Here is a 72089-nt window from a genome sequence, read left to right on the forward strand (position 1 = left end):
TTGCTGGTTGATGCAATCCAAATTTAACCAGGGCCTGTGCTACTGGCTGAGGCCAGCTAAATTTCACCAGGGCGTGTGTTGCTGGCTGAGGCCATCTAAATTTGACCAGAGCCTGCGTTGCTGGCTGAGGCCATCTACATTTCACCAGGGCCTGTGTTGCTGGCTGAGGCCATTTACATTTCACCAGGGCATGTGTTGCTGGCTGATGCCATCTACATTACACCAGGGCCTTTGGTGATGGCCAATACCATCCACATTTCACCAGGGCCTGTGTTGCTGGTTGATGCAATCCAAATGTAACCAGGGCCTGTGCTACTGGCTGAGGCCAGCTAAATTTCACCAGGGCGTGTGTTGCTGGCTGAGGCCATCTACATTTCACCAGGGCGTGTGTTGCTGGCATAGGCCATCCACATTACAACAGGGCCTGTGCTACTGGCTGAGGCTAACCAAATTTCACCAGGGAGTATGTTGCCGGCTGAGGCCATTTACATTTCACCAGGGCCTGTGTTCAAGGCTGAGACCAACTATGGCCATTACCATCCACATTTCAACAGGGCCAGTGTTACTGGCTGAGGCAAACTACATTTCACCAGGTTCTGTGTTGGTGGCTCATACCATCCACAATACACAAAGACCTGTGCTACTTGCTGATGCCATCCCCAATACACCAGGGCCAGTGGTGTTGGCTGAGGACATGCACAATACACCAGGGCCTTTGGTGCTGGCCAGTACCATCCACATTTCACCAGGGCCTGTGCTGTTGGCTAAGGCACTCCACATTTCACCAGGGCCTGTGGTGCTTGCCGATACCATCCATATTTCACCAGGGACACTGGTGTTGGCTAAGGCCTTCCACATTGCACCAGGGAATGTGCTGTTGGCTGAGGCCATCCAGATTTCGCCAGGGCGAATGTTCCCGTCTAAGGCCATCTACATTCAACCGGGGCCTGTGTTCATGGCTGAGGCCAACTACATTTCACCAGGTCCTGTGTTGGGGGCTGATACCATCCACAATACACAAATGCCTGTGCTACTGGCTGATTCCATCCACATTACACCAGGGTCAGTGCTCCGTGTGAGGCCATCTTCACCACACCAAAACTTTGCTTCTGCCTTAGGCATTATTTATCAGACCAGGGCCTGTGCTATTGGCTGATGCCATCCACATTGCACCAGGGCTAATGTTCACTGTGAGGCCATCTTCACGACACCAGGGCCTGTGCTGCTTTCTGAGGCCATCTAAATTTGACCAGAGACTGCGTTGCTGGCTGAGGCCATGTACATTTCACCAGGGCCTGTGTTGCTGGCCGATGCCATCTACATTACACCAGGGCCTTTGGTGCTGGCCAATACCATCCACATTTCACCAGGGCCTGTGTTGCTGGTTGATGCAATCCAAATGTAACCAGGGCCTTTGCTACTGGCTGAGGCCAGCTAAATTTCACCAGGGCGTGTGTTGCTGGCTGAGGCCATCTACATTTCACCAGGGCGTGTGTTGCTGGCTGAGGCTTTCCACATTACAGCAAGGCCTTTGGTGCTTTCGATACCATCCACATTTCACCAGGGCCAGTGGTGTTGGCTAAGGCCATCCACATTACACCAGGGTCTGTGGTGCTGGCCATTACCATCCACATTTCAACAGAGCCAGTGTTACTGGCTGATGCAAACTACATTTCACCAGGTTCTGTGTTGGTGGCTCATACCATCCACAATACACAAAGACCTGTGCTACTGGCTGATGCCATCCACAATACACAAGGGCTTGTGCTACTGGCTGATTCCATCCACATTACACCAGGGTCAGTGCTCCCTGTGAGGCCATCTTCACCACAAAAGTAACTGTGTTTCTGCCTTAGGCCAACTTTACCAGACCAGGGCCTGTATTGCTGGCTGAGGCCATCCACATTACAACAGGGCCTGTGCTCCCTGTCAGGCCAACATCACGACAGCAGGGCCTGCGCTGCTGTCTGAGGCCATCTACATTTGACCAGTGCCTGCATTGCTGGCTGATGCCATCCACATTACAACAGGGCCTGTGCTACTGGCTGAGGTTAATCACATTTCACCAGGGACAGTGATTCCTGTGAGTCCATCTTCACCAGACCAGGACCTGTGCTGCTGGCTGATACCATCCACATTACACAAGGGCCTTTGCTACTCGTCATCCACATTACCCACGGGCCTGTGTTGCTGGCCGAAACCATCTACATTACAGCAGGGCCAGTGTTGCTTGCTGAGGCCATCCACATTACACCAGGGACAGTGGTGCTGGCCATTACCATCCACATTTCACCAGGGCCAGTGTTGGTAGATGAAGTCATCCACATTACAACAGGGCCTTTATTGCTGGCTTAGGCCATCCACATTGCACCAGGGCTAGTGCTCCCTGTGAGGCCAACATCACGACAGCAGGGCCTGCGCTGCTGTCTGAGGTCATCTACATTTCACCAGAGCCTGTGTTGTCTTCTGATGCGATCCACATTACACCAGCTCCTGTGCTACTCGTTGATGCCATCCACATTAAACCAGGGCCTGTGTTGCTGGCTGATGTGATCCACAATACACAATGGCCTTTGCTACTGGCTGATGGCATCCCCATTACACGAGGGCCAGTGGTGTTGGCTAATGCCATCCAATTTGCAGCAGGGCCTGTGATTCCCGTGAGTCCATCTTCACCAGACCAGGGCCTGTGGTGCTGGCCAATACCATCCACATTTCACCAGGGCCAGTGTTGTTAGATGAGGCCATCCACATTTCAATAGGGCCTTTGCTACTGGCTGAGGCCAACTAACCAGGGCGTATGTTGCCGGCTGAGGACATCTACATTTCACCAGGGCCTTTGGTGCTGTCCTATACCATCCACATTTCACCAGGGCCTGTATTGCTGGCTTAGGCCATCCACATTGCACCAGGGCTAGTGCTCCCTGTGAGGCCAACATCACGACAGCAGGGCCTGCGCTGCTGTCTGAGGTCATCTACATTTCACCAGAGCCTGTGTTGCTGGCTGATGCGATCCACATTAAACCAGAGCCTGTGCTACTCGTTGATGCCATCCACATTAAACCAGGGCCTGTGGTGCTGGCTGAAACCATCCACATTTCACCAGGTCCTGTGTTACTGGCTGATGTGATCCACGATACAAAATGGCCTGTTCTACTGGCTGATGCCATCCCCAATACACGAGGGCCAGTGGTGCTGGCTAATGCCATCCAATTTGCAGCAGGGCCAGTGATTCCCGTGAGTCCATCTTCACCAGACCAGGGCCTGTGGTGCTGGCCAATACCATCCACATTTCACCAGGGCCAGTGTTGTTAGATGAGGCCATCCATATTTCAATGAGGCCTCTGCTACTGGCTGAGGCCAACTACATTTAACCAGGGCGTATGTTGCCGGCTGAGGACATCTACATTTCACCAGGGCCTTTGGTGCTGGCCTATACCATCCACATTTCACCAGGGCCTGTGTTGCTGTTTTAGCCCATCCACAAGACACAAGGGAGTGCGTTGCTGGCTTTTGCCATCCACAAAACACACGGGAGTGTGTTGTTGGCTGTTGCCATCCACAATACACAAGGGCCTCTGCTACTGGCTGATGCCATCCACATTGCACCGGGGCCAGTGGTGTTGGATGAGGACATTCACATTACACCAGGGCCTGTGTTGCTAGCTGAGGCCATTCACATTGCACCAGGGCCTGTGCTCCCTGTGAGGCCATCTTCAGCACACCAGGGCCTGTGCTGCTGTCTGAGGCCATCTATATTTCACCATGGCCTGTGCTCCCTGTGAGGCCACCTTCAGCACACCCGGGCCTGTGTTGCTGGCTGATGCCATCCACATTTCACCATGGCCAGTGCTCCCTGTGAGGCCATCTTCACCACACCAGGGCCAGTGCTCCCTGTGAGGCCACCTTCACAACACAAGGGCCTGTGCTGCTGGCTGATGCCATCCACATTACATCAGGGCCTGTGGTGCTGGCCAGTACCATCCACATTTCATGAGGGCCTGTGGTGCTTGCTGATACCATCCACATTTCACCAGGGCCACTGTTGTTGGCTAAGGCCATCCACATTACACCAGGGTCTGTGGTACTGGACATTACCATCCACATTTCACCAGGGCCAGTGTTGTTAGATGAGGCCATCCACATTACAACAGGGCCTGTGCTACTGGCTGAGGCTAACCAAATTTCACCAGGGAGTATGTTGCCGGCTGAGGCCATTTACATTTCACCAGGGCCTGTGTTCAAGGCTGAGGCCAACTACATTTCACCAGGTCCTGTGTTTGTGGCTGATGCCATCCACAATACACAAAGACCTGTGCTACATGCTGATGCCATCCCTATTACACCAGGGCCAGTGGTGTTGGCTGAGGACATGCACAATACACCAGGGCCTTTGGTGCTGGCAAGTACCATCCACATTACACCAGGGACAGTGCTTCCTTTGAGGCCATGTTAACCACACTAGGGCCTGTGCTGTCTGCTGAGGCACTCCACATTTCACCAGGGCCTGTGGTGCTTGCCGATACCATCCACATTTCACCAGGGACACTGGTGTTGGCTAAGGCCTTCCACATTACACCAGGGAATGTGCTGTTGGCTGAGGCCATCCAGATTACACCAGGGCCTGTGCTGCTTGCCGATACCATCCACATTTCACCAGGGCCATTGGTGTCGGCTAAGGCCATCCACATTTCGCCTGGGCGTATGTTCCCGACTAAGGCCATCTACATTTAACCGGGGCCTGTGTTCATGGCAGAGGCCAACTACATTTCACCAGGTCCTGTGTTGGTGGCTGATGCCATCCACAATACATAAAGGCCTGTGCTACTGGCTGATTCCATCCACATTACACCAGGGTCAGTGCTCCGTGTGAGGCCATCTTCACCACACCAAAACTTTGCTTCTGCCTAAGGCATTATTTACCAGACCAGGGCCTGTGCTATTGGCTGATGCCATCCTCATTATACCAGGTCATGTGCTCCCTGTGAGGCCATCTTCACCACACCAGGGCCTGTATTGCTGGCTGAGGCCATCCACATTGCACCAGGGCTAATGCTCACTGTGAGGCCATCTTCACCACACCAGGGCCTGTGCTGCTGTCTTATACCATCCACATTACACAAGGGCCTTTGCTACTCGTCATCCACATTACCCTCGGGCCTGTGTTTCTGGCCGACACCATCTACATTACTGTCATGATATGAGTGAACAGTTGTTGTTTAAGGTGCAGTTCATGTGGAAGCCACCGGAGGGTGGTGTGGAGATAATAAAAAAGTGATGGCTAAAACCCAAGACGGTGTCATGTCTGCTCCCTGAAGTAATATCGTAACATGGTGTCAGAAGTGAACTGATAAGGCTATAGAAGAGTGTCGCACACATGGAAGGGCTTAAGCCGCCAGCTGGACTTTATTTGCTGCAAGGGAACCTCTCGGAAAATTGGAGACGGTTTCGGCAACGGTTCGAGCTGTATCTCGCGGCTACAGGAGGTGCTAGCAAGCCACCCAAGGTACAGTCTTCACTATTTCTTCACGTTGCTGGAGAGGAAGCGGTTGAAGTGTATAATACCTTCACGTTTGCGGAAAATGGTGATGAGCATAAGCTGATGAAAATAATGGAGAAATTTGAGGAATACTGTAGCCCAAAGAAGAACATAACCTATGAAAGGTACAAGTTTTTCACGTGTGTGCAAGGGGATATGCCAATTAGCCAGTACATCACGGAGCTAAAGCTAAGGGCCAAGTCATGTGAATTTGGACAACTGCAAGAATCCCTCATCAGAGATCGCGTAGTGTGTGGAATTACATCGGATGCAATGAGAGAAAGGCTGTTAAGAGAAGATGATATTACTCTCGAAAAAGTAGTTCAGCTTTGCATTGCAGCTGAGACCACAAAAGCTCAAATCAAGCAAATGCATGAGGAGGATCACAATGCTCAAGTCTCTGCACATGAAAGTAAAGATGTAGATGCAGTGAGACATAAGCAGACATGCAAAAAAGACAGACAAAGTAAGATGAAACTGAACGACAAAGACCAAGCAAGCACGTTTAATTGCAAACGATGTGGAACTAAGCATGCATTACGCCAATGCCCTGCTTATGGCAAACAGTGCAAGAACTGCGTGTCATGGTCCTGGGCCATGTTGGCCCAGTATTCTTAATTTTCTTGTATGTTTGTATTTTGTTCCCTATTTAGGCCATGTTTCCTGAGTTGCCCTGTTGTGTTGTTCCCTAAGTGTTTTCCCTTCGTTGCTTTTACCCCCTGTGTGCCCCTCTGTGTATCTGTGAGCCCTCGTCTCTCCTTATGTTTTATTCCATGTTTCCCCAGCCCGTTATGTCTGTGTTTTCCCCGTGCTCTCTCTCCTCCTGTCTGAACCTCTGTACTTCCTGTTTGACTCTGCCCGTCTCCCGTCAGTGTTATGTTCAACCCGCCCTGTCTCGTTATGGTTATCTGTGTCAGCTGTGTTCCCCGTGTGTTCCCACTTTCCTCGTTAACCCTCTGTGTATTTCTGTCTGCGTCTCCCTCTGTTCGGCGTCGCGTTCTCCCTCATGTTGTGTGTGTTCCTCCCTGTGTCTCTTGGCGAGCTTTGTATTTAGTTTTCCCAGTTTAGTTTTGTATTTCCTACGTTCTGCCTCTCCAGCATTAAAGCTGTGATTTTTTGAGTTCATCCCCGTGTCTGTGAGTTTTGCATTTTGGGTCCTCCTCCTGCCTGCCACACAGCGATCCATGACACTGCGGGAAAATGAATCACTTTGCCAGAATGTGTAGATCGAGAAAAGTGCACACTGTCGCCGATGAAGCTACGGATCAGCAGGCAAGTCTGTTCATTGGAGCTGTAAATGCAAAAACACAGACACGAACAGATGAATGGACTGTAGAAATAAAAGTTGGCCACAAACCTGTGAAATTCAAACTTGATACTGGTGCACAAGCCAATGTGGTTCCCTACAGTCTACTACGAAGAATAGGAAATAAGCAAATGCTTAGACCCACAAATGTCAGGTTGTCAACATACACCGGAGACAAAATAGCAGTTAAAGGAAAGTGCACTTGGGCAGTGAAATACAAAAAGAAAAGTTTTGCTTTGGAGTTCATTGTCATAAAATCAGAAACCAAGCCAATTCTGGGAATTCAAACATGTGAAGAAATGGGACTCATCAAGAGAGTGATGGCACTGAATAAAAGTGATGAAATGGACATCTTCAAAGAATTTGCTGATGTGTTTGAGGGGATAGGTTGCCTTGAGGGGGAACACACCATTCAAATTAATGATAGTGTGGCACCAAAAGTTCATCCACCGAGAAAAATCCCTGTCACTTTGAGAGAAAAACTCAAAGTAGAACTGGACAGAATGGAAAAAATGGAGGTGATTACAAAAATTGAAGAGCCTACCCAGTGGGTAAATCCAATCGTCATTGTGGAAAAGGCTACTGGATGACTGAGAGTCTGCCTAGATCCATGTGATCTCAATACAGCAGTCATGAGAGAGCACTACCAGTTGCCAACAGTTGAAGAGATAACGAGCCGACTGGCAAAGGCCAAATACTTCACTGTGCTGGACGCAAGCTCAGGATTTTGGCAACTTAAATTGGATGAAGCCAGCTCTCGTCTCTGTACATTCAACACACCTTTTGGTCGTTACAGATTCCTTCGCCTGCCTTTTGGAATTAATTCAGCTCCAGAAGTATTCCACAGGACGGTGAGGCAGCTGTTTGAGGGGATTGATGGCGTCGAGACATACAAAGACGACCTTTTGATCTGGGGAGAGACTAAAGTACAGCATGACGACAGACTGAGGCAAGTGCTGGAGAGAGCAAGAGCAAAAAATTTTAAGCTGAACAAGGACAAATGCAAGGTAGGCCTGGAGGAAATTAAATACCTTGGTCACATCTTCTCGGCAGATGGTTTGAAACCAGATCAGAGCAAGATAGAGGCAGTAAAGAAAATGCCTACACCAGAGTGCAAAAAAGATGTGGAGCGATTTCTGGGTATGGTGACATACCTAGCAAAGTTCATTCCAAACATGTCACAACACACAGCGCCATTACGCGGCCTTACCAGAGATGATGCTGCATGGCAGTGGGAAGGTGAGCATCAGCACGCATTCAACAAATTGAAAACAATTCTTACTGAAGCTCCTGTGCTCAGATACTATGATGTACAGCTTCCAGTAACACTATCTGTCGATGCTTCTAAAAGTGGACTCGGTGCTGTCTTACTACAAGATGGCAAGCCAGTTGCTTATGCATCACGCTCATTAACAGAGACTGAACAGCGTTATGCACAAATAGAAAAGATGTTGGCAATTGTGTTTGGTGCAGAGCGTTTCCATCAGTATGTGTATGGCAGAGAAGTGAACGTGGAGTCAGATCACAAACCACTAGAAGTGATAATGAAAAAGCCATTGAGCAGTGCTCCAGCAAGAATACAGAGACTCCTAATGAGACTGCAAAAATATCAGGTACAAGTACAGTACAAGCCAGGAAATGAAATGTACATCGCAGACACATTATCCAGAGCATATTTGCCAGTGACCAGCTCATCTGATAATGAGATAGAAGACCAGGTGCACATGGTAATTTCCAACTTACCTGTGACAAGTGCAAAACTAAAGGAATTCAGAAAGGAAACAAGGAATGATATGACACTGACTAAACTTACAGAGACAGTTCTGAATGGATGGCCAGAAACAAGAAACCAAGCTGCAACAGAAATCCAAGCGTATTGGAATTACAGGGAACAAATTTCAGTAGTGGATGGAGTTCTGTTCAAAGGAGAGCAGCTTATTGTTCCTGCAGCACTGAGAGCAGAAATGCTAAAGCGCATTCACGAGGGTCACTTGGGTATTGAAAGCTGCCGACGCAGAGCGAGAGAAGTACTCTTTTGGCCTGGAATGTCACAGAGTATCACAGAGATGGTGAACTGCTGTGATGTGTGCAGTACTCACCAGAAACGACAGAACAAAGAACCACTACATCCACATAGTGTTCCTGAAAGACCTTGGCAGAAGATAGGTGTGGACCTATTTACTTTTGACCAGCAGGAATATCTCCTCTTAGTGGATTACTATTCCAAGTTCATTGAGGTTGAGTGGCTGAAGTCAGACACAAGAAGTGCAACAGTTATCACTCATCTTAAGTCACAATTTGCCAGACACGGGATTCCTGAAACGGTGATTTCAGACAACGGACCACAGTTCAGCTCCCGTGAATTCCAAGACTTTGCAAAAGAGTGGGAGTTTTGTCACAACACTACGAGCCCCCACCATGCACAGTCAAACGGAATGGCAGAGAGAGGAGTACAAACAGTGAAACTCTTGTTAAAAAAGGCAAAAGCCGAGGGGAATGACCCGTATCTATCATTAATAAATCTGAGGAGTACACCGTTGGAGGACATTGGAGCGTCACCAGCCCAGCTGCTAATGGGTCTATGACTAAGAACAAGACTTCCAACAACATCGCAAAGATTGAAACCCCACATGGTCACTAAGACAGTGCAGCAGTTGTTAGAAACAAGACAACAGAAACAGAGAGAATACTTCAACCAAGGAACCAAAGCACTTAAGCAACTGCAGGTTGGTGACACTGTCAGAATGTGGCAACAGGGTGTATGGAATCCAGCTCAGGTGACAGGTTTATCTGAACATCCAAGATCTTATGTTGTTCAGATGCCTGATGGACAGACATATAGAAGGAACAGAAAGTTTCTAAGGGACAAGGGACAATCAAAACGTGACACAGCAGAATGAGTGTGATAAAACACAGGGACAAAGTGAGATGGACATGCAAAGTACAAATGTCACTCCCACAGAGTTTCCAAGTTCCCCACCCAAAACTGCGAGTGGACGTATTGTTTCCAAGCCCAGAAGGCTAATTGAGGAATAAAATGAACATTATGTTTTGAGCACATGCTTTGATAAAAAAAAAAAAAAAACTGGGAAGAAAAAATATGTTCACTAGAGAGAAATGTGAGTATGCCAAGAAGCATTTATTTTTTTCTCCCTTTCTTTTTTCCACTGGTCGTGGGCCTTGAGTGGAGTTGTGAGTTACTTTGTTGTTTGCCCCTGTTGTTGAAAAAAAAAAAAAAAGGGGGATGTCATGATATGAGTGAACAGTTGTTGTTTAAGGTGCAGTTCATGTGGAAGCCACCGGAGGGTGGTGTGGAGATAATAAAAAAGTGATGGCTAAAACCCAAGACGGTGTCATGTCTGCTCCCTGAAGTAATATCGTAACAATTACAGCAGGGCCTTTGGTGTTGGCCAATACCATTCACATTTCACCAGGGCCAGTGTTGCTTGCTGAGGCCATCCACAATACACCGGGGACAGTGGTGCTGGCCATTACCATCCACACTTCACCAGGGCCAGTGTTGTTAGATGAGGTCATCCACATTACAACAGGGCCTGTATTGCTGGCTGAGGCCATCCACATTGCACCAGGGCTAATGCTCACTGTGAGGCCATCTTCACCACACCAGGGCCTGTGCTGCTGTCTGAGGCCATCTAAATTTGACCAGAGCCTGCGTTGCTGGCTGAGGCCATCTACATTTCACCAGGGCCTGTGTTGCTGGCTGAGGCCATTTACATTTCACCAGGGCATGTCTTGCTGGCTGATGCCATCTACATTACACCAGGGCCTTTGATGCTGGCCAATACCATCCACATTTCACCAGGGCCTGTGTTGCTGGTTGATGCAATCCAAATTTAACCAGGGCCTTTGCTACTGGCTGAGGCCAGCTAAATTTCACCAGGGCGTGTGTTGCTGGCTGAGGCCATCTACATTTCACCAGGGCGTGTGTTGCTGGCTGAGGCTTTCCACATTACAGCAGGGTCTATGGTGCTGGCCATTACCATCCACATTTCAACAGGGCCAGTGTTACTGGCTAAGGCAAACTACATTTCACCAGGTTCTGTGTTGGTGGCTCATACCATCCACAATACACAAAGACCTGTGCTATTGGCTGATGCCATACACAATACACAAGGGCCTGTGCTACTGGCTGATTCCATCCACATTACACCGGGGTCAGTGCTCCCTGTGAGGCCATCTTCACCACAAAAGTAACTGTGTTTCTGCCTGAGGCCAACTTTACCAGACCAGGGCCTGTATTGCTGGCTGAGGCCATCCACATTACAACAGGGCTAGTGCTCCCTGTGAGGCCAACATCACGACAGCAGGGCCTGCGCTGCTGTCTGAGGCCATCTAAATTTGACCAGATCCTGCATTGCTGGCTGATGCCATCCACATTACACCAGGGCCTGTGTTGCTGGCTGAGGCCATTTACATTTCACCAGGGCCTGTGTTGTTAGCTGAGGCCAACTACATTTAAACAGGGCCTGTGTTGCTGGCTGATGAATCCACAATACACCAGGGCCTCTGCTAGTCGCTGATGCCATCCACATTTCACCATGGCCAGAGCTCCCTGTGAGGCCATCTTCACAACACCAGGGCCTGTGCTGCTGGCTGAGGCCATCTTCACCAGACCAGGGTCTTTGCTGCTGGCTGATGCGATCCAAATTACACCAAGGACAGTGTTTCCTGTGAGGCCATCTTCACCAGACCAGGGCCTGTGCTGCTGGCTGATACCATCCACATTACACAAGGGCCTATGCTACTCGTCATCCACATTACCCACGGGCCTCTGTTGCTGGCCGAAACCATCTACATTACAGCAGGGCCTGTGGTGTTGGCCAATACCATTCACATTTCACCAGGGCCAGTGTTGCTTGCTGAGGCCATCCACATTGCACCAGGGACAGTGGTGCTGGCCATTACCATCCACATTTCACCAGGGCCAGTGTTGGTAGATGAGGTCATCCACATTACAACAGGGCCTGTATTGCTGGCTTAGGCCATCCACATTGCACCAGGGCTAGTGCTCCCTGTGAGGCCAACATCACGACAGCAGGGCCTGCGCTTCTGTCTGAGGTCATATACATTTCACCAGAGCCTGTGTTGCTGGCTGACGCGATCCACATTACACCAGAGCCTGTACTACTCGTTGATGCCATCCACATTAAACCAGGGCCTGTGGTGCTGGCTGAAACCATCCACATTTCACCAGGGCCTGTGTTGCTGGCTGATGTGATCCACAATACACAATGGCCTGTTCTACTGGCTGATGCCATCCCCAATACACGAGGGCCAGTGGTGCTGGCTGATGCCATCCAATTTGCAGCAGGGCCAGTGATTCCCGTGAGTCCATCTTCACCAGACCAGTGCCTGTGGTGCTGGCCAATACCATCCACATTTCACCAGGGCCAGTGTTGTTAGATGAGGCCATCCATATTTCAATAAGGCCTCTGCTACTGGCTGAGGCCAACTACATTTAACCAGGGCGTATGTTGCCGGCTGAGGATATCTACATTTCACCAGGGCCTTTGGTGCTGGCCTATACCATCCACATTTCACCAGGGCCTGTGTTGCTGGCTTAGCCCATCCACAAGACACAAGGGAGTGTGTTGTTAGCTGTTGCCATCCATAATACACAAGGGCCTGTGCTACTGGCTGATGCCATCCACATTGCGCCGGGGCCAGTGGTCTTGGATGAGGACATTCACATTACACCAGGGCCTGTGTTGCTGGCTGAGGCCATTCACATTGCACCAGGGCCTGTGCTCCCTGTGAGGCCATCTTCAGCACACCAGGGCCTGTGCTGCTGTCTGAGGCCATCTATATTTCACCAGGGCCTGTGCTCCCTGTGAGGCCACCTTCAGCACACCCGGGCCTGTGTTGCTGGCTGATGCCATCCACATTACATCAGGGCCTGTGGTGCTTGCCAATACCATCCACATTTCACCAGGGCCTGTGGTGCTTGCCGATACCATCCACATTTCACCAGGGCCACTGTTGTTGGCTAAGGCCATCCACATTACACCAGGGTCTGTGGTACTGGACATTACCATCCACATTTCACCAGGGCCAGTGTTGTTAGATGAGGCCATCCACATTACAACAGGGCCTGTGCTACTGGCTGAGGCTAACCAAATTTCACCAGGGAGTATGTTGCCGGCTGAGGCCATTTACATTTCACCAGGGCCTGTGTTCAAGGCTGAGGCCAACTACATTTTACCAGGTCCTGTGTTGGTGGCTGATGCCATCCACAATACACAAAGACCTGTGCTACTTGCTGATTCCATCCCCATTACACCAGGGCCAGTGGTGTTGGCTGAGGACATGCACAATACACCAGGGCCTTTGGTGCTGGCCAGTATCATCCACATTACACCAGGGACAGTGCTGTTGGCTAAGGCACTCCACATTTCACCAGGGCCTGTGGTGCTTGCCGATACCATCCATATTTCACCAGGCACACTGGTGTTGGCTAAGGCCTTCCATATTACACCAGGGAATGTGCTGTTTGCTGAGGCCATCCAGATTACACCAGGGCCTGTGCTTCTTGCCGATACCATCCCCATTTCACCAGGGCCATTGGTGTCGAGGTCAGTGCTCCCTGTGAGGCCATCTTCACCACAAAAGTAACTGTTGTTAGGTTTTGTATTGTTGATTGTCATTTATGCTTAGAAATATTTACCCACATATGCTTAGAAGTGTATAATCATTTGTAGATTGAAAGAATGTCTCATCCTAGGAGGTCTTTAACGGCTCTGAGTAGCATGAAGGGGGAGTGCGTTCACTCCCTCTACAGAGTGTTCTGGCATAGATCACACACCTCCTAGGAGAGGTCGTATCTTCTCTTTCTGATATATGGTTTAGCAAACACACGTATATCTGTTTAAGTATAAGAGCCTTTTGTTCAGATGGACCCGCTCCTGGCACCAGCGTTTGGGGAGTCTTCACAGGGTCACACTTTGACCTCACACACACACACACACACACACACACACACACACACACACACACACACACACACACACACACACACACACACACACACACACACAGTATTCTTTGTTCACATGTATACCTATGTAAGATGTCATATGTTAATGACCCTATGCATATTCATGTGACCACAATAAAAGGAGCGCTATGGGGAGCCTGGCTGAGAGTCTGACGGAGGTCAAGTGGTGGAACGACACTCGGCTCCAGGCAGGACTCCCTCATGCATGAGTAACATGAAGAACTTTGCCTACTCGTGTCTTGCTTCGCTGTGTAATTATATTGTCCTCAACGTTCCAGCGGATAGGTTCAAGCTACAAACCTATCATTAATTGGTCCTTCGAGCTGGATCCCTGGAGTCGACATTCACCGAGGGGAGAAGAGGCACGCTGAAAGACTGACGTCAGCCAGGAAGTTCCTGTGGATTCGCTGTCTGTCTTTTCTCCTCGATGAATGACGATCGGCGGGATTCGAGGCTGATATTACACGCTAAGCAACACCGAGTAAGTTGAGAGAGCGACTCTATAACCGCAGAACTGGGTTAGTGTCCCGAAAAAGAGGTTTTGGTTAAATCGCCCAAGGGCCCAAGCGTCCGGTGAGTGTCCAGTTTTGAAATCGCCCTGGGTGTGTGTCCCCCGAGCGTCCCTTCATTGGGTTTTGTCGCGCGACTGGGTGAGCGTCCCACAACTGGGTCAGGGTCCCGAGCGGTCCGGTGTGAGTCCGGAGTAGGCCTATTTTGTGTTGTTGTCGTCGTCGTCGTCGTCGTTGTTGTGTGAGTGTGTGCGGAGCAGAACACGTGGTCTGTGACACCGACTGTTGTTGTTATCATGGGTTTCTAAGCAACCAAGAGTGAGTCGGAGGGAGACAGACGTTTGTGCTGGACTTTGCTCCTGGCAGCACAAAGTATTTAAATAAAAATGTGAGAGAGCGGCGGCTCAACAGCTGCGCGCGGGTTTCACGCGGACCTGAGCCGTGCGGTTAATCGCAGGCTTATAAATGGAAGAGATTCAAATGTCAGAAGTTTTCAGAAAACACACCAGCCTTGAAGAGCGTGTGGAGAAGGCCTGCCACATCAGCAGCACTTGAGATGTGCTGTGGTGAATGGCTTTCCCCCACCCCTTGCTGACACAAAATGTTTATTCTTTAGCTTGCCCTGATCGACAGCAGCCTGTGTGCCAGACCATAAAATTTAATTGAGGTGGATAATTGTTAAAAGTTGCTCAAATTCAGTACAATGACATATGAGGTGAAGTGATATAGGCAAATATTTAAACTAATGAAGTGCATAGAGGCACTTGATCTGTGTGAAAGACTGTCGTCTTATTATGAGCTATTGTTGAGATATAGAGCACACCTGTGAAAACAACTAATATGCTGAACCCTGTATGAAACATCTAAAAGTACATGATGGAGAAGCTGAATTGAATATGAAAGTGTAAGACTTTGCCACTGTGGGCAGAGCATGCAACAACTGTGTGATGTTGCGTTGCGGTTTTTTTCTTCTGAGCTGATGAGCAAGCTACACATTATCAGATCAAGAGCTGTCTGAGAACTACTCAAAGAGAGGGAAACAGAGCTCTGATAACTGTGATAACTGGAGTGTGCAGCGTTTCCGTGAGCAGTTTTTCTGCATCTTGACTCATGTGTGTGGAGTGTTCATAGCATCAGCATCATGTTTTTGTTTATTTGTTTTGTTGGGTTGAAAATAATTAAATAAACTTGTGATCATACATATGGATCACCATGGCACATATCATCAGCCATATGATTTATTTATGCAGATGAAAAAGTGAGTGTGAATGTGTTTGACGTCACAGTGTTTTTGTGCGCTGTGTAAAAGAATTTATATTGTAGATGAAAAATAATAATAGGAAAAAGGTTTTGTGTTGATCAACCAAGAACAACTACAATCTTATTTTCTGCTTTTAAGAAAAGACAAAAAAAAGCAGTGATGATAATAATGAACATGTCTTAGTTTGTCACTTTCAGGTGAAAAGCAGACCTGAATCAATTTTCCACATGCAGCAGTCGGAAGAAAGTTATAGTTTAACATCATTGGAAACATGCAGGCCAAGTTTCTGGCTGACTTATTTACAGACCATGTGTCTCTCAACCTCACAATCAAGCTCTCACTCCTCCCTGAAGACAAGGAATGCAGCTCCAAAGCAATAACATGATAAAGAGACAGCAGCAAGTCCTAAGCAAAGAGTCCCAGCAAAGCAGCAGCAATGTGGACAAACAGCATCAGAGAAGAAGAGCAAACCCATCATCCTGACTTATCGGATGAATGGCACTGTGTTTACAACAAGCTGAAACTTCACTGTGCATGTGAAGAAAACATTTGAGGAGAACTGAACAGTTGGAGTTTGACATTTGCCACCTGTGGAGTAAAATGGCAAGAAGAGACAGTGGAATACAGGACAAAGCTGAAGGAGAACTGCCGGCTGTTGGACTGTTGAAGTGGGAGAGGACAACAGAGTGAGAGGACACAGAGTGAGTAAGTAGAACACAGAGGAGTGCTGGTGTTAAATGTGGGGAAATCAAAATTTGGGTTAGCAAACCTGGGGAAAAGAAAACTGACTGCTTAAGTTGGAAAATTGTGAAGGGGTCTGAAACACTGCAAAAATAGAAACATATACAAAATCACACACACAAGCACAACATGCATTAACCCTACTAACACTTCCAAACACAAGAGAGCTTATGAAGATTAGACAACATCTTAAGTGTGTGAGTCTGTTTATCATCTTGTCCAAGTCACCTCGTGTGATGCCAATACCAGTGGACTCATAGCACATTAGTTAAGAAATGATCAAATAGCAGAGAAGTGTGTAGAAAAGGCAGCTTTAAGAACATGCTCTGTTGGATATGCAGCTCCACAGACATGCATTAAACCTGCCTAATAACACAAACACACATGCAATGAAAATCAGCTTGTTATCTTTCATCAGTGTTAAAATAGTGTCAATTTAGCAGACACTTGTTATCAAATGCTGAATTTATCCAATGCAAAAAACTGACTCTCTAGGTTGCAGGACAACAGTTTAACTTTTGTGGGAAAAAAGATTCTGGTTTGACCAACCAGTGATCAGATAATAAATTTAGTTGTTAACATAGTAAATTGGGAGAAGCTTCCTGCTTGATTGATGCAGCACAAGTTTACTACTAAATTTACTGTATGAGGGAAATTCTCTTTTAGTGATAACATTTTGAACATGCATTTCTGTTGTCCTGTCATCCTAGTGGGTTAATAGCTGATTCAAATTAGTTGATCGTTCTTAGATTAATGAAAGGTGATTGAATTCTAGCACGAGTGAATGGGATGTGTTGGAGTTGTTGTGTGTTGAGTGGAGACTCTAAAACACTGAGTTTCCTGCTTTGATGTGCGAGTGAATCCTGTATTTAGATACACAACTCTGAATACGTCAGAACAAACTTTTTTTTTTGTGAAGTGCATGACAGCATGTCACATGTTTTATGATGAAAGGAAAAGGAAAACTGAATAGATCTGTGGCCTAAATGAGTGAAGAGCACAGACCTGGTGACTAAACTCATAGCTAATAAGACATTAGGCTTATGTTGTGTGTTGTGCAGCTGATGGTTGGTTTGGAGTGAATCTAGCTGATGATTCTTCTCCTGTTGTGAAGTTGATGCACACCCGGAGGAAGCACCACCAAGCTGAGATGTTTTTGAAAATGTTACTTTCTTATTTCAACTATTACATTAACAATTTCTTTGTTTGCTCGTAGGATGCAGTTTGCCATTGGATGAGATTAATGAGAAATGGGATAACTGCTGATACATTTGTTAAACTGTGTACTTTTACAGTAATTTAGGGTAATTTGACATATGCTGAGTATAAAAATGTTTGCATTGAAACTATCAGACATGAGGTATTCATAACTGGGAACTTTTCTAGCATAATTGTCAAAAAGGGGGGAATGTTAGGTTTTGTATTGTTGATTGTCATTTATGCTTAGAAATATTTACCCACATATGCTTAGAAGTGTATAATCATTTGTAGATTGAAAGAATGTCTCATCCTAGGAGGTCTGTAACGGCTCTGAGTAGCATGAAGGGGGAGTGCGTTCACTCCCTCTACAGAGTGTTCTGGCATAGATCACACACCTCCTAGGAGAGGTCGTATCTTCTCTTTCTGATATATGGTTTATCAAACACACGTATATCTGTTTAAGTATAAGAGCCTTTTGTTCAGATGGACCCGCTCCTGGCACCTTCACATGTTAACACCTTGACCTCACACACACACACACACACACACACACACACACACACACACACACACACACACACACACACACACACACACACACACACACACACACACACACACACACACACACACAGTATTCTTTGTTCACATGTATACCTATGTAAGATGTCATATGTTAATGACCCTATGCATATTCATGTAACCACAATAAAAGGAGTGCTATGGGGAGCCTGGCTGAGAGTCTGACGGAGGTCAAGTGGTGGAACGACACGCGGCTCCAGGCAGGACTCCCTCATGCATGAGTAGCATGAAGAACTTTGCCTACTCGTGTCTTGCTTCGCTGTGTAATTATATTGTCCTCAACGTTCCAGCGGATAGGTTCAAGCTACAAACCTATCAACTGTGTTTCTGCCTGAGGCCAACTTTACCAGACCAGGGCCTGTATTGCTGGCTGAGGCCATCCACATTACAACAGGGCTAGTGCTCCCTGTGAGGCCAACATCACGACAGCAGGGCCTGCACTGCTGTCTGAGGCCATCTACATTTGACCAGAGCCTGCATTGCTGGCTGATGCCATCCACATTACACCATGGCCTGTGTTACTGGCTGAGGCCATTTACATTTCACCAGGGCCTGTGTTGTTAGCTGAGGCCAACTACATTTAAACAGGGCCTGTGTTGCTGGCTGATGAATCCACAATACACAAGGGCCTGTGCTAGTCGCTGATGCCATTCACATTTCACCATGGCCAGAGCTCCCTGTGAGGCCATCCACAACACCAGGGCCTGTGCTGCTGGCTGAGGCCATCTTCAAAAGACGAGGGTCTTTGCTGCTGGCTGATGCCATCCAAATTGCACCAGGGACAGTGATTCCTGTGAGTCCATCTTCACCAGACCAGGGCCTGTGCTGCTGGCTGATACCATCCACATTACACAAGGGCCTTTGCTACGCGTCATCCACATTACCCACGGGCCTGTGTTGCTGGCCGAAACCATCTACATTACAGCAGGGCCTGTGGTGTTGGCCAATACCATTCACATTTCACCAGGGCCAGTGTTTCTTGCTGAAGCCATCCACATTACACCAGGGACAGTGGTGCTGGCAATTACCATCCACATTTCACCAGGGCCAGTGTTGGTAGATGAGGTCATCCACATTACAACAGGGCCTGTATTGCTGGCTGAGGCCATCCACATTGCACCAGGGCCAGTGGTGTTGGATGAGAACATTCACATTACACCAGGGCCTGTGTTGCTGTCTGAGGCCATTCACATTGCACCAGGGCCTGTGTTCCCTGTGAGGCCATCTTCAGCACACCAGGGCCTGTGCTGCTGTCTGAGGCCATCTATATTTCACCAGAGCCTGTGCTACTGGCTGAGGCTAACGACATTTCACCAGGGAGTATGTTGCCGGCTTAGGTCATCTACATTTCACCAAGGCCTGTGTTCATGGTTGAGGCCAACTACATTTAAACATAGCTTGTGTTGGTGGCTGAGGTATCCACAATACACAACGGCCTGTGTTGCTGGCTGATGCCATCCAATTTGCAGCAGGGCCAGTGATTCCTGTGAGTCCATCTTCACCACACCAGGGCCTGTGGTGCTGGCCAATACCATCCACATTACACCAGGGACAGTGCTTCCTGTGTGGCCATCTTAACCACACTAGGGCCGGTGGTGTTGGCTAAGGCTATCCACATTACACCAGGGTCGGTGGTACTGGCCAGTACCATCCACATTTCACCACGGCCAGTGTTGTTAGATGAGGCCATCCACATTACACCAGGTCCTGTGCTGCTGGCAGAGGCAATCCACATTACACCATGGCCTGTTCTTCCTGTGAGGCCATCTTCAACACACCAGGGGCTGTGCTGCTGGCTGATGCTATCCACATTACATCAGGGTCTGTGGTGCTGGCCAATACCATCCTCATTTCACGAGGGCCTGTGGTGCTTGCCGATACCATCCACATTTCACCAGGGCCAATGTTGTTGGCTAAGGCAATCCACATTACAACAGGGTCTGTGGTACTGGACATTACCATCCACATTTCACCAAGGCCAGTGTTGTTAGATGAAGCCATCCACATTACAACAGGGCCTGTGCTACTGGCTGAGGCTAACCAAATTTCACCAGGGAGTATGTTTCCGGCTGAGGCCATTTACATTTCACCAGGGCCTGTGTTCAAGGCTGAGGCCAACTACATTTCACCAGGTCCTGTGTTGGTGGCTGATGCCATCCACAATACACAAAGACCTGTGCTACTTGCTGATGCCATCCCCATTACACCAGGGCCAGTGGTGTTGGCTGAGGCCATCCAGATTACACCAGGGCCTGTGCTGCTTGCCGATACCATCCACATTTCACCAGGGCCATTGGTGTCGGCTAAGGCCATCCACATTTCCCCAGAGCGTATGTTCCCGACTAAGGCCATCTACATTTAACCGGGGCCTGTGTTCATGGCTGAGTCCAACTATATTTCACCAGGTCCTGTGTTGGTGGCTGGTGCCATCTACATTACACCGGGGCCTTTGGTGCTGGCCAATACCATCCACATTTCACCAGGGCCTGTGTTGCTGGTTGATGCAATCCAAATTTAAACAAGGCCTTTGCTACTGGCTGAGGCCAGCTAAATTTCACCAGGGCGTGTGTTGCTGGCTGAGGCTTTCCACATTACAGCAAGGCCTTTGGTGCTTTCCGATACCATCCACATTTCACCATGGCCAGAGCTCCCTGTGAGGCCATCTTCACAACACCAGGACCTTTGCTGTTGGCTGAGGCCATCTTCACCAGACCAGGGTCTTTGCTGCTGGCTGATGCCATCCAAATTACACCAGGGACAGTGATTTCTGTGAGTCCATGTTCACCAGACCAGGGCCTGTGCTGCTGGCTGATACCATCCACATTACACAAGGGCCTTTGCTACTCGTCATCCACATTACCGACGGGCCTGTGTTGCTGGCCGAAACCATCTACATTACAGCAGGGCCTGTGGTGTTGGCCAATACCATTCACATTTCACCAGGTCCTGTGTTGGTGGCTGATGCCATCCACAATACACAAAGACCTGTGCTACTTGCTGATGCCATCCCCATTACACCAGGGCCAGTGGTGTTGGCTGAGGACATGCACAATACACCAGGGCCTTTGGTGCTGGCCAGTACCATCTACATTACACCAGGGACAGTTTATCCTGTGAGGCCATGTTAACCACACTAGTGCCTGTGCTGTTGGCTGAGGCACTCCACATTTCACCAGGGCCTGTGGTGCTTGCCGATACCATCCATATTTCACCAGGGACACTAGTGTTGGCTAAGGCCTTCCACATTACACCAGGGAATGTACTGTGTGCTGAGGCCATCCAGATAACACCAGGGCCTGTGCTGCTTGCCGATACCATCCACATTTCACCAGGGCCATTGGTGTCGGCTAAGGCCATCCACATTTCGCCAGGGCGTATGTTCCCGTCTAAGGCCATCTACATTTAACCGGAGCCTGTGTTCATGGCTGAGGCCAACTACATTTCACCAGGTCCTGTGTTGGTGGCTAATGCCATCCACAATACATAAAGGCCTGTGCTACTGGTTGATTCCATCCACATTACACCAGGGTCAGTGCTCCATGTGAGACCACCTTCACCACACCAAAACTTTGCTTCTGCCCTAGGCATTATATACCAGACCAGGGCCTGTGCTACTGGCTGAGGCCAGCCAAATTTCACCAGGGCGTATGTTGCTGGCTGAGGCCATCTACATTTCACCAGGGCGTGTGTTGCTGGCTGAGGCTTTCCACATTACAGCAGGGCCTTTGGTGCTTTCCGATACCATCCACATTTCACCAGGGCCAGTGGTGTTGGCTAAGGCCATCCACATTACACCAGGGTCTGTGGTGCTGGCCATTACCATCCACATTTCACCAGAGCCAGTGTTACTGGCTGAGGCAAACTACATTTCACCAGGTTCTGTGTTGGTGGCTCATACCATCCACAATACACAAAGACCTGTGCTACTGGCTGATGCCATCCACAATACACAAGGGCCTGTGCTACTGGCTTATTCCATCCACATTACACCGGGGTCAGTGCTCCCTGTGAGGCCATCTTCACCACAAAAGTAACTGTGTTTCTGCCTGAGGCCAACTTTACCAGACCAGGGCCTGTATTGCTGGCTGAGGCCATCCACATTACAACAGGGCTAGTGCTCCCTGTGAGGCCAACATCACGACAGCAGGGCCTGCGTTTCTGTCTGAGGCCATCTACATTTGACCAGAGCCTGCATTGCTGGCTGATGCCATCCACATTACAACAGGGCCTGTGTTGCTGGCTGAGGCCATTTACATTTCACCAGGGCCTGTGTTGCTGGCTGAGGCCAACTACATTTCACCAGGGCCTGTGTTGTTAGCTGAGGCCAACTACATTTAAACAGGGCCTGTGTTGCTGGCTGATGAATCCACAATACACCAGGGCCTCTGCTAGTCGCTGATGCCATCCACATTTCACCATGGCCAGAGCTCCCTGTGAGGCCATCTTCACAACACCAGGGTCGGTGCTGTTGGCTGAGGCCATCTTCACCAGACCAGGGTCTTTGCTGCTGGCTGATGCTATCCAAATTACACCAGGGACAGTGATTTCTGTGAGTTCATCTTCACCAGACCAGGGCCTGTGCTGCTGGCTGATACCATCCACATTACACAAGGGCCTTTGCTACTCGTCATCCACATTACCCACGGGCCTGTGTTGCTGGCCGAAACCATCTACATTACAGCAGGGCCTGTGGTGTTGGCCAATACCATTCACATTTCACCAGGGCCAGTGTTGCTTGCTGAGGCCATCCACATTGCACCAGGGACAGTGGTGCTGGGCATTACCATCCACATTTCACCAGGGCCAGTGTTGGTAGATGAGATCATCCACATTACAACAGGGCCTGTATTGCTGACTTAGGCCATCCACATTGCACCAGGGCTAGTGCTCCCTGTGAGGCCAACATCACGACAGCAGGGCCTGCGCTGCTGTCTGAGGTCATCTACATTTCACCAGAGCCTGTGTTGCTGGCTGATGCGATCCACATTACACCAGAGCCTGTGCTACTCGTTGATGCCATCCACATTAAACCAGGGCCTGTGGTGCTGGCTGAAACCATCCACATTTCACCAGGGCCTGTGTTGCTGGCTTAGCCCATCCACAATACACAAGGGATTGTGTTGCTGGCTGTTGCCATCCACAAAACACACGGGAGTGTGTTGCTGGCCCAGCCCATCCACAATACACAAGGGAGTGTGTTGATGGCTGATGCCATCCACATTGCACCGGGGCCAGTGGTGTTGGATGATGCCATCCAATTTGCAGCAGGGCCAGTGATTCCTGTGAGTCCATCTTCACCACACCAGGGCCTGTGGTGCTGGCCAATACCATCCACATTACACCAGGGACAGTGCTTCCTGTGTGGCCATCTTAACAACACTAGGGCCGGTGGTGTTGGCTAAGGCCATCCACATTACACCAGGGTCTGTGGTACTGGCCATTACCATCCACATTTCACCAGGGCCAGTGTTGTTAGATGAGGCCATTCACATTACACCAGGTCCTGTGCTGCTGGCAGAGGCAATCCACATTACACCATGGCCTGTTCTTCCTGTGAGGCCATCTTCAACACACCAGGGCCTGTGCTGCTGGCTGATGCCATCCACATTACATCAGGGCCTGTGGTGCTGGCCAATACCATCCACATTTCACCGGGGCCAATGTTGTTGGCTAAGACCATCCACATTACACCAGGGTCTGTGGTACTGGACATTACCATCCACATTTCACCAGGGCCAGTGTTGTTAGATGAAGCCATCCACATTACAACAGGGCCTGTGCTACTGGCTGAGGCTAACCAAATTTCACCAGTGAGTATGTTGCCAGCTGAGGCCATTTGCATTTCACCAGGGCCTGTGTTCAAGGCTGAGGCCAACTACATTCCACCAGGTCCTGTGTTGGTGGCTGATGCCATCCACCATACACAAAGACCTGTGCTACTTGCTGATGCCATCCCCATTACACCAGGGCCAGTGGTGTTGGCTGAGGACATGCACAATACACCAGGGCCTTTGGTGCTGGCGAGTACCATCCACATTACACCAGTGACAGTGCTTCCTGTGAGGCCATGTTAACCACACTAGGGCCTGTGATGTTGGCTAAGGCACTCCACATTTCACCACTACTCGTCATCCACTTTACCCACGGGCCTGTGTTGCTGGCCTAAACCATCTAATTTACAGCAGGGCCTGTGGTGTTGGCCAATACCATCCACATTTCACCAGGGCCAGTGTTGTTAGATGAGGTCATCCACATTACAACAGGGCCTGTATTGCTGGCTTAGGCCATCCACATTGCACCAGGGCTAGTGCTCCCTGTGAGGCCAACATCACGACAGCAGGGCCTGCGCTGTGGTACTGGCCATTACCATCCACATTTCACCAGGGCCAGAGTTGTTAGATGAGGCCATCCACATTACACCAGGGACAGTGCTTCCTGTGAGGCCATGTTAACCACACTAGGGCCTGTGATGTTGGCTAGGGCTCTCCACATTTCACCAGGGCCTGTGTTGCTGGCTGAGGCCATTTACATTTCACCAGGGCATGTCTTGCTGGCTGATGCCATCTACATTACACCAGGGCCTTTGGTGCTGGCCAATAACATCCACATTTCAACAGGGCCTGTGTTGCTGGTTGATGCAATCCAAATTTAACCAGGGCCCGTGCTACTGGCTGAGGCCAGCTAAATTTCACCAGGGCGTGTGTTGCTGGCTGAGGCCATCTACATTTCACCAGGGCCTGTGTTGCTGGCTGAGGCCAACTACATTTAAACAGAGCTTGTGTTGGTGGCTGAGGTATCCACAATACACAAGGGCCTGTGTTGCTGGCTGATGCCATCCCCATTACACCAGGGCCAGTGGTGTTGGCTGATTCCATCCAATTTGCAGCAGGGCCAGTGATTCCTGTGAGTCCATCTTCATCAGACCAGGGCCTGTGGTGCTGGCCAATACCATCCACATTACACCAGGGACAGTGCTTCCTGTGTGGCCATCTTAACAACACTAGGGCCAGTGGTGTTGGCTAAGGCCATCCACATTACACCAGGGTCTGTGGTACTGGCCATTACCATCCACATTTCACCAGGGCCAGTGTTGTTAGATGAGGCCATCCACATTACACCAGGGACAGTGCTTCCTGTGAGGCCATGTTAACCACACTAGGGCCTGTGATGTTGGCTAGGGCTCTCCACATTTCACCAGGGCCTGTGTTGCTGGCTGAGGCCATTTACATTTCACCAGGGCATGTGTTGCTGGCTGATGCCATCTACATTTCACCAGGGCCTTTGGTGCTGGCCAATACCATCCACATTTCACCAGGGCCTGTGTTTCTGGTTAAAGCAATCCAAATTTCACCAGGGCCTGTGCTACTGGCTGAGGCCAGCTAAATTACACCAGGGTCTGTGGTGCTGGCCATTACCATCCACATTTCACCAGAGCCAGTTTTACTGGCTGAGGCAAACTACATTTCACCAGGTTCTGTGTTGGTGGCTCATACCATCCACAATACACAAAGACCTGTGCTACTGAGGATTTTCTATGAGTCTGTTGTGGCCAGTGCGATCCTCTATGCTGTTGCATGCTGGGGGAGCAGGCTGAGGGTCGCAGATGCCAACAGACTTAATAAACTAATCCGTAAGGCCAGCAATGTTGTGGGGATGGAGCTGGACTCCCTCAAGGTGGTGTCGGAGAGGCGGATGCTGTCCAAGATAAAGACAATGTTGGATAACACCTCCCACCCACTCCATGACATGCTGGTCAGTCACAGGAGCACGTTCAGTGAGAGACTGAGATTACCGAAAAGCACCACTGAACAACACAGGAAATCATTCCTGCCTGTGGCCATCTCCCTGTACAACGCATCCACTTAACACACTGTTTGCTGCTACAACTACACATGTTTCTTTTCCAACTATTTATTTATGTATGTATGTATATATATGTATATATTGTACTATTCTTAGTTAGTGTATTGTCTGTCTTGTCTTAATGTTGGTTTAAAATGGAGCACTGTAACAAAAAATAATTTCCCCCAGGGATCAATAAAGTATTCTGATTCTGATTCTGATACTGGCTGATGCCATCCAAAATACACAAGGGCCTGTGCTACTGGCTGATGCCATCTACAATACACAAGGGCCTGTGCTACTGGCTGAGGCCAACTACATTTCACAAAGGCGTATGTTCATGGCTGAGGCCATCCACAATACACCATGGCCTCTGCTAGTCACTGATGCCATCCACATTTCACCATGGCCAGAGCTCCCTGTGAGGCCATCTTCACCAGACCAGGGTCTTTGCTGCTGGCTGATGCCATCCAAATTACACCAGGGACAGTGATTCCTGTGAGTCCATCTTCACCAGACCAGGGCCTGTGCTGCTGGCTGATACCATCCACATTACACAAGGGCCTTTGCTACTCATCATCCACATTACATCAGGGCCTGTGTTGCTCGCCGAAACCATTTACATTACAGCAGGGCCTGTGGTGTTGGCCAATACCATTTACATTTCACCAGGGCCTGTGTTGCTGGCTGAGGCCATTTACATTTCACCAGGGCCTGTGTTGCTGGCTGAGGCCATCTAAATTTCACCAGGGCCTGTGTTGTTAGCTGAGGCCAACTACATTTAAACAGGGCCTGTGTTTATGGCTGATGAATCTACAATACACAAGGGCCTGTGCTACTGGCTGAGGCCAACTACATTTCACAAAGGCGTATGTTCATGGCTGAGGCCATTTACATTTCACCCGGGCCTGTGTTGTTAGCTGAGGCCAACTACATTTAAACAGGGCCTGTGTTGCTGGTTGATGAATCCACAATACACCATGGCCTCTGCTAGTCACTGATGCCATCCACATTTCACCATGGCCAGAGCTCCCTGTGAGGCCATCTTCACAACACCAGGGCCTGTGCTGTTGGCTGAGGCCATCTTCACTAGACCAGGGTCTTTGCTGCTGGCTGATGCCATCCAAATTACACCAGGGACAGTGATTCCTGTGAGTCCATCTTCACCAGACCAGGGCCTGTGCTGCTGGCTGATACCATCCACATTACACAAGGGCCTTTGATACTCGTCACCCACATTACCCACTGGCCTGTGTTGCTGGCCGAAACCATCTACATTACAGCAGGGCCTGTGGTGTTGGCCAATACCATTTACATTTCACCAGGGCCTGTGTTGCTGGCTGAGGCCATTTACATTTCACCAGGGCCTGTGTTGATGGCTGATGAATCCACAATACACTAGGGCCTCTGCTAGTCGCTGATGCCATCCACATTTCACCATGGCCAGAACTGCCTGTGAGGCCATCTTCACAACACCAGGGTCTTTGCTGCTGGCTGATGCCATCCAAATTACACCAGGGACAGTGATTCCTGTGAGTCCATCTTCACCAGACCAGGGACTGTGCTGCTGGCTGATACCATCCACATTACACAAGGGCCTTTGCTACTCATCATCCACATTACATCAGGGCCTGTGTTGCTCGCCGAAACCATCTACATTACAGCAGGGCCTGTGGTGTTGGCCAATACCATTCACATTTCACCAGGGTCAGTGTTGCTTGCTGAGGCCATCCACATTACACCAGGGACAGTGGTGCTGGCCATTACCATCCACATTTCACCAGGGCCAGTGTTGGTAGATGAGGTCATCAACATTACAACAGGGTCTGTATTGCTGGCTTAGTCCATCCACATTGCACCAGGGCTAGTGCTCCCTGTGAGGCCAACATCACGACAACAGGGCCTGCGCTGCTGGCGCAGGCCCTGTTGTCGTGATGTTGGCCTCAGCAAGGCCATATACTATCTGAGGTCATATACATTTCACCAGAGCCTGTGTTGCTGGCTGATGCAATCCACATTACACCAGAGCCTGTGCTGCTCGTTGATGCCATTCACATTTCACCAGGGACAGTGTTGCTTGCTGAGGCCATCCACATTACACCAGGGCCTGTGCTGCTGTCTGAGATCATTTACATTTCAACAGATTCTGTGTTGCTGGCTGATGTGATCCACAATACACAATGGCCTGTGCTACTGGCTGATGCCATCCCCATTACACGAGGGCCAGTTGTGTTGGCTGATGCCATCCAATTTGCAGCAGGGCCAGTGATTCCCGTGAGTCCATCTTCACCAGACCCGGGCCTGTGGTGCTGGCCAATACCATCCACATTTCACCAGGGCCAGTGTTGTTAGATGAGGTCATCCACATTTCAATAGGTACTCTGCTACTGGCTGAGGCCATCTACATTTCACCAGGGCCTTTGGTGCTGGCCTATACCATCCACATTTCACCAGGGCCTGTGTTGCTGGCTTAGCCCATCCACAATACACAAGGGAGTGTGTTGCTGGCTGTTGCCATCCACAAAACACACGGGAGTGTGTTGCTGGCTGTTGCCATCCACAATACACAAGGGCCTCTGCTACTGGCTGATGCCATCCACATTGCACTGGGGCCAGTGGTGTTGGATGAGGACATTCACATTACACCAGGGCAAGTGTTGCTGGCTGAGGCCATTCACATTTCACCAGGGCCTGTGTTGCTGGCTGAGGCCAACTACATTTCACAAAGGCGTATGTTCATGGCTGAGGCCATCTACATTTCACCAGGGCCGGTGTTGCTGGCTGATGCCATCCCCATTACACCGGGGCCAGTTGTGTTGGCTGATGCCATCCAATTTGCAGCAGGGCCTGTGATTCCCGTGAGTCCATCTTCACCAGACCAGGGCCTGTGGTGCTGGCCAATACCATCCACATTGCACCAGGGCTAGTGCTCCCTGTGAGGCCAACATCACGACAGCAGGGCCTGTGCTGCTGTCTGAGATCATTTACATTTCAACAGATTCTGTGTTGCTGGCTGATGTGATCCACAATACACAATGGCCTGTGCTACTGGCTGATGCCATCCCCATTACACGAGGGCCAGTTGTGTTGGCTGATGCCATCCAATTTGCAGCAGGGCCAGTGATTCCCGTGAGTCCATCTTCACCAGACCCGGGCCTGTGGTGCTGGCCAATACCATCCACATTTCACCAGGGCCAGTGTTGTTAGATGAGGCCATCCACATTTCAATAGGTACTCTGCTACTGGCTGAGGCCATCTACATTTCACCAGGGCCTTTGGTGCTGGCCTATACCATCCACATTTCACCAGGGCCTGTGTTGCTGGCTTAGCCCATCCACAATACACAAGGGAGTGTGTTGCTGGCTGTTGCCATCCACAAAACACACGGGAGTGTGTTGCTGGCTGTTGCCATCCACAATACACAAGGGCCTCTGCTACTGGCTGATGCCATCCACATTGCACTGGGGCCAGTGGTGTTGGATGAGGACATTCACATTACACCAGGGCAAGTGTTGCTGGCTGAGGCCATTCACATTTCACCAGGGCCTGTGTTGCTGGCTGAGGCCAACTACATTTCACAAAGGCGTATGTTCATGGCTGAGGCCATCTACATTTCACCAGGGCCGGTGTTGCTGGCTGATGCCATCCCCATTACACCGGGGCCAGTTGTGTTGGCTGATGCCATCCAATTTGCAGCAGGGCCTGTGATTCCCGTGAGTCCATCTTCACCAGACCAGGGCCTGTGGTGCTGGCCAATACCATCCACATTTCACCAGGGCCAGTGTTGTTAGATGAAGCCATCCACATTTCAATAAGTACTCTGCTACTGGCTGAGGCCAACTACATTTAACCAGGGCGTATGTTGCCGGCTGAGGACATCTACATTTCACCAGGGCCTTTGGTGCTGCCCTATACAATCCACATTTCACCAGGGCCTTTGGTGCTGCCCTATACCATCCACATTTCACCAGGGCCTGTGTTGCTGGCTTAGCCCATCCACAATACACAAGGGAGTGTGTTGCTGGCTGTTGCCATCCACAAAACACACGGGAGTGTGTTGCTGGCTGTAGCCATCCACATTGCACCGGGGCCTCTGCTACTGGCCTCTGCACCGGGCCTCTGCTACTGGCTGATGCCATCCACATTGCACCGGGGCCAGTGGTGTTGGATGAGGACATTCACATTACACCAGGGCCTGTGTTGCTGGCTGAGGCCATTCACATTTCACCAGGGCCTGTGTTGCTGGCTGAGACCAACTACATTTCACAAAGGCGTATGTTCATGGCTGAGGCCATCTAAATTTTAACAGGGCCTGTGTTGTTAGCTGAGGCCAACTACATTTAAATAGGGCCTGTGTTGCTGGCTGATGAATCCACAATACACCAGGGCCTCTGCTAGTCACTGATGCCATCCACATTTCACCATGGCCAGAGCTCCCTGTGAGGCCATCTTCACAACACCAGGGCCTGTGCTGTTGGCTGAGGCCATCTTCACCAGACCAGGGTCTTTGCTGCTGGCTGATGCCATCCAAATTACACCAGGGACAGTGATTCCTGTGAGTCCATCTTCACCAGACCAGGGCCTGTGCTGCTGGCTGATACCATCCACATTACACAAGGGCCTTTGCTACTCGTCATCCACATTACCCACGGGCCTGTGTTGCTGGCCGAAACCATCTACATTACAGCAGGGCCTGTGGTGTTGGCCAATACCATTCACATTTCACCAGGGCCAGTGTTGCTTCCTGAGGCCATCCACATTACACCAGGGACAGTGGTGCTGGCCATTACCATCCACATTTCACCAGGGCCAGTGTTGTTAGATGAGGTCATCCACATTACAACAGGGCCTGTATTGCTGGCTTAGGCCATCCACATTGCACCAGGGCCTGTGCTCCCTGTGAGGCCATCTTCAGCACACCAGGGCCTGTGCTGCTGTCTGAGGCCATCTATATTTCACCAGGGCCTGTGCTACTGGCTGAGGCTAACTACATTTCACTAGGGAGTATGTTGCCGGCTTAGGCTGTCTACATTTCACCAGGGCCTGTGTTCATGGCTGAGGCCAACTACATTTAAACAGAGCTTGTGTTGGTGGCTGAGGTATCCACAATACACAAGGGCCTGTGTTGCTGGCTGATGCCATCCCCATTACACCGGGGCCAGTGGTGTTGGCTGATGCCATCCAATTTGCAGCAGGGCCAGTGCTTCCTGTGTGGCCATCTTAACCACACTAGGGCCAGTGGTGTTGGCTAAGGCCATCCACATTACACCAGGGTCTGTGGTACTGGCCATTACCATCCACATTTCAATACGGCCAGTGTTGTTAGATGAGGCCATCCACATTACCCCTCCTCTCGTGTTAGGGTCGGCACCGACCCATTTTAAATTTCAAATGCATAAAAAAATCACATACATTTGTTTATTGTTTCAAGGCTTTTTGACTTTGTCAGGAACCTCTATTTCTACAAAATAAAACAAAAAAAAAATATTTTCACTAAATTATAAAATGCCCTAGTTGAAATTATGACCTTTGTGTTGTTAGGGTCGGTTTCGACCCAGGTATAATATTATGAGTATAAAGCAATAATTAAAGCCAAAACTGAAATCATAAGTGCACTGTCAGCTAAAACACTTACAGCAAGCGCCTCATATGAGCTTTAGGGGATTCTTATTTTGCATGTTTTTTGCATTATACCTGCACAAAAACAAAACAAAATAAACACGGGTATGTGAGGTGAATTCACTATTTGAGTGGCCATTTGACTTCCAGAGTGCACATTTACAATTTGCAGCATACAAAAAATGAGAAGAAGATTCACAGTGAGCTAAGTTCAGGATCATATTTTTGGTGAAAATGAAGGAGAGGACACAGAGCAGCATAGCGATTCAGATGGGCAGGTTTCTAAGGAGGAAGACAATGTGGACTATCATCCAGAAGACACAGACACATCTGATCAGAGGTGGAGGTCACTGGTGCTGAAGCTACCCCTGCTGAAAGATTCAAGTCCAAAAATGGTAAGATCTTTTGGAGCTCAGTACCTCATGATGTACATGGCAGGGCAGCTGCTGCAAATGTCATCAAAATGACCCCTGGAATCACAAGGTTTGCTCTGACCAAAGTCAGTGACATCAAGAGATGTTTTGAGATTTTTATGCCATTGTGACTAGAAAGAATCATCATTACTATGATAAACCTTGAAGGAAAAAAAAGTCCATGGCGACATGATGAGGAATACCTGGATGCTTTCATTGTTCTTGCTGGAGTGTATAGATGCTGCAATGAGGCCACTGATCGTCTATGGGATGCATCGACAGCAGAAACATTTTCTGGGCAACGATGTCACTTCACACATTTGATATCATTTTGATTCAAGAGTCCTCAGATTTGACAACAGAGAGACCAGACCGAGGTCTGACAAGCTTGCTCCCATCAGGGATGTCTGGGAGAGATGGGTGCAGCTTCTTCCACTGATGTTCATCCCAGGGCCAGAGGTGAGAGTGGATGAACGTCTTGTCCACTTTTTGAGGAAAATGCCCCTTCCGGCAATATATACCCAGTAAGCCAGGGAAAAACGGCAGAAAAATCTGGGAAGCCTGTGATGCAAAAACCAACTATGCCTGGAATGTACAGATTTTCACAGTCAAAGCTGTGAGTGGCACCCCTGAGAAGAAACAATGAAAATGTGTGGTCCTCCATATGACCACTGGACTGCAGGATCACAATATCAGCTGTGATATTTTATTTTATTTTTTACCAGATATGACCTCGGACAAGAACTTCACAAAGGAAACTGAGGTGAAGCTGTATCATTGGGAAGTGATAAAAAGCCCACAATTACCCACGGCTATAACCAAAACAAAGGAGGAGTGGACTTTTTCTTTTTTTCAGTTTATATTAAAGGTCTACTGCTGAAAAAAACAAACTTTTTTTGTCTTTTCTTGATGTAAATGTCTATGGATCGGAATTGACCCGTAACACCATAGATGTCATTTTAGTTATTAATCTTAAAATGAAAAAAAGCAATAAAACAGATTTATTTAAGAGATGTGTCCTATACCCCTCAGTAATACTCAGGTAACACAGAAACCTTTTATTTATTAATATGATTCTCTTGAGGTTAATTTTACAATTTTTTTTAATTGAAATCGAGGGGTATAGTGACAAAAAAAGACCCAGAGGCCCACGCCAAAAGTATTAAAACCAACATTTTCATGGATAAGGAAGCCTAACAAGGTAACCAAGAGATGAGAAACAAATTGGATGATAACTTATTGTTTTTAGTATATTTTATAGCTGATTTAATTCACGGGTCAAAACCGACCCGCTAACATAAGAGATGATAACAGAAAGCTAACACGAGAGGAAGGTTACACAAGGTCCTGTGCTGCTGGCAGAGGCAATCCACACTACACCATGGCCTGTTCTTCCTGTGAGGCCATATTCAACACACCAGGGCCTGTGCTGCTGGCTGATGCCATCCACATTTCACGAGGGCCAGTGGTGTTGGCTGAGGACATGCACAACACACCAGGGCCTTTGGTGCTGGCCAGTACCATCCACATTACACCAGGGACAGTGCTTCCTGTGAGGCCATGTTAACAACACTACGGCCTGTGATGTTGTCTAAGGCATTCCACATTTCACCAGGGCCTGTGTTGCTGGCTGAGGCCATTTACATTTCACCAGGGCATGTCTTGCTGGCTGATGCCATCTACATTACACCAGGGCCTTTGGTGCTTGCCAATACCATCCACATTTCACCAGGGCCTGTGTTGCTGGTTGATGCAATCCAAATTTAACCAGGGCCTGTGCTACTGGCTGAGGCCAGCTAAATTTCACCAGGGCGTGTGTTGCTGGCTGAGGCCATCTACATTTCACCAGGGCGTGTGTTGCTGGCTGAGGCTTTCCACATTACAGCAAGGCCTTTGGTGCTTTCCGATACCATCCACATTTCACCAGGGCCAATGGTGTTGGCTAAGGCCATCCACATTACACCAGGGTCTGTGGTGCTGGCCATTACCATCCAAATTTCACCAGATTCAGTGTTACTGGCTGAGGCAAACTACATTTCACCAGGTTGTGTGTTTGTGGCTCATACCATCCACAATACACAAAGACCTGTGCTACTGGCTGATGCCATCCACAATACACAAGGGCTTGTGCTACTGGCTGAGGCTAACCAAATTTCACCAGGGAGTATGTCGCCGGCTGAGGCCATTTACATTTCACCAGGGCCTGTGTTCAAGGCTGAGACCAACTACATTTCACCAGGTCCTGTGTTGGTGATGATGCCATCCACAATACACAAAGACCTGTGCTACTTGCATTACACCAGGGCCAGTGGTGTTGGCTGAGGACATGCACAATACACCAGGGCCTTTGGTGCTGGCCAGTACCATCCACATGTCACCAGTGTCTGTGGTGATTGCCGATACCATCCATATTTCACCAGGGACACTGGTGTTGGCTGAGGCCATCCAGATTACACCAGGGCCTGTGCTGCTTGCCGATACCATCCACATTTCACCAGGGCCATTGGTGTCGGCTAAGGCCATCCACATTTCGCCAGGGCGTATGTTCCAGACTAAGCCAATCTACATTTAACCGGGGCCTGTGTTCATGGCTGAGGCCAACTACATTTCACCAGGTCCTGTGTTGGTGGCTGATGCTATCCACAATACACCAAGGCCTGTGCTACTGGCTGATTCCATCCACATTACACCAGGGTCAGTGCTACGTGTGAGGCCATCTTCACCACACCAAAACTTTGCTTCTGCCTTAGGCATTATTTACCAGACCAGGGCCTGTGCTATTGGCTGATGCCATCCTCATTATACCATGTCATGTGCTCCCTGTGAGGCCATCTTCACCACACCAGGGCCTTTATTGCTGGCTGAGGCCATCCACATTGTACCAGGGCTAATGCTCACTGTGAGGCCATCTTCACGACAGCAGGGCCTGTGCTGCTGTCTGAGGCCATCTAAATTTGACCGGAGCCTGCGTTGCTGGCTGAGGCTATCTACATTTCACCAGGGCCTGTGTTGCTGGCTGAGGCCATTTACATTTCACCAGGGCATGTGTTGCTGGCTGTTGCCATCTACATTACACCAGGGCCTTTGGTGCTGGCCAATACCATCCACATTTCACCAGGGCCTGTGTTGCTGGTTGATGCAATCCAAATTTAACCAGGGCCTGTGCTACTGGCTGAGGCCAGCTAAATTTCACCAGGGCGTATGTTGCTGGCTGAGGACATCTACATTTCAGCAGGGCGTGTGTTGCTGGCTGAGGCTTTCCACATTACAGCAAGGCCTTTGGTGCTTTCGATACCATCCACATTTCACCAGGGCCAGTTGTGCTGGCCATTACCATCCACATTTCACCAGAGTCAGTGTTACTGGCTGAGGCAAACTACATTTCACCAGGTTGTGTGTTGGTGGCTCATACCATCCACAATACACAAAGACCTGTGCTACTGGCTGATGCCATCCACAATACACAAGGACTTGTGCTACTGGCTGATTCCATCCACATTACACCGGGGTCAGTGCTCCCTGTGAGGCCACCTTCACCACAAAAGTAACTCTGTTTCTGCCTGAGGCCAACTTTACCAAACCAGGGCCTGTGTTGCTGGCTGAGGCCATTTACATTTCACCAGGGCCTGTGTTGCTGGCTGAGGCCATTTACATTTCACCAGGGCCTGTGTTACTGGCTGAGGCCATTTACATTTCACCAGGGCCTGTGTTGCTGGCTGATACCATCTACATTACAGCAGGGCCTGTGGTGTTGGCCATTACCATCCACATTTCACCAGGGCTAGTGCACCCTGTGAGGCCAACATCACGACAGCAGGATCTGCGCTGCTGTCTGAGGTCATATACATTTCACCAGAGCCTGTGTTGCTGGCTGATGCGATCCACATTACACCAGAGCCTGTGCTACTCGTTGATGCCATTCACATTTCACCAGGGCCAGTGTTGCTTGCTGATGCCATCCAAATTACACCAGGGACAGTGATTCCTGTGAGTCCATCTTCACCAGACCAGGGCCTGTGCTGCTGGCTGATACCATCCACATTACACAATGGCCTTTGCTACTCGTCATCCACATTACCCACGGGCCTGTGTTGCTGGCCGAAACCATCTACATTACAGCAGGGCCTGTGGTGCTGGCCAATACCATTCACATTTCACCAGGGCCAGTGTTTCTTGCTGAGGCCATCCACATTACACCAGGGACAGTGGTGCTCGCCATTACCATCCACAATTCACCAGGGCCAGTGTTGTTAGATGAGGTCATCCACATTACAACAGGGCCTGTATTGCTGGCTGATGCGATCCACATTACACCAGCGCCTGTGCTACTCGTTGATGCCATCCACATTAAACCAGGGCCTGTGGTGCTGGCTGAAACCATCCACATTTCACCAGGGCCTGTGTTGCTGGCTGATGGGATCCACAATACACAATGGCCTGTGCTACTGGCTGATGCCATCCCCATTACACGAGGGCCAGTGGTGTTGGCTGATTCCATCCAATTTGCAGCAGGGCCAGTGATTCCCATGAGTCCATCTTCACCAGACCAGGGCCTGTGGTGCTGGCCATTACCATCCACATTTCACCAGGGCCAGTGTTGTTAGATGAGGCCATCCACATTTCAATAAGGCCTCTGCTACTGGCTGAGGCCAACTAACCAGGGCGTATGTTGCCGGCTGAGGACATCTACATTTCACCAGGGCCTTTGGTGCTGGCCTATACCATCCACATTTCACCAGGGTCTGTGTTGCTGGCTTAGCCCATCCACAATACACAAGGGAGTGTGTTGCTGGCTGTTGCCATCCACAGAACACACGGGAGTGTGTTGCTGGCTGTTGCCATCCCCATTACACCAGGCCAGTGGTGTTGGCTGAGGACATGCACAATACACCTGGACCTTTGGTGCATGCCAGTACCATCCAAATTACACCAGGGACAGTGCTTCCTGTGAGGCCATGTTAACCACACTACGGCCTGTGATGTTGGCTAAGGCACTCCACATTTCACCAGGGCCTGTGTTGCTGGTTGATGCAATCCAAATTTAACTAGGGCCTGTGCTACTGGCTGAGGCCAGCTAAATTTCACCAGGGCGTGTGTTGCTGGCTGAGGCCATCTACATTTCACCAGGGCGTGTGTTGCTGGCTGAGGCTTTCCACATTACAGCAAGGCCTTTGGTGCTTTCCGATACCATCCACATTTCACCAGGGCCAATGGTGTTGACTAAGGCCATCCACATTACACCAGGGTCTGTGGTGCTGGCCATTACCATCCACATTTCACCAGAGCCAGTGTTACTGGCTCAGGCAAACTACATTTCACCAGGTTGTGTGTTGGTGGCTCATACCATCCACAATACACAAAGACCTGTGCTACTGGCTGATGCCATCCACAATACACAAGGGCTTGTGCTACTGGCTGATTCCATTCACATTACACCGGGGTCAGTGCTCCCTGTGAGGCCATCTTCACCACAAAAGTAACTGTGTTTCTGCCTGAGGCCAACTTTACTAGACCAGGGCCTGTATTGCTGGCTGAGGCCATCCACATTACAACAGGGCTAGTGCTCAGTGTGAGGCCAACATCACGACAGCAGGGCCTGCGCTGCTGTCTAAGGCCATCTACATTTGACCAGAGCCTGCATTGCTGGCTGATGCCATCCACATTACACCAGGGCCTGTGTTGCTGGCTGAGGCCATCCACATTACAACAGGGCCTGTGCTACTGGCTGAGGCTGAGCAAATTTCACCAGGGAGTATGTTGCCGGCTGAGGCCATTTACATTTCACCAGGGCCTGTGTTCAAGGCTGAGACCAACTACATTTCACCAGGTCCTGTGTTGGTGGCTGATGCCATCCACAATACACAAAGACCTGTTCTACTTGCTGATGCCATCCCCATTACACCAGGGCCAGTGGTGTTGGCTGAGGACATGCACAATACACCAGGGTCTTTGGTGCTGACCAATACCATCCATATTTCACAAGCGACAGAAATGTTAGATGAGGCCATCCACATTACAACAGGGCCTGTGCTACTGGCTGAGGACATTTACATTTCACCAGGGCCTGTGGTCATGGCTGAGGCCAACTACGTTTCATCAGGGCCCGTGGTCATGACTGACGACATTCACATTACACCAGGGCCTGTGGTGCTGGCCAATACCATCCACATTTCACCAGGGCCAGTGTTGTTGGCTGAGGACATTCACATTACACCAGGGCCTGTGGTGCTGGCCAATATAATCCACATTTCACCAGGGCCAGTGTTGTTGGCTGAGGCCATACACATTACACAAGTGACATGCTTCCTGTGAGGCCATCTTCACCACACCAGGTCCTGTGGTGCTGGCTGATACCATCCACATTACACAAGGGCCTGTGCTGCTAGCCTTCCACATTACCCAAGGGCCTGTGTTGCTGGCTGAAGCCATTCACAATACTCAAGGGCCTGTGCTACTGGCTGATGCCATCTACATTACAGCAGGGCCTGTGGTGCTGGCCAATACCATCGACATTTCACCAAGGCCAGTGTTGTTTCCTGAGGCCATCCACATTACACCAGGGACAGTGCTTCCTGTGAGGCCATCTTAACCACACGAGGGCCTGTGCTGCTGGCTGATGCCATTCAAATTACACCAGGGCCTCTGGTGCTGGCCAATACTATCCACATTTCACCAGGGCCACTGTTGTTGGCTTAGTCCATCCACATTACACCAGAGACTGTGATGCCGGCTTCTACCATCCACATTACACCAGGGCCTGTGCTTCCTTTGCGGCCATCTTTACCCCACCAGGGCCTTTGATGCTCGTTGATGCCATCCACATTAGTGCCTGTGATGCTGGCCGATATCATTCACATTACACCAGGGCCAGTGGTGTAAGCTAAGGCCATCCACATTACACAAGGGTGTGTGGTGCTTACCAATACCATTCATATTTCACAACGGCCAGTGTTGTTAGATTATGCCATCCACATTACACCAGGTCCTGTGCTGCTGGCTGAGGCCATCTACATTGCACCAGGGCCATGGGGTTGGATGAGGACATTAACATTACACCAGGGACTGAGGCCATTCACATTGCAGTAGGGCCTGTGCTGCTGGCTGATGCCATCCACAATACTCCAGGGCCAGTGATTTCTGTGAGGCCATCTTCACTAGACCAGGGTCTGTACTGCTTGCTGATGCCATCAAAAATACACCAGGGCCAGTGAATCCTGTGAGGCCATCTTCACCAGACCAGGGCCTGTGCTGCTAGCCATCCAAATTACCCAAGGGCCTGTGTTGCTGGCCGAAAACAACCACATTTCACCAGGGCCTGTGGTGTTGCTGGATGAGGCCATCCACATTACACCAGGGCCTGTGCTACTCGTTGATACCATCCACATTTCACCAGGGCTTGTGTTGCTGGCCGATGCGATCCACAGTACACAAGGGCCTGTGCTACTGGCTGAGGACATTCACATTACAACATGGCCTGTTGTTCTGGTCAATACCATCCACATTTCACCAGGGCCACTGTTGTTGCCTGAGGCCATACACTTTACATCAGGGACAGTGCTTCCTGTGAGGCCATCTTCACCACACCAAGGCCTGTGGTGCTGGCTGATACCAGCCACATTACACAAGGGCCAGTGCTGCTAGCCTTCCACATTACCCAAGGGCCTGTGTTGCTGCCCGAAACCATCCACATTTCACAAGTGCCAGTGGTGTTGCTGGCTGATGCCGTTCACAATACTCAAGGGCCTGTGCTACTGGCTCATGCCATCTACATTAAACCAGGGCCTGTGGTGCTGGCCAATACCACCAACATTTCACCAGGGGCAGTGTTGTTTGCTGAGGCCATCCACATTACACCAGGGACAGTGCTTCCTGTGAGGCCATCTTCACCACACCAGGGACTGTGCTGTTGGCTGAAACCATCCACATTACATCAGGGCCATTGGTCATTGCCGATGTCATCCACATTTCACCAGGGCCAGTGGTGTTGGCTAAGGCCACCCACATGACACCAAGGTCTGTGGTGCTGGCCATTACCATCCACATTTCACCTGGGCCAGTGTTGGTAGATGAGGCCATCCACATTTCACCAGGGCCTGGCTGCTGTCTGAGGCCATCCACATTAAACCATGGCCTGTGCTTCCTGTGAGGCCACCTTCACCACACCAGGGCCTGTACTGTTGGATGAGGCCATCCACATTACACCAGGTACAGTTCTTCCTTTGTGGCAATCATCACCAAACCAGGGCCTGTGGTGCTGGATGAGGCCATCCACATTTCACCAGGGATTGTGTTGCTGGCTGATGCGTTCCACAAAACACAAGGGCCTTTACTACTGGCTGAGGATATTCACATTACACCAGGGCCTGTGGTGCTGGCCAATATAATCCACATTTCACCAGGGCCAGTGTTGTTGGCTGAGGCCATACACTTTACATCAGGGACAGTGCTTCCTGTGAGGCCATCTTCACCACACCAAGGCCCGTGGTGCTGGCTGATACCAGCCACATTACACAAGGGCCAGTGCTGCTAGCCTTCCACATTACCCAAGGGCCTGTGTTGCTGCCCGAAACCATCCACATTTCACAAGTGCCAGTGGTGTTGCTGGCTGATGCCGTTCACAATACTCAAGGGCCTGTGCTACTGGCTCATGCCATCTACATTAAACCAGGGCCTGTGGTGCTGGCCAATACCACCAACATTTCACCAGGGGCAGTGTTGTTTGCTGAGGCCATCCACATTACACCAGGGACAGTGCTTCCTGTGAGGCCATCTTCACCACACCAGGGACTGTGCTGTTGGCTGAAACCATCCACATTACATCAGGGCCATTGGTCATTGCCGATGTCATCCACATTTCACCAGGGCCAGTGGTGTTGGCTAAGGCCACCCACATGACACCAAGGTCTGTGGTGCTGGCCATTACCATCCACATTTCACCTGGGCCAGTGTTGGTAGATGAGGCCATCCACATTTCACCAGGGCCTGGCTGCTGTCTGAGGCCATCCACATTAAACCATGGCCTGTGCTTCCTGTGAGGCCACCTTCACCACACCAGGGCCTGTACTGTTGGATGAGGCCATCCACATTACACCAGGTACAGTTCTTCCTTTGTGGCAATCATCACCAAACCAGGGCCTGTGGTGCTGGATGAGGCCATCCACATTTCACCAGGGATTGTGTTGCTGGCTGATGCGTTCCACAAAACACAAGGGCCTTTACTACTGGCTGAGGATATTCACATTACACCAGGGCCTGTGGTGCTGGCCAATATAATCCACATTTCACCAGGGCCAGTGTTGTTGGCTGAGGCCATACACATTACACAAGTGACATGCTTCCTGTGAGGCCATCTTCACCACACCAGGGCCTCTGCTGCTCGTTGATGCCATCCACATTACACCTGAGCCTGTGGTGCTGACCAATATCATGCACATTTCACCAGGGTCTTTGGTGCTGGCCAATACCATCCATATTTCACAAGCGACAGAGTTGTTAGATGAGGCCATCCACATTACAACAGGGCCTGTGCTACTGGCTGAGGACATTTACATTTCACCAGGGCCTGTGGTGCTGGCCAATACCATCCACACTTCACCAGGGCCACTGTTGTTGGCTTAGGCCATCCACATTACACCAGAGACTGTGATGCCGGCTTCTACCATCCACATTACACCAAGGCCTGTGCTACTGGCTGAGGACATTTACATTTCACCAGGGCCTGGCTGCTGTCTGAGGCCATCCACATTAAACCATGGCCTGTGCTTCCTGTGAGGCCACCTTCACCACACCAGGGCCTGTACTGTTGGATGAGGCCATCCACATTACACCAGGTACAGTTCTTCCTGTGTGGCAATCATCACCAAACAAGGGCCTGTGGTGCTGGATGAGGCCATTCACATTTCACCAGGGATTGTGTTGCTGGCTGATGCGTTCCACAAAACACAAGGGCCTTTACTACTGGCTGAGGATATTCACATTACACCAGGGCCTGTGGTGCTGGCCAATATAATCCACATTTCACCAGGGCCAGTGTTGTTGGCTGAGGCCATACACATTACACAAGTGACATGCTTCCTGTGAGGCCATCTTCACCACACCAGGGCCTCTGCTGCTCGTTGATGCCATCCACATTACACCTGGGCCTGTGGTGCTGACCGATATCATGCACATTTCACCAGGGTCTTTGGTGCTGGCCAATACCATCCATATTTCACAAGCGACAGAGTTGTTAGATGAGGCCATCCACATTACAACAGGGCCTGTGCTACTGGCTGAGGACATTTACATTTCACCAGGGCCTGTGGTGCTGGCCAATACCATCCACATTTCACCAGGGCCACTGTTGTTGGCTTCTACCATCCACATTACACCAAGGCCTGTGCTACTGGCTGAGGACATTTACATTTCACCAGGGCCTGTGGTCATGGCTGAGGCCAACTACATTTCATCAGGGCCTGTGGTCATGACTGACGACATTCACATTACACCAGGGCCTGTGGTGCTGGCCAATACCATCCACATTTCACCAGGGCCAGTGTTGTTGGCTGAGGACATTCACATTACACAAGCTCCTGTGCTACTACCCTTCCACATTACCCAAGGGCCTGTGTTTCTGGCTGATGCCGTTCACAATACTCAAGGGCCTGTGCTACTGGCTGATGCCATCTACATTACAGCAGGACCTGTGGTGCTGGCCAATACCATCCACATTTCACCAAGGCCAGTGTTGTTTCCTGAGGCCATCCACATTACACCAGGGACAGTGCTTCCTGTGAGGCCATCTTCACCACACGAGGGCCTGTGCTGCTGGCTGAAGCCATTCAAATTACACCAGGGCCTCTGGTGCTGGCCAATACCATCCACATTTCACCAGGGACACTGTTGTTGGCTTAGGCCATCCACATTACACCAGAGACTGTGATGCCGGCTTCTACCATCCACATTACACCAGGGCCTGTGCTTCCTTTGCGGCCATCTTTACCCCTCCAGGGCCTTTGATGCTCGTTGATGCCATCCACATTAGTGCCTGTGATGCTGGCTGATATCATTCACATTACACCAGGGCCAGTGGTGTAAGCTAAGGCCATCCACATTACACAAGGGTGTGTGGTGCTTACCAATACCATTCATATTTCACAACGGCCAGTGTTGTTAGATTATGCCATCCACATTACACCAGATCCTTTGCTGCTGGCTGAGGCCATTCACATTGCAGTAGGGCCTGTGCTGCTGGATGAGGCCATCCACATTACACCAGGGCCTGTGCTACTCGTTGATACAATCCACATTTCACCAGGGCTTGTGTTGCTGGCCAATGCGATCCACAGTACACAAGGGCCTGTGCTACTGGCTGAGGCCATCCACATTACACCAGGGCCTTTGGTGCTGGCCAATACCATCTACATTTCACCAGGCCCTTTGGTGCTGTCCGAAACCATCCACATTTCACCAGGGCTTGTGTTGCTGGCTGATGACATCAACAACACAGAAGGGCCAGTTCTTCCTGTGAGGCCATCATCACCACACCAGGGCATGTGGTGCTGTATGAGGCCATCCACATTACACCAGAGCCTGTGCTACTCATTGATACCATCCACATTTCACCTGGGCTTGTGTTGCTTTGCATTTCATTCAAAATAGTCAACAGGGTCGCAAGAAGCGTGTGGAAAAACCAAGGCGCAAAATAACTGCCCATGAACTAAGAAAAGTCAAGCGTGCAGCTGCCAAGATGCCACTTGCCACCAGTTTGGCCATATTTCAGAGCTGCAACATCACTGGAGTGCCCAAAAGCACAAGGTGTGCAATACTCAGAGAGACATGGCCAAGGTAAGAAAGGCTGAAAGACGACCACCACTGAACAAGACACAAGCCGAAGCGTCAAGACTGGGCCAAGAAACATCTCAAGACTGATTTTTCTAAGGTTTTATGGACTGATGAAATGAGAGTGAGTCTTGATGGGCCAGACGGATGGGCCCGTGGCTGGATTGGTAATGGGCATACCTGCTTCATGCCCTGGAGGACGGGGCAGTGGCCCCCCCACACCCTCTAGCAGATCATTACATGAAGGAACCTTTTAAAAAAACAAGCGCGTCCATGCTCACAGGTGTACACACGGGTGATCACACCCACAAACTACACCCTTTTTGGCTCCTACCTCAAAGCACACTGTGTTCTGTTGATCTTATGTGCTGCACAATAATGTTTAATATTTAGTATTTACTGTCATATTCCCATATATCATTGTGATGTTGTTTATTCTATTACTCTTGTTCTCTTCTGCTTGTTTTCTTTTTTCTTTCTCAACAGGTGATCCAGGTGATCGATATATGCAATTTTCTTTTTTTTTTTTTCTTTTTTTTTTTTGCTGCCCATTCTATTGGTTTTTGTTTTTTGCCCTTCTCCCCCATCCCTCTTCTCAGCTGTTTCTCTTTCCCTCTTTCTTTCTCCCGTTCTTTCCTCCAGTCAAGTCTGTCCCGTATTCAGCAAGTGAAAATAAAATAAACAATAAAAAGGTGAATCAAATGGACCGTTATGGCAAGGCTGGGATGGTCAATTTGGTAAAGTAAATCCGTTGGGCATCTTTCTTTGCCTTTAGACAATAATTCTGATGGCAAAAGTGCCAAACGGGACAGGCAAAAAAAAAAAAAAAAAAAGCAGGGTGGAGGTGGAGTACTGGTTTGGGCTGGTATCATCAAAGATGAGCTTGTGGAGCCTTTTCGGGTTGAGGATGGAGTCAAGCTCAACTCCCAGTCCTACTGCCAGTTTCTGGAAGACACCTTCTTCAATCAGTGGTACAGGAAGAAGTCTGCATCCTTCAAGAAAAACGTGATTTTCATGCAGGACAATCCTCCATCACATGCTTCCAAGTACTCCACAGCGTGGCTGGCAAGAAAGGGTATAAAAGAAGAAAAACTAATGACATGGTCACCTTGCTCACCTGATCTGAACCCCATTGAGAACCTGTGGTCCATCATCAAATGTGAGATTTATAAGGAGGGAAAACACCTCTCTGAACAGATTATGCGAATAACTTGAAAATCTCAGCTCAAACAGCTGCAAAACCTGTTTGCCCAGCACGGGGATATTGAATTGTATAAGATAAAGCCATAAATTTGTGTGTCTGAGTCTTCTATCAAAAATTACAGCTGTCTTCATGAAGTTGTACAAAAAGGCTTTATTTCGCCACGTTAGTGCGTTTCTGACGATTACATGCATTTGAATGGGGAACTCGCCCGAAACAAAGTATAGGTTTTCATTATGTGAATAACTTGAAAATCTTAGCTCACACAGCTGCAAAACCTGTTTGCCCAGCACGGGGATATTGAATTCTATAAGATAAAGCCATGAATACGTATATCTGAATCTTCTATCAAAAGTTACACCCATTTATATGATGTTGTGCAAAAACGCTTTATTTCGCCAAGACAGTGCGTTTCTGACGATTACATGCATTTGAATGGGGAACTCGCACGAAACAAAGTATAGGTTTTCATTATGTGAATAACTTGAAAATCTTAGCTCAAACAGCTGCAAAACCTTTTTGCCCAGCACGGGGAAATTGAATTCTATAAGATGAAGCCATAAACATGTATGTCTGAGTCGTCTATCAAAAGTTACAGCGATTTATATGAAGTGGTTGAAAAACGCTTTATTTCGCCAAGACAGTGTGTTTCTCACTGTTACATGCATTTGAATGGGAAACTCGCCTGAAACAAAGTATAGGTTTTCATTATGTGAATAATTTTAAAATCTTAGCTCAAACGGCTGCAAAACCTGTTTGCCCAGCACGGGGATATTGAGTTCTATAAGATAAAGCCATAAACATGTTTGTCTGAGTCTTCTATCAAAAGTTACAGCGATTTATATGAAGTTGTACAAAAACGCTTTCTTTCGCCAAGACAGTGTGTTTCTCACTGTTACATGCATTTGAATGGGAAACTCGCCTGAAACAAAGTATAGGTTTTCATTATGTGAATAATTTTAAAATCTTAGCTCAAACGGCTGCAAAACCTGTTTGCCCAGCACAGGGATATTGAGTTCTATAAGATAAAGCCATAAACATGTTTGTCTGAGTCTTCTATCAAAAGTTACAGCGATTTATATGAAGTGGTTGAAAAACGCTTTATTTCGCCAAGACAATGCGTTTCTCACTGTTACATGCATTTGAATGGGAAACTCACCCGAGACAAAGTATAGGTTTTCATTATGTGAATAATTTTAAAATCTTAGCTCAAACGGCTGCAAAACCTTTTTGCCCAGCACGGGATATTGAATTCTAGTAGATAAAGCCATAAATATGTATTTCTGAGTCTTATATCAAAAGTTACAGCTGTCTTTATGGAGACCATGAAAAAGGCTTTATTTCACCACGTTAGTGCGTTTCTTGCTATTACATGCATTTGAATGGAGTTCTCGCCCGACACAAAGTATAGGTTTTCATTATGTGAATAACTTGAAAATCTTAGCTCACACAGCTGTTTGCCCAGCACGGGGATATTGAATTCTAAAAGATAAAGACATGAATACGTATATCTGAATCTTCTATCAAAAGTTACACCCATTTATATGATGTTGTGCAAAAACGCTTTATTTCGCCAAGACAGTGCGTTTCTGACGATTACATGCATTTGAATGGGGAACTCGCACGAAACAAAGTATAGGTTTTCATTATGTGAATAACTTGAAAATCTTAGCTCAAACAGCTTCAAAACCTGTTTGCCCAGCACGGGGATATTGAATTCTATACGATAAAGCCATAAATATGTGAGTCTGAATCTTCTATCAAAAGTTACACCCATTTATATGAAGTTGTGCAAAAACGCTTTATTTCGCCAAGACAGTGCGTTTCTCGCTATTACATGCATTTGAATGGGGAACTCGCACGAAACAAAGTATAGGTTTTCATTATGTGAATAACTTGAAAATCTTAGCTCAAACAGCTGCAAAACCTGTTTGCCCAGCACGGGGATATTGAGTTCTATAAGATAAAGCCATAAACATGTTTGTCTGAGTCTTCTATCAAAAGTTACAGCTATTTATATGAAGTTGTACAAAAACGCTTTCTTTCGCCAAGACAGTGCGTTTCTCACTGTTACATGCATTTGAATGGGAAACTCGCCCGAAACAAAGTATAGGTTTTCATTATGTGAATAATTTTAAAATCTTAGCTCACACAGCTGCAAAACCTGTTTGCCCAGCACGGGGATATTGAGTTCTATAAGATAAAGCCATAAACATGTTTGTCTGAGTCTTCTATCAAAAGTTACAGCGATTTATATGAAGTGGTTGAAAAACGCTTTATTTCGCCAAGACAGTGTGTTTCTCACTGTTACATGCATTTGAATGGGAAACTCGCCTGAAACAAAGTATAGGTTTTCATTATGTGAATAATTTTAAAATCTTAGCTCAAACGGCTGCAAAACCTGTTTGCCCAGCACAGGGATATTGAGTTCTATACGATAAAGCCATAAACATGTGTGTCTGAGTCTTCTATCAAAAGTTACAGCTATTTATATGAAGTTGTACATAAACGCTTTCTTTCGCCAAGACAGTGCGTTTCTCACTGTTACATGCATTTGAATGGGAAACTCGCCCGAAAGAAAGTACAGGTTTTCATTATGTGAATAATTTTAAAATCTTAGCTCAAACGGCTGCAAAACCTGTTTGCCCAGCACGGGGATATTGAGTTCTATAAGATAAAGCCATAAACATGTTTGTCTGGGTCTTCTATCAAAAGTTACAGCGATTTATATGAAGTTGTACAAAAACGCTTTATTTCGCCAAGACAATGCGTTTCTCACTGTTACATGCATTTGAATGGGAAACTCGCCTGAGACAAAGTATAGGTTTTCATTATGTGAATAACTTGAAAATCTTAGCTCAAACAGCTGCAAAACCTTTTTGCCCAGCACAGGGATATTGAATTCTATAAGATAAAGCCATAAACATGTTTGTCTGAGTCTTCTATCAAAAGTTACAGCGATTTATATGAAGTTGTACAAAAAGGCTTTATTTCGCCACGTTAGTGCGTTTCTGACGATTACATGCATTTGAATGGGGAACTAGCCCGAAACAAAGTATAGGTTTTCATTATGTGAATAACTTGAAAATCTTAGCTCAAACGGCTGCAAAACCTGTTTGCCCAGCACGGGGATATTGAATTCTATAAGATAAAGCCATGAATACGTATATCTGAAACTTCTATCAAAAGTTACACCCATTTATATGATGTTGTGCAAAAACGCTTTATTTCGCCAAGACAGTGCGTTTCTGACGATTACATGCATTTGAATGGGGAACTCGCACGAAACAAAGTATAGGTTTTCATTATGTGAATAACTTGAAAATCTTAGCTCAAACAGCTGCAAAACCTTTTTGCCCAGCACGGGGAAATTGAATTCTATAAGATGAAGCCATAAACATGTATGTCTGAGTCGTCTATCAAAAGTTACAGCGAGTTATATGAAGTGGTTGAAAAACGCTTTATTTCGCCAAGACAGTGTGTTTCTCACTGTTACATGCATTTGAATGGGAAACTCGCCTGAAACAAAGTATAGGTTTTCATTATGTGAATAATTTTAAAATCTTAGCTCAAACGGCTGCAAAACCTGTTTGCCCAGCACGGGGATATTGAGTTCTATAAGATAAAGCCATAAACATGTTTGTCTGAGTCTTCTATCAAAAGTTACAGCGATTTATATGAAGTTGTACAAAAACGCTTTCTTTCGCCAAGACAGTGTGTTTCTCACTGTTACATGCATTTGAATGGGAAACTCACCCGAGACAAAGTATAGGTTTTCATTATGTGAATAATTTTAAAATCTTAGCTCAAACGGCTGCAAAACCTGTTTGCCCAGCACGGGGATATTGAGTTCTATAAGATAAAGCTATAAACATGTTTGTCTGAGTCTTCTATCAAAAGTTACAGCGATTTATATGAAGTGGTTGAAAAACGCTTTATTTCGCCAAGACAGTGTGTTTCTCACTGTTACATGCATTTGAATGGGAAACTCGCCTGAAACAAAGTATAGGTTTTCATTATGTGAATAATTTTAAAATCTTAGCTCAAACGGCTGCAAAACCTTTTTGCCCAGCACGGGGATATTGAATTCTAGTAGATAAAGCCATAAATATGTATTTCTGAGTCTTATATCAAAAGTTACAGCTGTCTTTATGGAGACCATGAAAAAGGCTTTATTTCACCACGTTAGTGCGTTTCTTGCTATTACATGCATTTGAATGGAGTTCTCGCCCGACACAAAGTATAGGTTTTCATTATGTGAATAACTTGAAAATCTTAGCTCACACAGCTGTTTGCCCAGCACGGGGATATTGAATTCTAAAAGATAAAGCCATGAATACGTATATCTGAATCTTCTATCAAAAGTTACACCCATTTATATGATGTTGTGCAAAAACGCTTTATTTCGCCAAGACAGTGCGTTTCTGACGATTACATGCATTTGAATGGGGAACTCGCACGAAACAAAGTATAGGTTTTCATTATGTGAATAACTTGAAAATCTTAGCTCAAACAGCTGCAAAACCTGTTTGCCCAGCACGGGGATATTGAATTCTATACGATAAAGCCATAAATATGTGAGTCTGAATCTTCTATCAAAAGTTACACCCATTTATATGAAGTTGTGCAAAAACGCTTTATTTCGCCAAGACAGTGCGTTTCTCGCTATTACATGCATTTGAATGGGGAACTCGCACGAAACAAAGTATAGGTTTTCATTATGTGAATAACTTGAAAATCTTAGCTCACACAGCTGCAAAACCTGTTTGCCCAGCACGGGGATATTGAGTTCTATAAGATAAAGCCATAAACATGTTTGTCTGAGTCTTCTATCAAAAGTTACAGCGATTTATATGAAGTGGTTGAAAAACGCTTTATTTCGCCAAGACAGTGTGTTTCTCACTGTTACATGCATTTGAATGGGAAACTCGCCTGAAACAAAGTATAGGTTTTCATTATGTGAATAATTTTAAAATCTTAGCTCAAACGGCTGCAAAACCTGTTTGCCCAGCACGGGGATATTGAGTTCTATAAGATAAAGCCATAAACATGTTTGTCTGAGTCTTCTATCAAAAGTTACAGCGATTTATATGAAGTGGTTGAAAAACGCTTTATTTCGCCAAGACAATGCGATTCTCACTGTTACATGCATTTGAATGGGAAACTCACCCGAGACAAAGTATAGGTTTTCATTATGTGAATAATTTTAAAATCTTAGCTCACACAGCTGCAAAACCTGTTTGCTCAGCACGGGGACATTGAGTTCTATACGATAAAGCCATAAACATGTGTGTCTGAGTCTTCTATCAAAAGTTACAGCTATTTATATGAAGTTGTACATAAACGCTTTCTTTCGCCAAGACAGTGCGTTTCTCACTGTTACATGCATTTGAATGGGAAACTCGCACGAAAGAAAGTACAGGTTTTCATTATGTGAATAATTTTAAAATCTTAGCTCAAACGGCTGCAAAACCTGTTTTCCCAGCACGGGGATATTGAGTTCTATAAGTTAAAGCCATAAACATGTTTGTCTGAGTCTTCTATCAAAAGTTACAGCGATTTATATGAAGTTGTACAAAAACGCTTTATTTCGCCAACACAATGCGTTTCTCACTGTTACATGCATTTGAATGGGAAACTCGCCTGAGACAAAGTATAGGTTTTCATTATGTGAATAACTTGAAAATCTTAGCTCAAACAGCTGCAAAACCTTTTTGCCCAGCACAGGGATATTGAATTCTATAAGATATGTGAGTCTGAATCTTCTATCAAAAGTTACACCCATTTATATGAAGTTGTTCAAAAACGCTTTATTTCGCCAAGACAGTGCGTTTCTCGCTATTACATGCATTTCAATGGGGAACTCGCACGAAACAAAGTATAGGTTTTCATTATGTGAATAACTTGAAAATCTTTGCTCACACAGCTGCAAAACCTGTTTGCCCAGCACGGGGATATTGAGTTCTATACGATAAAGCCATAAACATGTTTGTCTGAGTCTTCTATCAAAAGTTACAGCTATTTATATGAAGTTGTACAAAAACGCTTTCTTTCGCCAAGACAGTGCGTTTCTCACTGTTACATGCATTTGAATGGGAAACTCGCCCGAAACAAAGTATAGGTTTTCATTATGTGAATAATTTTAAAATCTTAGCTCACACAGCTGCAAAACCTGTTTGCTCAGCACGGGGACGACATTGAGTTCTATAAGATAAAGCCATAAACATGTTTGTCTGAGTCTTCTATCAAAAGTTACAGCGATTTATATGAAGTGGTTGAAAAACGCTTTATTTCGCCAAGACAGTGTGTTTCTCACTGTTACATGCATTTGAATGGGAAACTCACCCGAGACAAAGTATAGGTTTTCATTATGTGAATAATTTCAAAATCTTAGCTCAAACGGCTGCAAAACCTGTTCTGTTTGCCCAGCACGGGGATATTGAGTTCTATAAGATAAAGCCATAAACATGTTTGTCTGAGTCTTCTATCAAAAGTTACAGCGATTTATATGAGGTTGTACAAAAACGCTTTCTTTCGCCAAGACAGTGTGTTTCTCACTGTTACATGCATTTGAATGGGAAACTCACCCGAGACAAAGTATAGGTTTTCATTATGTGTATAACTTGGAAATCTTAGCTCAATCGGCTGCAAAACCTGTTTGCCCAGCACAGGGATATTGAGTTCTATAAGAGAAAGCCATAAACATGTTTGTCTGAGTCTTCTATCAAAAGTTACAGCGATTTATATGAAGTGGTTGAAAAACGCTTTATTTCGCCAAGACAGTGTGTTTCTCACTGTTACATGCATTTGAATGGGAAACTCACCCGAGACAAAGTATAGGTTTTCATTATGTGAATAATTTCAAAATCTTAGCTCAAACGGCTGCAAAACCTGTTCTGTTTGCCCAGCACGGGGATATTGAGTTCTATAAGATAAAGCCATAAACACGTTTGTCTGAGTCTTCTATCAAAAGTTACAGCGATTTATATGAAGTTGTACAAAAACGCTTTCTTTCGCCAAGACAGTGTGTTTCTCACTGTTACATGCATTTGAATGGGAAACTCGCCTGAAACAAAGTATAGGTTTTCATTATGTGAATAACTTGAAAATCTTAGCTCAAACAGCTGCAAAACCTTTTTGCCCAGCACAGGGATATTGAATTCTATAAGATATGTGAGTCTGAATCTTCTATCAAAAGTTACACCCATTTATATGAAGTTGTTCAAAAACGCTTTATTTCGCCAAGACAGTGCGTTTCTCGCTATTACTTGCATTTCAATGGGGAACTCGCACGAAACAAAGTATAGGTTTTCATTATGTGAATAACTTGAAAATCTTTGCTCACACAGCTGCAAAACCTGTTTGCCCAGCACGGGGATATTGAGTTCTATACGATAAAGCCATAAACATGTTTGTCTGAGTCTTCTATCAAAAGTTACAGCTATTTATATGAAGTTGTACAAAAACGCTTTCTTTCGCCAAGACAGTGCGTTTCTCACTGTTACATGCATTTGAATGGGAAACTCGCCCGAAACAAAGTATAGGTTTTCATTATGTGAATAATTTTAAAATCTTAGCTCAAACGGCTGCAAAACCTGTTTGCCCAGCACGGGGATATTGAGTTCTATAAGATAAAGCCATAAACATGTTTGTCTGAGTCTTCTATCAAAAGTTACAGCGATTTATATGAAGTGGTTGAAAAACGCTTTATTTCGCCAAGACAGTGTGTTTCTCACTGTTACATGCATTTGAATGGGAAACTCACCCGAGACAAAGTATAGGTTTTCATTATGTGAATAATTTTACAATCTTAGCTCACACAGCTGCAAAACCTGTTTGCTCAGCACGGGGACATTGAGTTCTATACGATAAAGCCATAAACATGTGTGTCTGAGTCTTCTATCAAAAGTTACAGCGATTTATATGAAGTGGTTGAAAAACGCTTTGTTTCGCGAGACAATGCGATTCTCACTGTTACATGCATTTGAATGGGAAACTCACCCGAGACAAAGTATAGGTTTTCATTATGTGTATAACTTGGAAATCTTAGCTCAATCGGCTGCAAAACCTGTTTGCTCAGCACGGGGACATTGAGTTCTATACGATAAAGCCATAAACATGTGTGTCTGAGTCTTCTATCAAAAGTTACAGCTATTTATATGAAGTGGTTGAAAAACGCTTTCTTTCGCCAAGACAGTGTGTTTCTCACTGTTACATGCATTTGAATGGGAAACTCACCCGAGACAAAGTATAGGTTTTCATTATGTGAATAATTTTACAATCTTAGCTCACACAGCTGCAAAACCTGTTTGCCCAGCACGGGGATATTGAGTTCTATAAGATAAAGCCATAAACATGTTTGTCTGGGTCTTCTATCAAAAGTTACAGCGGTTTATATGAAGTGGTTGAAAAACGCTTTGTTTCGCCAAGACAATGCGATTCTCACTGTTACATGCATTTGAATGGGAAACTCACCCGAGACAAAGTATAGGTTTTCATTATGTGTATAACTTGGAAATCTTAGCTCAATCGGCTGCAAAACCTGTTTGCCCAGCACGGGGATATTGAGTTCTATAAGATAAAGCCATAAACATGTTTGTCTGAGTCTTCTATCAAAAGTTACAGCGATTTATATGAAGTGGTTGAAAAACGCTTTGTTTCGCGAGACAATGCGATTCTCACTGTTACATGCATTTGAATGGGAAACTCACCCGAGACAAAGTATAGGTTTTCATTATGTGTATAACTTGGAAATCTTAGCTCAATCGGCTGCAAAACCTGTTTGCTCAGCACGGGGACATTGAGTTCTATACGATAAAGCCATAAACATGTGTGTCTGAGTCTTCTATCAAAAGTTACAGCTATTTATATGAAGTGGTTGAAAAACGCTTTCTTTCGCCAAGACAGTGTGTTTCTCACTGTTACATGCATTTGAATGGGAAACTCACCCGAGACAAAGTATAGGTTTTCATTATGTGAATAATTTTACAATCTTAGCTCACACAGCTGCAAAACCTGTTTGCTCAGCACGGGGACATTGAGTTCTATACGATAAAGCCATAAACATGTGTGTCTGAGTCTTCTTTTAAAAGTTACAGCTATTTATATGAAGTTGTACATAAACGCTTTCTTTCGCCAAGACAGTGCGTTTCTCACTGTTACATGCATTTGAATGGGAAACTCGCCCGAAAGAAAGTACAGGTTTTCATTATGTGAATAATTTTAAAATCTTAGCTCAAACGGCTGCAAAACCTGTTTGCCCAGCACGGGGATATTGAGTTCTATAAGACAAAGCCATCAACATGTTTGTCTGGGTCTTCTATCAAAAGTTACAGCGATTTATATGAAGTGGTTGAAAAACGCTTTATTTCGCCAAGACAATGCGATTCTCACTGTTACATGCATTTGAATGGGAAACTCACCCGAGACAAAGTATAGGTTTTCATTATGTGTATAACTTGGAAATCTTAGCTCAATCGGCTGCAAAACCTGTTTGCTCAGCACGGGGACATTGAGTTCTATACGATAAAGCCATAAACATGTGTGTCTGAGTCTTCTTTTAAAAGTTACAGCTATTTATATGAAGTTGTACATAAACGCTTTCTTTCGCCAAGACAGTGCGTTTCTCACTGTTACATGCATTTGAATGGGAAACTCGCCCGAAACAAAGTACAGGTTTTCATTATGTGAATAATTTTAAAATCTTAGCTCACACAGCTGCAAAACCTGTTTGCTCAGCACGGGGACGACATTGAGTTCTATAAGATAAAGCCATAAACATGTTTGTCTGAGTCTTCTATCAAAAGTTACAGCGATTTATATGAAGTGGTTGAAAAACGCTTTATTTCGCCAAGACAGTGTGTTTCTCACTGTTACATGCATTTGAATGGGAAACTCACCCGAGACAAAGTATAGGTTTTCATTATGTGAATAATTTCAAAATCTTAGCTCAAACGGCTGCAAAACCTGTTCTGTTTGCCCAGCACGGGGATATTGAGTTCTATAAGATAAAGCCATAAACATGTTTGTCTGAGTCTTCTATCAAAAGTTACAGCGATTTATATGAGGTTGTACAAAAACGCTTTCTTTCGCCAAGACAGTGTGTTTCTCACTGTTACATGCATTTGAATGGGAAACTCACCCGAGACAAAGTATAGGTTTTCATTATGTGAATAATTTTAAAATCTTAGCTCAAACGGCTGCAAAACCTGTTTGCTCAGCACGGGGACATTGAGTTCTATACGATAAAGCCATAAACATGTGTGTCTGAGTCTTCTTTTAAAAGTTACAGCTATTTATATGAAGTTGTACATAAACGCTTTCTTTCGCCAAGACAGTGCGTTTCTCACTGTTACATGCATTTGAATGGGAAACTCGCCCGAAACAAAGTACAGGTTTTCATTATGTGAATAATTTTAAAATCTTAGCTCACACAGCTGCAAAACCTGTTTGCTCAGCACGGGGACGACATTGAGTTCTATAAGATAAAGCCATAAACATGTTTGTCTGAGTCTTCTATCAAAAGTTACAGCGATTTATATGAAGTGGTTGAAAAACGCTTTATTTCGCCAAGACAGTGTGTTTCTCACTGTTACATGCATTTGAATGGGAAACTCACCCGAGACAAAGTATAGGTTTTCATTATGTGAATAATTTCAAAATCTTAGCTCAAACGGCTGCAAAACCTGTTCTGTTTGCCCAGCACGGGGATATTGAGTTCTATAAGATAAAGCCATAAACATGTTTGTCTGAGTCTTCTATCAAAAGTTACAGCGATTTATATGAGGTTGTACAAAAACGCTTTCTTTCGCCAAGACAGTGTGTTTCTCACTGTTACATGCATTTGAATGGGAAACTCACCCGAGACAAAGTATAGGTTTTCATTATGTGTATAACTTGGAAATCTTAGCTCAATCGGCTGCAAAACCTGTTTGCCCAGCACGGGGATATTGAGTTCTATAAGAGAAAGCCATAAACATGTTTGTCTGAGTCTTCTATCAAAAGTTACAGCTATTTATATGAAGTTGTACAAAAACGCTTTCTTTCGCCAAGACAGTGCGTTTCTCACTGTTACATGCATTTGAATGGGAAACTCGCCTGAAACAAAGTATAGGTTTTCATTATGTGAATAATTTTAAAATCGTAGCTCAAACGGCTGCAAAACCTGTTTGCCCAGCACGGGGATATTGAGTTCTATAAGATAAAGCCATAAACATGTTTGTCTGAGTCTTCTATCAAAAGTTACAGCGATTTATATGAAGTGGTTGAAAAACGCTTTATTTCGCCAAGACAGTGTGTTTCTCACTGTTACATGCATTTGAATGGGAAACTCACCCGAGACAAAGTATAGGTTTTCATTATGTGAATAATTTTACAATCTTAGCTCACACAGCTGCAAAACCTGTTTGCTCAGCACGGGGACATTGAGTTCTATACGATAAAGCCATAAACATGTGTGTCTGAGTCTTCTATCAAAAGTTACAGCTATTTATATGAAGTGGTTGAAAAACGCTTTCTTTCGCCAAGACAGTGTGTTTCTCACTGTTACATGCATTTGAATGGGAAACTCACCCGAGACAAAGTATAGGTTTTCATTATGTGAATAATTTTACAATCTTAGCTCACACAGCTGCAAAACCTGTTTGCCCAGCACGGGGATATTGAGTTCTATAAGATAAAGCCATAAACATGTTTGTCTGGGTCTTCTATCAAAAGTTACAGCGGTTTATATGAAGTGGTTGAAAAACGCTTTGTTTCGCCAAGACAATGCGATTCTCACTGTTACATGCATTTGAATGGGAAACTCACCCGAGACAAAGTATAGGTTTTCATTATGTGTATAACTTGGAAATCTTAGCTCAATCGGCTGCAAAACCTGTTTGCCCAGCACGGGGATATTGAGTTCTATAAGATAAAGCCATAAACATGTTTGTCTGAGTCTTCTATCAAAAGTTACAGCGATTTATATGAAGTGGTTGAAAAACGCTTTGTTTCGCGAGACAATGCGATTCTCACTGTTACATGCATTTGAATGGGAAACTCACCCGAGACAAAGTATAGGTTTTCATTATGTGTATAACTTGGAAATCTTAGCTCAATCGGCTGCAAAACCTGTTTGCTCAGCACGGGGACATTGAGTTCTATACGATAAAGCCATAAACATGTGTGTCTGAGTCTTCTATCAAAAGTTACAGCTATTTATATGAAGTGGTTGAAAAACGCTTTCTTTCGCCAAGACAGTGTGTTTCTCACTGTTACATGCATTTGAATGGGAAACTCACCCGAGACAAAGTATAGGTTTTCATTATGTGAATAATTTTACAATCTTAGCTCACACAGCTGCAAAACCTGTTTGCTCAGCACGGGGACATTGAGTTCTATACGATAAAGCCATAAACATGTGTGTCTGAGTCTTCTTTTAAAAGTTACAGCTATTTATATGAAGTTGTACATAAACGCTTTCTTTCGCCAAGACAGTGCGTTTCTCACTGTTACATGCATTTGAATGGGAAACTCGCCCGAAAGAAAGTACAGGTTTTCATTATGTGAATAATTTTAAAATCTTAGCTCAAACGGCTGCAAAACCTGTTTGCCCAGCACGGGGATATTGAGTTCTATAAGACAAAGCCATCAACATGTTTGTCTGGGTCTTCTATCAAAAGTTACAGCGATTTATATGAAGTGGTTGAAAAACGCTTTATTTCGCCAAGACAATGCGATTCTCACTGTTACATGCATTTGAATGGGAAACTCACCCGAGACAAAGTATAGGTTTTCATTATGTGTATAACTTGGAAATCTTAGCTCAATCGGCTGCAAAACCTGTTTGCTCAGCACGGGGACATTGAGTTCTATACGATAAAGCCATAAACATGTGTGTCTGAGTCTTCTTTTAAAAGTTACAGCTATTTATATGAAGTTGTACATAAACGCTTTCTTTCGCCAAGACAGTGCGTTTCTCACTGTTACATGCATTTGAATGGGAAACTCGCCCGAAACAAAGTACAGGTTTTCATTATGTGAATAATTTTAAAATCTTAGCTCACACAGCTGCAAAACCTGTTTGCTCAGCACGGGGACGACATTGAGTTCTATAAGATAAAGCCATAAACATGTTTGTCTGAGTCTTCTATCAAAAGTTACAGCGATTTATATGAAGTGGTTGAAAAACGCTTTATTTCGCCAAGACAGTGTGTTTCTCACTGTTACATGCATTTGAATGGGAAACTCACCCGAGACAAAGTATAGGTTTTCATTATGTGAATAATTTCAAAATCTTAGCTCAAACGGCTGCAAAACCTGTTCTGTTTGCCCAGCACGGGGATATTGAGTTCTATAAGATAAAGCCATAAACATGTTTGTCTGAGTCTTCTATCAAAAGTTACAGCGATTTATATGAGGTTGTACAAAAACGCTTTCTTTCGCCAAGACAGTGTGTTTCTCACTGTTACATGCATTTGAATGGGAAACTCACCCGAGACAAAGTATAGGTTTTCATTATGTGAATAATTTTAAAATCTTAGCTCAAACGGCTGCAAAACCTGTTTGCTCAGCACGGGGACATTGAGTTCTATACGATAAAGCCATAAACATGTGTGTCTGAGTCTTCTTTTAAAAGTTACAGCTATTTATATGAAGTTGTACATAAACGCTTTCTTTCGCCAAGACAGTGCGTTTCTCACTGTTACATGCATTTGAATGGGAAACTCGCCCGAAACAAAGTACAGGTTTTCATTATGTGAATAATTTTAAAATCTTAGCTCACACAGCTGCAAAACCTGTTTGCTCAGCACGGGGACGACATTGAGTTCTATAAGATAAAGCCATAAACATGTTTGTCTGAGTCTTCTATCAAAAGTTACAGCGATTTATATGAAGTGGTTGAAAAACGCTTTATTTCGCCAAGACAGTGTGTTTCTCACTGTTACATGCATTTGAATGGGAAACTCACCCGAGACAAAGTATAGGTTTTCATTATGTGAATAATTTCAAAATCTTAGCTCAAACGGCTGCAAAACCTGTTCTGTTTGCCCAGCACGGGGATATTGAGTTCTATAAGATAAAGCCATAAACATGTTTGTCTGAGTCTTCTATCAAAAGTTACAGCGATTTATATGAGGTTGTACAAAAACGCTTTCTTTCGCCAAGACAGTGTGTTTCTCACTGTTACATGCATTTGAATGGGAAACTCACCCGAGACAAAGTATAGGTTTTCATTATGTGAATAATTTTAAAATCTTAGCTCAAACGGCTGCAAAACCTGTTTGCCCAGCACGGGGATATTGAGTTCTATAAGATAAAGCCATAAACATGTTTGTCTGAGTCTTCTATCAAAAGTTACAGCGATTTATATGAAGTGGTTGAAAAACGCTTTATTTCGCCAAGACAGTGTGTTTCTCACTGTTACATGCATTTGAATGGGAAACTCACCCGAGACAAAGTATAGGTTTTCATTATGTGTATAACTTGGAAATCTTAGCTCAATCGGCTGCAAAACCTGTTTGCCCAGCACGGGGATATTGAGTTCTATAAGAGAAAGCCATAAACATGTTTGTCTGAGTCTTCTATCAAAAGTTACAGCTATTTATATGAAGTTGTACAAAAACGCTTTCTTTCGCCAAGACAGTGCGTTTCTCACTGTTACATGCATTTGAATGGGAAACTCGCCTGAAACAAAGTATAGGTTTTCATTATGTGAATAATTTTAAAATCGTAGCTCAAACGGCTGCAAAACCTGTTTGCCCAGCACGGGGATATTGAGTTCTATAAGATAAAGCCATAAACATGTTTGTCTGAGTCTTCTATCAAAAGTTACAGCGATTTATATGAAGTGGTTGAAAAACGCTTTATTTCGCCAAGACAGTGTGTTTCTCACTGTTACATGCATTTGAATGGGAAACTCACCCGAGACAAAGTATAGGTTTTCATTATGTGAATAATTTTACAATCTTAGCTCACACAGCTGCAAAACCTGTTTGCTCAGCACGGGGATATTGAGTTCTATAAGATAAAGCCATAAACATGTTTGTCTGGGTCTTCTATCAAAAGTTACAGCGGTTTATATGAAGTGGTTGAAAAACGCTTTGTTTCGCCAAGACAATGCGATTCTCACTGTTACATGCATTTGAATGGGAAACTCACCCGAGACAAAGTATAGGTTTTCATTATGTGTATAACTTGGAAATCTTAGCTCAATCGGCTGCAAAACCTGTTTGCCCAGCACGGGGATATTGAGTTCTATAAGATAAAGCCATAAACATGTTTGTCTGAGTCTTCTATCAAAAGTTACAGCGATTTATATGAAGTGGTTGAAAAACGCTTTATTTCGCCAAGACAATGCGATTCTCACTGTTACATGCATTTGAATGGGAAACTCACCCGAGACAAAGTATAGGTTTTCATTATGTGAATAATTTTACAATCTTAGCTCACACAGCTGCAAAACCTGTTTGCTCAGCACGGGGACATTGAGTTCTATACGATAAAGCCATAAACATGTGTGTCTGAGTCTTCTATCAAAAGTTACAGCTATTTATATGAAGTGGTTGAAAAACGCTTTCTTTCGCCAAGACAGTGTGTTTCTCACTGTTACATGCATTTGAATGGGAAACTCGCCCGAAACAAAGTATAGGTTTTCATTATGTGAATAATTTTAAAATCTTAGCTCAAACGGCTGCAAAACCTGTTTGCCCAGCATGGGGATCTTGAGTTCTATAAGATAAAGCCATAAACATGTGTGTCTGAGTCTTCTTTTAAAAGTTACAGCTATTTATATGAAGTTGTACATAAACGCTTTCTTTCGCCAAGACAGTGCGTTTCTCACTGTTACATGCATTTGAATGGGAAACTCGCCCGAAAGAAAGTACAGGTTTTCATTATGTGAATAATTTTAAAATCTTAGCTCAAACGGCTGCAAAACCTGTTTGCCCAGCACGGGGATATTGAGTTCTATAAGTTAAAGCCATAAACATGTTTGTCTGAGTCTTCTATCAAAAGTTACAGCGATTTATATGAAGTTGTACAAAAACGCTTTATTTCGCCAAGACAATGCGTTTCTCACTGTTACATGCATTTGAATGGGAAACTCGCCTGAGACAAAGTATAGGTTTTCATTATGTGAATAATTTTAAAATCTTAGCTCAAACGGCTGCAAAACCTTTTTGCCCAGCACAGGGATATTGAATTCTAGTAGATAAAGCCATAAATATGTATTTCTGAGTCTTCTATCAAAAGTTACAGCTGTCTTTATGGAGACCATGAAAAAGACTTTATTTCACCACATTAGTGCGTTTCTTGCTATTACATGCATTTGAATGGAGTTCTCGCCCGACACAAAGTATAGGTTTTCATTATGTGAATAATTTTAAAATCTTAGCTCAAACGGCTGCAAAACCTGTTTGTCCAGCACGGGGATCTTGAGTTCTATAAGATAAAGCCATAAACATGTGTGTCTGAGTCTTCTTTTAAAAGTTACAGCTATTTATATGAAGTTGTACATAAACGCTTTATTTCGCCAAGACAATGCGTTTCTCACTGTTACATGCATTTGAATGGGAAACTCGCCTGAGACAAAGTATAGGTTTTCATTATGTGAATAATTTTAACATCTTAGCTCAATCGGCTGCAAAACCTGTTTGCCCAGCACGGGGATATTGAGTTCTATAAGTTAAAGCCATAAACATGTTTGTCTGAGTCTTCTATCAAAAGTTACAGCGATTTATATGAAGTTGTACAAAAACGCTTTATTTCGCCAAGACAATGCGTTTCTCACTGTTACATGCATTTGAATGGGAAACTGGCCTGAAACAAAGTATAGGTTTTCATTATGTGAATAATTTTAAAATCTTAGCTCAAACTGCTGCAAAACCTGTTCTGTTTGCCCAGCACGGGGATATTGAGTTCTATAAGATAAAGCCATAAACATGTTTGTCTGAGTCTTCTATCAAAAGTTACAGCGATTTATATGAAGTTGTTCAAAAACGCTTTATTTCGCCAAGACAATGCCTTTCTCACTGTTACATGCATTTGAATGGGAAACTCGCCTGAAACAAAGTATAGGTTTTCATTATGTGAATAATTTTAAAATCTTAGCTCAAACGGCTGCAAAACCTGTTTGCCCAGCACGGGGATATTGAGTTATATAAGATAAAGCCATGAACATGTGTTTCTGAGTCTTCTATCAAAAGTAACAGCGATTTATATGAAGTTGTACGAAAACGCTTTCTTTCGCCAAGACTGTGTGTTTCTCACTGTTACATGCATTTGAATGGGAAACTCGCCCGAGACAAAGTATAGGTTTTCATTATGTGAATAATTTTAAAATCTTAGCTCAAACGGCTGCAAACCCTGTTTGCCCAGCACGGGGATATTGAGTTCTATAAGTTAAAGCCATAAACATGTGTGTCTGAGTCTTCTTTTAAAAGTTACAGCTATTTATATGAAGTTGTACATAAACGCTTTATTTCGCCAAGACAATGCGTTTCTCACTGTTACATGCATTTGAATGGGAAACTCGCCTGAGACAAAGTATAGGTTTTCATTATGTGAATAATTTTAACATCTTAGCTCAATCGGCTGCAAAACCTGTTTGCCCAGCACGGGGATATTGAGTTCTATAAGTTAAAGCCATAAACATGTTTGTCTGAGTCTTCTATCAAAAGTTACAGCGATTTATATGAAGTTGTACAAAAACGCTTTATTTCGCCAAGACAATGCGTTTCTCACTGTTACATGCATTTGAATGGGAAACTCGCCTGAAACAAAGTATAGGTTTTCATTATGTGAATAATTTTAAAATCTTAGCTCAAACTGCTGCAAAACCTGTTCTGTTTGCCCAGCACGGGGATATTGAGTTCTATAAGATAAAGCCATAAACATGTTTGTCTGAGTCTTCTATCAAAAGTTACAGCGATTTATATGAAGTTGTTCAAAAACGCTTTATTTCGCCAAGACAATGCCTTTCTCACTGTTACATGCATTTGAATGGGAAACTCGCCTGAAACAAAGTATAGGTTTTCATTATGTGAATAATTTTAAAATCTTAGCTCAAACGGCTGCAAAACCTGTTTGCCCAGCACGGGGATATTGAGTTATATAAGATAAAGCCATGAACATGTGTTTCTGAGTCTTCTATCAAAAGTAACAGCGATTTATATGAAGTTGTACGAAAACGCTTTCTTTCGCCAAGACTGTGTGTTTCTCACTGTTACATGCATTTGAATGGGAAACTCGCCCGAGACAAAGTATAGGTTTTCATTATGTGAATAATTTTAAAATCTTAGCTCAAACGGCTGCAAAACCTGTTTGCCCAGCACGGGGATATTGAGTTCTATAAGATAAAGCCATAAACATGTTTGTCTGAGTCTTCTATCAAAAGTTACAGCGATTTATATGAAGTTGTTCAAAAACGCTTTATTTCGCCAAGACAGTGTGTTTCTCACTGTTACATGCATTTGAATGGGAAACTCGCCCGAGACAAAGTATAGGTTTTCATTATGTGAATAATTTTAAAATCTTAGCTCAAACGGCTGCAAAACCTGTTCTGTTTGCCCAGCACGGGGATATTGAGTTCTATAAGATAAAGCCATAAACATGTTTCTCTGAGTCTTCTATCAAAAGTTACAGCGATTTATATGAAGTTGTTCAAAAACGCTTTATTTCGCCAAGACAATGCGTTTCTCACTGTTACATGCATTTGAATGGGAAACTCGCCCGAGAAAAAGTATAGGTTTTCATTATGTGAATAATTTTAAAATCTTAGCTCAAACGGCTGCAAAACCTGTTTGCCCAGCACGGGGATATTGAGTTCTATAAGATAAAGCCATAAACATGTTTGTCTGAGTCTTCTATCAAAAGTTACAGCGATTTATATGAAGTTGTTCAAAAACGCTTTATTTCGCCAAGACAGTGTGTTTCTCACTGTTACATGCATTTGAATGGGAAACTCGCCCGAGACAAAGTATAGGTTTTCATTATGTGAATAATTTTAAAATCTTAGCTCAAACGGCTGCAAAACCTGTTCTGTTTGCCCAGCACGGGGATATTGAGTTCTATAAGATAAAGCCATAAACATGTTTCTCTGAGTCTTCTATCAAAAGTTACAGCGATTTATATGAAGTTGTTCAAAAACGCTTTATTTCGCCAAGACAATGCGTTTCTCACTGTTACATGCATTTGAATGGGAAACTCGCCCGAGAAAAAGTATAGGTTTTCATTATGTGAATAATTTTAAAATCTTAGCTCAAACGGCTGCAAAACCTGTTTGCCCAGCACGGGGATATTGAGTTCTATAAGATAAAGCCATAAACATGTTTGTCTGAGTCTTCTATCAAAAGTTACAGCGATTTATATGAAGTTGTTCAAAAACGCTTTATTTCGCCAAGACAATGCCTTTCTCACTGTTTACATGCATTTGATTGGGAAACTGGCCTGAAACAAAGTATAGGTTTTCATTATGTGAATAATTTTAAAATCTTAGCTCAATCGGCTGCAAAACCTGTTCTGTTTGCCCAGCACGGGGATATTGAGTTCTATAAGATAAAGCCATAAACATGTTTCTCTGAGTCTTCTATCAAAAGTTACAGCGATTTATATGAAGTTGTTCAAAAACGCTTTATTTCGCCAAGACAATGCGTTTCTCACTGTTACATGCATTTGAATGGGAAACTCGCCCGAGACAAAGTATAGGTTTTCATTATGTGAATAATTTTAAAATCTTAGCTCAAACGGCTGCAAAACCTGTTCTGTTTGCCCAGCACGGGGATATTGAGTTCTATAAGATAAAGCCATAAACATGTTTGTCTGAGTCTTCTATCAAAAGTTACAGCGATTTATATGAAGTTGTTCAAAAACGCTTTATTTCGCCAAGACAATGCGTTTCTCACTGTTACATGCATTTGAATGGGAAACTCGCCCGAGAAAAAGTATAGGTTTTCATTATGTGAATAATTTTAAAATCTTAGCTCAAACGGCTGCAAAACCTGTTTGCCCAGCACAGGGATATTGAGTTCTATAAGATAAAGCCATGAACATGTGTTTCTGAGTCTTCTATCAAAAGTAACAGCGATTTATATGAAGTTGTACGAAAACGCTTTCTTTCGCCAAGACTGTGTGTTTCTCACTGTTACATGCATTTGAATGGGAAACTCGCCCGAGACAAAGTATAGGTTTTCATTATGTGAATAATTTTAAAATCTTAGCTCAAACGGCTGCAAAACCTGTTTGCCCAGCACGGGGATATTGAGTTCTATAAGATAAAGCCATGAACATGTGTTTCTGAGTTTTCTATCAAAGGTTACAGCGATTTATATGAAGTTGTTCAAAAACGCTTTATTTCGCCAAGACAGTGTGTTTCTCACTGTTACATGCATTTGAATGGGAAACTCGCCTGAAACAAAGTATAGGTTTTCATTATGTGAATAATTTTAAAATCTTAGCTCAAACGGCTGCAAAACCTGTTTGCCCAGCACGGGGATATTGAGTTCTATAAGATAAAGCCATAAACATGTTTGTCTGAGTCTTCTATCAAAAGTTACAGCGATTTATATGAAGTTGTTCAAAAACGCTTTATTTCGCCAAGACAGTGTGTTTCTCACTGTTACATGCATTTGAATGGGAAACTCGCCCGAGACAAAGTATAGGTTTTCATTATGTGAATAATTTTAAAATCTTAGCTCAAACGGCTGCAAAACCTGTTCTGTTTGCCCAGCACGGGGATATTGAGTTCTATAAGATAAAGCCATAAACATGTTTGTCTGAGTCTTCTATCAAAAGTTACAGCGATTTATATGAAGTTGTTCAAAAACGCTTTATTTCGCCAAGACAATGCGTTTCTCACTGTTACATGCATTTGAATGGGAAACTCGCCCGAGAAAAAGTATAGGTTTTCATTATGTGAATAATTTTAAAATCTTAGCTCAAACGGCTGCAAAACCTGTTTGCCCAGCACGGGGATATTGAGTTCTATAAGATAAAGCCATAAACATGTTTGTCTGAGTCTTCTATCAAAAGTTACAGCGATTTATATGAAGTTGTTCAAAAACGCTTTATTTCGCCAAGACAGTGTGTTTCTCACTGTTACATGCATTTGAATGGGAAACTCGCCCGAGACAAAGTATAGGTTTTCATTATGTGAATAATTTTAAAATCTTAGCTCAAACGGCTGCAAAACCTGTTCTGTTTGCCCAGCACGGGGATATTGAGTTCTATAAGATAAAGCCATAAACATGTTTCTCTGAGTCTTCTATCAAAAGTTACAGCGATTTATATGAAGTTGTTCAAAAACGCTTTATTTCGCCAAGACAATGCGTTTCTCACTGTTACATGCATTTGAATGGGAAACTCGCCCGAGACAAAGTATAGGTTTTCATTATGTGAATAATTTTAAAATCTTAGCTCAAACGGCTGCAAAACCTGTTCTGTTTGCCCAGCACGGGGATATTGAGTTCTATAAGATAAAGCCATAAACATGTTTGTCTGAGTCTTCTATCAAAAGTTACAGCGATTTATATGAAGTTGTTCAAAAACGCTTTATTTCGCCAAGACAATGCGTTTCTCACTGTTACATGCATTTGAATGGGAAACTCGCCCGAGAAAAAGTATAGGTTTTCATTATGTGAATAATTTTAAAATCTTAGCTCAAACGGCTGCAAAACCTGTTTGCCCAGCACGGGGATATTGAGTTCTATAAGATAAAGCCATAAACATGTTTGTCTGAGTCTTCTATCAAAAGTTACAGCGATTTATATGAAGTTGTTCAAAAACGCTTTATTTCGCCAAGACAATGCGTTTCTCACTGTTACATGCATTTGAATGGGAAACTCGCCCGAGACAAAGTATAGGTTTTCATTATGTAAATAATTTTAAAATCTTAGCTCAAACGGCTGCAAAACCTGTTCTGTTTGCCCAGCACGGGGATATTGAGTTCTATAAGATAAAGCCATAAACATGTTTCTCTGAGTCTTCTATCAAAAGTTACAGCGATGTATATGAAGTTGTTCAAAAACGCTTTATTTCGCCAAGACAGTGTGTTTCTCACTGTTACATGCATTTGAATGGGAAACTCGCCCGAGACAAAGTATAGGTTTTCATTATGTGAATAATTTTAAAATCTTAGCTCAAACGGCTGCAAAACCTGTTCTGTTTGCCCAGCACGGGGATATTGAGTTCTATAAGATAAAGCCATAAACATGTTTCTCTGAGTCTTCTATCAAAAGTTACAGCGATTTATATGAAGTTGTTCAAAAACGCTTTATTTCGCAAAGACAATGCGTTTCTCACTGTTACATGCATTTGAATGGGAAACTGGCCTGAAACAAAGTATAGGTTTTCATTATGTGAATAATTTTAAAATCTTAGCTCAATCGGCTGCAAACCCTGTTCTGTTTGCCCAGCACGGGGATATTGAGTTCTATAAGATAAAGCCATGAACATGTGTTTCTGAGTCTTCTATCAAAAGTTACAGCGATTTATATGAAGTTGTTCAAAAACGCTTTATTTCGCCAAGACAATGCGTTTCTCACTGTTACATGCATTTGAATGGGAAACTCGCCCGAGACAAAGTATAGGTTTTCATTATGTAAATAATTTTAAAATCTTAGCTCAAACGGCTGCAAAACCTGTTTGCCCAGCACGGGGATATTGAGTTATATAAGATAAAGCCATAAACATGTTTGTCTGAGTCTTCTATCAAAAGTTACAGCGATTTATATGAAGTTGTTCAAAAACGCTTTATTTCGCCAAGACAATGCCTTTCTCACTGTTTACATGCATTTGATTGGGAAACTGGCCTGAAACAAAGTATAGGTTTTCATTATGTGAATAATTTTAAAATCTTAGCTCAATCGGCTGCAAACCCTGTTTGCCCAGCACAGGGATATTGAGTTCTATAAGATAAAGCCATGAACATGTGTTTCTGAGTCTTCTATCAAAAGTAACAGCGATTTATATGAAGTTGTACGAAAAAGCTTTCTTTCGCCAAGACTGTGTGTTTCTCACTGTTACATGCATTTGAATGGGAAACTCGCCCGAGACAAAGTATAGGTTTTCATTATGTGAATAATTTTAAAATCTTAGCTCAAACGGCTGCAAAACCTGTTTGCCCAGCACGGGGATATTGAGTTCTATAAGATAAAGCCATGAACATGTGTTTCTGAGTTTTCTATCAAAGGTTACAGCGATTTATATGAAGTTGTTCAAAAACGCTTTATTTCGCCAAGACAGTGTGTTTCTCACTGTTACATGCATTTGAATGGGAAACTCGCCCGAGACAAAGTATAGGTTTTCATTATGTGAATAATTTTAAAATCTTAGCTCAAACGGCTGCAAAACCTGTTCTGTTTGCCCAGCACGGGGATATTGAGTTCTATAAGATAAAGCCATAAACATGTTTGTCTGAGTCTTCTATCAAAAGTTACAGCGATTTATATGAAGTTGTTCAAAAACGCTTTATTTCGCCAAGACAATGCGTTTCTCACTGTTACATGCATTTGAATGGGAAACTCGCCCGAGAAAAAGTATAGGTTTTCATTATGTGAATAATTTTAAAATCTTAGCTCAAACGGCTGCAAAACCTGTTCTGTTTGCCCAGCACGGGGATATTGAGTTCTATAAGATAAAGCCATAAACATGTTTGTCTGAGTCTTCTATCAAAAGTTACAGCGATTTATATGAAGTTGTTCAAAAACGCTTTATTTCGCCAAGACAATGCGTTTCTCACTGTTACATGCATTTGAATGGGAAACTCGCCCGAGAAAAAGTATAGGTTTTCATTATGTGAATAATTTTAAAATCTTAGCTCAAACGGCTGCAAAACCTGTTTGCCCAGCACGGGGATATTGAGTTCTATAAGATAAAGCCATAAACATGTTTGTCTGAGTCTTCTATCAAAAGTTACAGCGATTTATATGAAGTTGTTCAAAAACGCTTTATTTCGCCAAGACAGTGTGTTTCTCACTGTTACATGCATTTGAATGGGAAACTCGCCCGAGACAAAGTATAGGTTTTCATTATGTGAATAATTTTAAAATCTTAGCTCAAACGGCTGCAAAACCTGTTCTGTTTGCCCAGCACGGGGATATTGAGTTCTATAAGATAAAGCCATAAACATGTTTCTCTGAGTCTTCTATCAAAAGTTACAGCGATTTATATGAAGTTGTTCAAAAACGCTTTATTTCGCCAAGACAATGCGTTTCTCACTGTTACATGCATTTGAATGGGAAACTCGCCCGAGACAAAGTATAGGTTTTCATTATGTGAATAATTTTAAAATCTTAGCTCAAACGGCTGCAAAACCTGTTCTGTTTGCCCAGCACGGGGATATTGAGTTCTATAAGATAAAGCCATAAACATGTTTGTCTGAGTCTTCTATCAAAAGTTACAGCGATTTATATGAAGTTGTTCAAAAACGCTTTATTTCGCCAAGACAATGCGTTTCTCACTGTTACATGCATTTGAATGGGAAACTCGCCTGAGAAAAAGTATAGGTTTTCATTATGTGAATAATTTTAAAATCTTAGCTCAAACGGCTGCAAAACCTGTTTGCCCAGCACGGGGATATTGAGTTCTATAAGATAAAGCCATAAACATGTTTGTCTGAGTCTTCTATCAAAAGTTACAGCAATTTATATGAAGTTGTTCAAAAACGCTTTATTTCGCCAAGACAGTGTGTTTCTCACTGTTACATGCATTTGAATGGGAAACTCGCCCGAGACAAAGTATAGGTTTTCATTATGTGAATAATTTTAAAATCTTAGCTCAAACGGCTGCAAAACCTGTTCTGTTTGCCCAGTACGGGGATATTGAGTTCTATAAGATAAAGCCATAAACATGTTTGTCTGAGTCTTCTATCAAAAGTTACAGCGATTTATATGAAGTTGTTCAAAAACGCTTTATTTCGCCAAGACAATGCGTTTCTCACTGTTACATGCATTTGAATGGGAAACTCGCCCGAGAAAAAGTATAGGTTTTCATTATGTGAATAATTTTAAAATCTTAGCTCAAACGGCTGCAAAACCTGTTTGCCCAGCACGGGGATATTGAGTTCTATAAGATAAAGCCATGAACATGTGTTTCTGAGTTTTCTATCAAAGGTTACAGCGATTTATATGAAGTTGTTCAAAAACGCTTTATTTCGCCAAGACAGTGTGTTTCTCACTGTTACATGCATTTGAATGGGAAACTCGCCCGAGACAAAGTATAGGTTTTCATTATGTGAATAATTTTAAAATCTTAGCTCAAACGGCTGCAAAACCTGTTCTGTTTGCCCAGCACGGGGATATTGAGTTCTATAAGATAAAGCCATAAACATGTTTCTCTGAGTCTTCTATCAAAAGTTACAGCGATTTATATGAAGTTGTTCAAAAACGCTTTATTTCGCCAAGACAATGCGTTTCTCACTGTTACATGCATTTGAATGGGAAACTCGCCCGAGACAAAGTATAGGTTTTCATTATGTGAATAATTTTAAAATCTTAGCTCAAACGGCTGCAAAACCTGTTCTGTTTGCCCAGCACGGGGATATTGAGTTCTATAAGATAAAGCCATAAACATGTTTGTCTGAGTCTTCTATCAAAAGTTACAGCGATTTATATGAAGTTGTTCAAAAACGCTTTATTTCGCCAAGACAATGCGTTTCTCACTGTTACATGCATTTGAATGGGAAACTCGCCCGAGAAAAAGTATAGGTTTTCATTATGTGAATAATTTTAAAATCTTAGCTCAAACGGCTGCAAAACCTGTTTGCCCAGCACGGGGATATTGAGTTCTATAAGATAAAGCCATAAACATGTTTGTCTGAGTCTTCTATCAAAAGTTACAGCGATTTATATGAAGTTGTTCAAAAACGCTTTATTTCGCCAAGACAATGCGTTTCTCACTGTTACATGCATTTGAATGGGAAACTCGCCCGAGACAAAGTATAGGTTTTCATTATGTGAATAATTTTAAAATCTTAGCTCAAACGGCTGCAAAACCTGTTTGCCCAGCACGGGGATATTGAGTTCTATAAGATAAAGCCATAAACATGTTTGTCTGAGTCTTCTATCAAAAGTTACAGCGATTTATATGAAGTTGTTCAAAAACGCTTTATTTCGCCAAGACAGTGTGTTTCTCACTGTTACATGCATTTGAATGGGAAACTCGCCCGAGACAAAGTATAGGTTTTCATTATGTGAATAATTTTAAAATCTTAGCTCAAACGGCTGCAAAACCTGTTCTGTTTGCCCAGCACGGGGATATTGAGTTCTATAAGATAAAGCCATAAACATGTTTCTCTGAGTCTTCTATCAAAAGTTACAGCGATTTATATGAAGTTGTTCAAAAACGCTTTATTTCGCCAAGACAATGCGTTTCTCACTGTTACATGCATTTGAATGGGAAACTCGCCCGAGACAAAGTATAGGTTTTCATTATGTGAATAATTTTAAAATCTTAGCTCAAACGGCTGCAAAACCTGTTCTGTTTGCCCAGCACGGGGATATTGAGTTCTATAAGATAAAGCCATAAACATGTTTGTCTGAGTCTTCTATCAAAAGTTACAGCGATTTATATGAAGTTGTTCAAAAACGCTTTATTTCGCCAAGACAATGCGTTTCTCACTGTTACATGCATTTGAATGGGAAACTCGCCCGAGAAAAAGTATAGGTTTTCATTATGTGAATAATTTTAAAATCTTAGCTCAAACGGCTGCAAAACCTGTTTGCCCAGCACGGGGATATTGAGTTCTATAAGATAAAGCCATAAACATGTTTGTCTGAGTCTTCTATCAAAAGTTACAGCAATTTATATGAAGTTGTTCAAAAACGCTTTATTTCGCCAAGACAGTGTGTTTCTCACTGTTACATGCATTTGAATGGGAAACTCGCCCGAGACAAAGTATAGGTTTTCATTATGTGAATAATTTTAAAATCTTAGCTCAAACGGCTGCAAAACCTGTTCTGTTTGCCCAGTACGGGGATATTGAGTTCTATAAGATAAAGCCATAAACATGTTTGTCTGAGTCTTCTATCAAAAGTTACAGCGATTTATATGAAGTTGTTCAAAAA

Source organism: Rhamphochromis longiceps, linkage group LG1 (genome assembly GCF_057381845.1).
Source record: "Rhamphochromis longiceps isolate RC_006_pf linkage group LG1, R_longiceps_female_GT1.1, whole genome shotgun sequence".
Lineage (NCBI taxonomy): Eukaryota > Metazoa > Chordata > Actinopteri > Cichliformes > Cichlidae > Rhamphochromis > Rhamphochromis longiceps.